Genomic DNA, 58,457 nt, shown 5'->3' with positions numbered 1-58,457 from the left:
CTTAACTAAAGTCAAGCCCGGCTCATGACATTTGGGCCACGTCTGGCCCACGCAACACTTGCCGTAACCCAAGTCAGGCCCGGCTTATGACATTTGGGCCACGTCTGGCCCACACAACAGGCACCAGTGCCGTAAGTGAGCCGTAAGTACCAAAAGTGCCCCAGATTAGGCTCAAACGTGTCTGCTGTCTGGGAACAGTCTGTCGATGGTCGGTGAAGAGGTCTCCCCGAGAGGCCTGGTTAACTCGCTGCCCGGTGACGGCACAGGAAAGCATCAAACCAGCCGGAACTAAGGGGCTGGAAAGAAACAATGACAGCCCAAACACATGAGCTCAGTGAGGTACAAGGGCCAAATTCTGGTCTCTGTTTAGACAAGTCATCCTCCAACAAGACAGAGTCAGCAGGAACTGATGTCAACGCTGGCAATGTGGACAGTCAGTAAATGTGTGTGTGTGTGTGTGTGTGTGTGTGTGTGTGTGTGTGTGTGTGTGTGTGTGTGTGTGTGTGTTTAGTGCTAGTAGTTCTTGGCCACATGGAGTTTGTTCATGAAAACTGCCCCATCTACAGGTTGTTGAAAGTACACAACAAATGGCAAAAGGCCTGAACTTCTTTTCTCTTTTTCTCTTTTTCAGTGTCCCCCCTTTTCCTCCCCGGCTGGATCTGGCCAATTAACCCGCTCTTTCTGAGCCGTCTCGGTCGCTGCTCCATCCCCTCCCTGCCAATCCAGGGGGCGCCCCGACCGACCAAAGGAGGCGCTCGTGCAGTGACCAGGACAAACCCCCACATCCGACTTGCCACCCACAGACACGGCCAGTTGTGTCTGTAGGGACGCCCGACCAAGCCGGAGGCAACACGGGGATTCGACCCGACGATCCCGTGTTGGGAGGCAACGGAATAGACCGCTACGCTACCCGGACGCCCCGACAAAAGGCCGGGACTTGCGTCTCAGTAACCCCGCGTAAAATCTATGTAAAGCATCCCAGAGAAGAGGTTTCTGGAGGACCACGGCTTGCAAAGGCTTGCACGTCCATCTCAGCGGTGTGTCGTGTCTGCTAGGTCATATGCACGACCTGTGCTGAAACCAGACAGCACCCGGGCGTGGGCCACTTCAGGCGATGATGCGGCACTGGTGGCCTTCTTCTGGCCCTGACAAAATGGATGTGAACCAGAAGTGGCCCACATGTATAATAGTAAATATGGCTCAATTATGCCAAATCAAATGTGGGCCTTTTTTGGCAAAGATGCGGTGCTCTGGGCAACGTGTGGTCTGGGTGTGCCCCGGGTGGTAAATGGTGAATGCGGCCCAAATATCACAAAACACATATGGGCCACCTTGGGCAAATACGTGGCACGTGTGGCATCTCTCTAAGCAATGTAAGGTCACGATGAAAGATCAGAAGTAAGCAAACATCAACTATTTACCTGTGGTAAATATGTGGCACATGCGGCATTGCTGTGGCTTGGTTCTGGCCCAGATCTGGCAAACAGGAGCGGGCCGCCCAAGTGCCATCATTCCACGCGGTATGTGGGCCGGGTGAAGGTGTCGGGTGTGGGACGGGTCCGGGCCGCAGCAGCTTTGCTATCTGGGAATGGGAAGGCAGGGAAGGCGATTTGCTTGCTTGACTTTCACTCAAAACCAAACAGTAGCGGCGACAAATCTTCTCACCGGCCTTCAGCACAGTCCAATGTGGCACTTACCTTCAGAAACCACGACACGTCTCCTGTTTGACAATGAGCAACGCAAACCGTGTCTCTTCCTCTATTCAGAATGTTTCAAATGGGAACAAAATCCAGTTTGATTTGGAACAACTTTTGTAATCGATGCGATTCAACCCAACCCAACCCAACCCAACCCAACCCAACCATCTGTAAACATCTGCACCTGTGACGGCAGGAAGTCCTGTAGCCCAGCAGGTCCATTCTTCCAGAGTAAACCGGCACAGATCAGGCAAGGACAACACGTTTTGCAGAAGTGCACAACGAAGTCATTACGTAAGTTGATCGTAAGCAAGGTTTGCTGCTGCTGCTGCTTATTCGTTGGAACGCACAAACACACATGCTCGACTGCAGTGCGAGCTTCCTGTGTTTGAAAAAGAGATCGGCTGTATTGTGGAGTTAGAAAACAATGAGACAGGAGACGTGAGAGTAGACGTAGTCGAGGTAGTTTACTAGCTCCAACCTTGCATGTCATACATTCGACAACGACACTGAACTGTGTACCGGAAGCGGAAGTGCATTATCTCACCCCTCGCCTCTTCCCTTAAAGGTACGCCGTCCTCTTAGGTGAATGTCTCTAGTTATATAGATGTGGGTCACCACAGTATCATGATTTTTGAAGAATTAAACAGCATTTTAATGAAGTCATGGCTTCCAAAAAAGAAAAAAAAACTGGTCCTATCGTTTGAGCACACATGTGGTTTAAGAGGAAAGGGTAGCCCTGTATATTTACTCTGTATGAACGACAATCGAACGATTTATAAAAATCAAAAGTAACGATCATGTATCTGAGCAAAGTAAGCGCGGGTCCGTTTTAGGAAAAAAAGAAAAAGAAAAAAGACCAGATAGCCAATTTTACCCCCCCCCCATGTGACCGGGATTCAGGAATCAGGAACACTTTGTCATTTCACCTCATGTACTTGCACACATGAGGTGAAGCGAAATGCCGGTTCCCCCCAGCCCACAGCCATGCAACATACAGACAGAAACACACCACGAACGACAAGAACACACATATTCAAACTGACACATATATCCAAACTAAAAATAAATCATATCATCATATATATAATATATATATATATATAACTTTGTTAAAAGGAACACTCAACGGTAGGGGAAGTGCTCAACAAAAAGGGGGGGGGGGCATGAATTGACAGCTGATGATTGCTTATGGCATGAAACAGGCTTGTACCCTCTCAAAGAATTTACTTGACTCACTGGATTATTTATACACACACACACACACACACACACACACACACACACACACACACACACACACACACACACACACACACACAATATATCATATATTGTATATGATATACAATATATCATATAGTAGTAGTAGTACTTATCCATGCACGTTACAATATATTGTAGCGAAGTTGCTACCCCATCAGAATTGTGCCAATCGTCCTGGTTTACCCATCAGGCACTGCGTGCAGATTGTCAGTTGTTATCAAATGTTTTGTAAGTTGTTTATGTGGTTTTATGTGTTTATGTGATTACTATTTGTTGTGGTGTAATTGTAGTTGTCATTCTGTTGTGTTGTGTAACCTTGGAACTGAAACCCTGAACAACTTTGAGTAACACTTTAGTATGGGGAACATATTCTAAGTAAAAAAAGCTTAATTACTAGTGAATTAGTAATGATCAAGATGCCACTTTAGTATGGGGAACATAAAAAAACTTAATTACTAGTGAATTAGTAATGATCAAGACGCCACTTTAGTATGGGGAACATATTCTAAGTAACAAAAACTTAATGTACAGTAATGTAACACTATGAACACTTGTAGTTGTGTGTGTTGTTATGTAAGAACAGAGCATATTCATTAAGTGCTAGTAAGGGAGAATAACTCTTCTTGTGGTACTACCACCTTATAAAGGCCATACTAAGCAAAGCATATTGAGATGGTACTACTAATAAGCAATACTTCTGAGGTTATAGAGGGAAAACTCATAGTTAATGGCTTACTGGTTGTACAATAAGGCCATGCAGAATAAGGCAGTAATGAGTACGTAATAATGACCAATTAAGGGCCAATATGTTGCTAATTTCCATGCTAATAAGCACCTAATTAATGGTGACTACGTTCCCCATACCGAAGTGTTACCCAACTGGTTGTTCGAGTAGATGACGCCCATGTATTGCGTCACATTTCTGTAAGTTGTTGTTTCTGTGTGAGTTCAGAAAAGGGGCTGCAGTTACCTTTGTCCTTGCTTCTACGTTCGCCACAGTAGTGTTTAATACACAATGTATATGATATATACACAGTCATATATATATACACACACACACACACACATATATATGTATATATGTATGTATGTATGTATGTATAGTTGAGATATATTTGATATAGATCAGTGATTGTGGAGAGTTTTCTTTAGCTGTGTGCCAGCATTCCTGTAGTCAGGGGGAATGCTGCTGCAGAACCGGCGCGGCGTGAAATCCGATCGTGTCAATACAGTTACGTACGTCAAGTCCACCGTTTAACCTACTTTCTTCTTCTTCTTCTTCTTCGTCATTTCCAGTAATGGAGGAGGTCCCGAGAAGAACGCACGTGTGTGACCTCCGGGAGTTGACGTCCGCCGACATCAAGAAGAAGAAGAAGAAGAGAGGAGAACCAGTTTGGGCTGATTTGTAACCATAGTAAAGCAGCGCGTGTGCGGAGGAGCAGCCCGGACCGGACCGGACCGGACCACACGGCGCGGGGGGATCGGGACCAAGCCGGCTTCTAAACGGACCAAGGCAAGGGCTTTAAGAAATACTTGGACGCTTTTGGACGGGCACGCCGAGCCAGTTGGCCCGACGGTAAAGGGAATCGGTGTTACGTATCAAGTTAAGGCGACAAGACTGTTAGAAAACAATCGCTCGCGGAATTGCCGCCGGAAGGATGCGGGCGTTGTAGGGGGCGCGTCATTGGCGGGGGGGGGGGCTGTTTAGGGGCTCTCGTCAAACTCGTAACGATAAAAATAAAAGAAAAAAGCGTTTTCTCGGCGAGTTTTGTTTGGAGGGGGGGCGGGATTTGGTGCGGGTCTGAGGATAGAGGAAGATTAGATTATAGTGGGCTGTAACGATGTCAGGCGCAGCTTTTTTAAAGCGCTGTCGTCATTCTTTTCCTAGCGCCATACGTCGGTGGTGTACTTCTGAGACCGTCCCCGCGGCTCGGGAGGGTGCGTGGGAAGCCAGAGACCCGAGGGGCCGCCGGCGTCAAATCAGCCAGTGGTACCCAGACGCGGACCGGAAGCGCCGTGAAAGTAATTTTCAAAGTTAATTGTCTTATCAAAAAAAAAAAAAGGTGGACGGATGGGGCTTTTAAGTTCGTTCTTTTTTCTTTTTTTTTTAAGAGAGTAGCCGTCCTCCAGCATATCCGGTACAAATTTGGTCCGTGCGTCTTTTCTCAGATATGAACTTCTTTGCGTAATCGCGGCGCTTTGGCTTACCGGAACCGCCTGTGTGCCAACGTGTAGAACAGAAATGGCTTTACCGCGAAACTCTCCGGCGGAAGTCACCCGTGTCCAGTTCCTGCGTGTCTTGACATGCGTAGTTGGCCAAGGTTACCCATCCCACATCTGACTTGTGTTTACGCAGAAGCCGGTGTTATGTGTAACCCTGTTTGCCCGTAGAAATCTGTCCCCCCTTAGCCAAACAAAAACCTTCGCATGGAAACAGGTTAGCTAGCTATCGGTTGCGATTAGGGTAGGATCAGGCTGCGGTTAGGCCATGTTGTCCTTTTATTAGGGGTCCAAGCAGCGACAGCTACGGAGACCCCTATTGTTTTGTTTTTTGCCCCTAAGGATTTTTATTATTATTGTTGTGTAAACTACTAATAAGACACGTTAGCCCCTAGCTAACGGGTCTGACCCTTTAGCCGAAGGGGTTGGTGACGTCGCCTTGTGGTGCAGTACACCCCGTATCGAATCCCGCACCGGGCAAGAAAGTAACCGGTTATCGTTGTTTCCAGCGGATGATGCCTGTATCTAGTGATGTGATCGTCCAAACTTAACGAAACTTGTCACGCACAATCGCCACAACGTTCTTTGGAAGTACGCCAAATTTTGTGAAATTTCGTCCATAGAGGACGCTACAACCGCCACATGTCCATATCTCCAAAACCGCTCGAGCTAAAAATCTGAAATGTGGCATACTTATACTTGGACCTGTTTGGCTACATTCGCTAAAGTGCCGATTGGCTGGATTACCGGAACGGCCGCCAAACAGCCAATCAAAATTCAGGAGCTAATATTTGCTAGTGTGAATGGCCGACCTTCATGAAACTTGACAGGTTTGTTTGTTGTGGCACATAGAAGCCATGTAGCAAACGTGAAACAGATCGGACACACGGGGCGCTACAATAAGCACATTTACGTTTTGGGTTATATCTCGGGCTCTGTAGGGAATTTTTGAGAAATTCCTTTCTCCTCTGATTCCTTCTGAGCTCCCGAATCTAACACGCCCATTCCCGCCTTCAGAATTGTCAGCTGCAATACTGCTTGGACCCCGTTAATCCCCGTTTGCGGCTATATTTATTGTAAACTGATAATAAGACACGTTAGCCCCTAGCTAACGGGTCTCACCCTTTAGCCGAGCGGTTAGCGATGTCGCCTTGTGGTGCAGGACACTTCGTATCGAATCCCGCACCGGGTAAGAAATTAACCGTTTACATTTATTATTATTTTTTTCTTATTTTGTGTTTTGTGAAATACAAAAGAACGTGTTATAGCTCAGTCTGAGTTGTAGGATTAGCTAATTTGTTATGGCCAGATTTTGTTTATATGATAAAGGTTGAGGTTAGGTTAAAATTAGGGTTAGGCGGTCACCTACTGGGCGTTCCTTTACGAGAATGGCCATAGTGAAATCTGAAGCGACCTGGAGAGTTTGGGGATGTTGCCCGAGAGACTGTTTCTGGCAGGTATCCTCGTTGTTGGAGCTGCAGCTATAGCAACGGGTCATTTGCCAACATATTTGCAGCTGCTGCTGGTTTAATACTGCAACGTGCATGGATAAAGTAGAGGGCTAACGGGTCGGACCCTTTAGTCAAGCTATTGACGATGTCTCCCATGATGCGCGAGCCACGGGTTCGCGCTGCGGCAGTTCCAGTGGTTGCCCCCCCCCCCCCCGAATTCGCTACAATGCTATAAATTCCACTAATTGGTTGCGACATGACTTTACCTGTCGCGATTTATGCCATAAAGTATGCCTGTATACTGTCATGAGTTTCACTATACTGTCTAGTCAGAAAGGCTCGAACTGAGGAAGCCTCTTGGACGGTGTTTCTCAACCCAGTCCTCAAGGAACCCCTATCCTGCAGATTTTCATTGTAGCCCTGCTTGTACTTACTCAACCAGTCATCTCATAGCACTTAATTATACAAGGTGTGCAAACTCAGACATTCATTGCTGATTAGTTGAATAACTACAAACAGGTACCTATTCAGGATTGCAAAGAAAATCTGCAGGATAGGGGTTCCTTGAGGACTGGGTTGAGAAACACTGCTCTTGGATGAGAGGCGAAACGTCTTCACGGATATATACCAAGTCCAGTTGCACTTGATTCAACTCCTTATAGAAACACATCTACACATTTCCAGCTGGGAAATCTGACTTCTACCAAATATTTAGCTCAGGTCAGTGATGCCATAAGGGTTATTAGAATGTTAGGTTAATAACTCATTTTGTCAATGTCATATCAATCCATGGGGTCCAATATCCCTAGTGGCACCCCTGCCAAGAGAGCGGATTCATGTTTTTATCAATGCCTCATGGCAACTATAGGAGCCATTATACCTGTCATCTCAATCTGTGAGACACAAAAATAGCTTTTTGCCTTTAAGAAACAAGGACAGACCCTAATTCTCAGAAAGTCTACAGCAGGGACAAGCAGTGATAGATTAAGCCAAACTTGCTTTTTATAACATCAGTTTTTTTTAAACCTGTGTACCTTCAGTTCTGTATCTCTCTTTTCTCTCCTGCAGATCCTGTCGTCAGTGCCTTGCTCATCTACCTCTGGGGGTTGCTCCCCAGCTGTTAATATGCTGACAAGGGCCACCATTAGCAGTGCGGTTACTGCTCACCGCCTGAGTAAAAATGTCACCTTCTATCTTAATGAGTCGGTGTCTCCTGCTTCCAGAAATCAGACCTCAGGCCTCGCAGACTCGAAACCCCTTTTGTTAATGCTGCCCTGGTTGGGAGCGCGACCCCAAGCCTTGGCCAAATATTGTGAAATCTACGTCCGCGCTGGCTATGATATACTCATGGTGGAAAGTGAGGTAAGATAAGCATAGGACTTTGTCCATGCTTCTAATTTTATATTACTGTTTCTATTGTCCCATCCCCGGTCTCTCCGCATTCCAGTGAACACAGAACACCGAGGTTTCATGAGTGTGCGTGGGTGAAGAATGTGTGCATTCATTAATTGTAAAGCAGTGGCTGTTGCAGCTAGAAAAGCGCTACATAAAATGCAGTCTATTTACTGTTTTGCCATTTTGACCATTGATTCTTGCATGATAACTGGTTATATGGTTTGGGGACAGTGGCACTTGACGAAAAGACAGGAGGTGGAGCTGGAGGTGGCAGAGTTGAAGATGATAAGATTTTCACTGGGAGTAACGAAGAAGGACAGGATTAGGAACGAGTATATTAGAGGGACCACTCAGGTTGGGCACTTTGGAGACAAAGCAGGAGAGGCAAGATTGAGATGGTTTGGACATGTGTGGAGGAGAGATGCTGGGTATACTGGGAGAAGGATGCTGAATATGGAGCTGCCAGGGAAGAGGAGAAGAGGAAGGCCAAAGAGGAGGTTTATGGATGTGGTGAGGGAGGACATGCAGGTGGCTGGTGTGACAGAGGAAGATGCAGAGGACAGGAAGAGATGGAAACGGATGATCCGCTGTGGCGCCCCCTAACAGGAGTAGCCAAAAGTAGTAGTAGTAGTAGTAGTAGTAGATTCTTGCATTATAACATGTTTGCGGCTTGTGCCATGTCCACTTGCTTAGCCACTCATCCATTGCTAACTGGTGACAATCAGGGTTGCCAGATTTTCAGTTCGGCTGAACCGAACAACACACACACATGCATGTTTGTGTATGTTTCATCGCTGTGCTGCGTTTTCTACGCCCATGATTACAGATATTCCATTAATTGAGGACTTCGAAAGACTTACTTCATTTGGCATTTAGACGGTGTTGGTTCAGACCCGTGAAATGTGGTAGGGCAATCACCCAAATAGGAACAGACAGTGCTGTAACCGGCTTTAGAAGCAAAACCAGAACTAAATCCAAGTATTTCCAACAACCGCCACTTTTAGAAAGTAATATTAGATTAGTGATTACAGGGGACACAATGGATGTAATTGTCCACTGTGGCTGCATGGTGATGTACTTGTACCGCCCCGTGACGTAGACTTCCTAAGCCACAACACACAACTGATGCATTATTTGAAAATTTAATGAGCTGGGATGTTACTAAAATTAACCACTGGGTAGGCCTTTCATATTTAATACTAGACTTTAAAAACTAAAAAAAGGGCATAGACTTATTTTAAGGCAGTGATTCCCAAATGGGAGGGGGGGTGGATTAAAAGGGCAGGCAAGGCTAATGTACGTCACTTGGGGTGGACATTATAAATAGTTTGCACTGTTACAGTCCAGCTAATGATGGTAATGCAACGTGACGTTTGTGACGTTTGTGGATGCCGTCCGCCGAAAAACAACACAGAAGAAGAAGAAGGCTAATTAGCAAACAAAAACCATCCAGACCCACGGTGCGCCCGAGGCGAGTTGATTTTGAGAAAATCTGTTGAAAACAATGACTGTTGTTGCACAGTGAAATTTTAGAGCATGTACATGCTGCAGTGTCACTTCTAATGCTTCCAATCTAGAAGTGACTTGTTCCTTATTTAGTTTTGTTTTCTTCTTCCCAGTAAGGTGTCACACACTGGAGTTGCAGCTCTGCATTAATTACAATGATTCAAATAACTTAGCAGGCAAAGGATGTGTCTGAGAGTGTGCATGTGGGTGTATGGAGCGGGGGGGGGGCTTGAAAATATGTTTATCTGCAAAAGTTTGGGAACCACTAATCAAAGAAAGAAGGTTGAAACAACGTTTATTGGGAGAAACGTTTCATTATCATCTAAGTGACCTGTTCAGTCTCAACTGACTGCATCCATCCATCCATCCATTCTCCAAGCTGCTTATCCCAACCAGGGTCGCAGGGATGCTGGATCCTATCCCAGCAGTCACTGGGCGGCAGGTGGGGAGACACCCTGTACAGGCCCACACACACACACACACACACACACACACACACACACCTAGGGACAATTTAGTTCAGCCAATTCACCTGACCTACATGTCTTTGGACTGTGGGAGGAAACCGGGACACCTGCAGGAAACCCACACAGACATGGGGAGAACATGCAAACTCCACACAGAGGACGACCCCCAAGGTTGAACTACCCCGGGGCTCGAACCCAGGACCTTCTTGCTGTGAGGCGATCGTGTTAACCACTGCACCACTGTGCTGACTGCAGGTATCTCACCCTTCTAAACAATACGGGGGCATAACGACCAAAAACATTATGCCCCCGTATTGTTTATAAGGGTGGGATACCTGCAGTCAGGTGAGACTGGAGAGGTCACTTAGATGATGATGAAACGTGTCTGTCAATAAACGTTGTGTCCAGATGAACTGGTTCACCTTTCTTACTGGATTACTGAGCATCAAGACATTTGGGAACCAGGGTTTTAAGGAGAGGTGTGGCAGTTTTTCTTGTTGATATTTGTTTTCGTTGTGCCTTGAAGAGGTTGTGTGTGTGTGTGTGTGTGTGTGTGTGTGTGTGTGTGTGTGGTATATATTTATCAGTGGGGGCAAGGTCTTCTGAGTATTTCCAAGTTGATAGTTAATACAAACCGAGGCTCGCACGTGGTTCTTGGGCCCCACTTTACCGTATTTCCTGGACTACTAGTCGCACCGGAGTATAAGTCGCACTCAACAAAAAAACACGTTGTTGTGAGAAAAACCAAAACACAAGTCGCTTTGGTGTACGTCACGTTTAAATGGTGGTACAGTATTTTCAATTGAGTCGTGAGGTTAAACAGTGCCATCTAGTGGCCTCAGTAGTAATGCAGCGTATTCGTTTGACAAATTACATTATATAAATCGCTTTGGCACGTGGGTTCGTCTCGTATTACGTCACAAATCACGTGACGGCAACACGTCCGCCATGTTGGAGGGCAACGGGATTGCGCTGCGCGATGCCAAACGTGTTCTAAACGGAGTGGACAGAATCGGTTCCCAGGTCTGATTCATACAGAATAGCTACCCTGCCTCGATATCTTCCAATGGTTAATTTCTGCGCAGAGAACGAGAACTTGGAGTGTAAACAGTGGTTGCTGAGGTCTCTCTGTCCTCCGACATGGCGGAGCTGTCGTTGTCAATGAAAAAGGATGGAGGCCAGTTCCCATCGTTGCAGAGGACGGAAATGGGGTAGAGAACGGTCAACTGAGCACGCGCGAAATGCCTCTCCCATGCCTCCACACGCCCTGCGTAAGCATCCTGGCGCTGGGATTCTAGGAAGACCCGCCCCTACTCTGTGTCTGATTAGCTAACTTTAACCCTAACCCTAACCTTAACCAACCAACGGAGGCAACGAGTACTTGCGCATGCTCAGTTGACCGTTCTCTGCATCGACTGGAACTAGCCTCTACCATGAAAAAGTCACGCGATTGAGTATAACCCAAATAGCAGGACAAGCAAGGGGAGTTGAAAAAACAACAGTGACTTATAGTCCAGGAAATACGGTATCTTCTCTGCTAGTGAGCCCTTGATGTTGTGTCAGCAAACAAGCTGATAGTGGTGGAGCATTAACTCTCTCTCTCTGTCTCTCTCTCTCTCTCTGTCTCTCTCTCTCTGTCTGTCTGTCTCTCTGTCTCTCTCTGTCTGTCTCTCTCTCTCTGTCTCTCTGTCTCTCTCTGTCTCTCTCTCTGTCTCTCTCTCTCTGTCTCTCTCTCTATGTCTCTCTCTGTCTCTCTCTCTCTCTCTGTCTGTCTGTCTCTCTCTCTGGTCTAGGTCAAAGACTTCCTGTGGCCACGCTGGGGGCTGGAAAACGGAGCGCAGCTCCTGGAGTTGCTGCACAGCGAGCGCTTTGCGTCACGCCCGCTGCTCGTGCACGCCTTCTCTGTGGGCGGATACACGTTTGCTCAGCTGCTGGTGAACGTGTCCCGGGACGTGCGGAGGTACCAGGGCCTGACTCAGAGGATCAGAGGCCACGTCTATGACAGCTTGGTGGTGGGCTCTCTGGAGAAAATGGCTATAGGTTAGTTTGTTACACCGGTCCCCAACTCTGTGCTGCTGAGAGAGCCGGGTTTTCACACCAACCAAACACTTGTGAAATATTGAACACAATTTGTTCATACACAAAATACAACAGGCACGATCATCCATCCGTCCATCATCCAAACCACTTATCCTGCTCTCAGGGTCGCAGGGATGCTGGAGCCTATCCCAGCAGTCATTGGGCGGCAGGCGGGGAGACACCCTGGACAGGCCGCCAGGCCATCACAGGGCAAGATATATACTAATTAAATTATATTAAATATCGCTGTGAACTAGCAGCTGCCAAGCAAAGAAATGCATTGGAAAATACATGTCACACAGTGGCTTGATCAATCATGTGCTAGCCTGAGAGTGTTTTTTCTAAAACTATGGTACAACTCCCCTCACTGATATTCTCATCAAAAGTGGAAGGATATATTTCAGCACGATCAATTATGTTGAAGTGCAGTGTACGCGTTTGATTGTTTTCCAACGTGTGCATTTAGCGCCTCATTCACTTTGACTTTTCACACATTGAAATACCAACATGGTGATATGGCTTTCCCCAGTTGTGATGGGGGTTTCTTTCTCTTTGAAATCCAGTCCAAACCTTTGAGTGAAATCTATGTACTGCATTTAGCTCCCCCTGATGTTTTAAAGGGGACGCCATTAAATTTAAGACGTGTCGGTATATTTCTTTATGTTTCAGTGCTGCATACTGCATATTGCATATTGTATGTTGCAAAGCCTGTACTGTAGCGGTGGTTAAATTCCTCTGTCCAGTCACACCCTGGGGATGGGTTGGTTGGACGCATCATCAAAGAATGTCCAGACGGGTTAAAATCAGAAGTGAACGAGAAAGTCATTCATCTGAAAGAGTTTATTTGGCGGTTGAAAAATTTGCTGCCTCAACAAGTTGAGAACGATGATGCAACTGATGACTGTGTTTTTGTTTTTTATGTGGAGCGGTTGTTGGTGAGAATGGGACAGCGGGTAGCTGTCGCATGCAAGCAGTTCAGTACAGCTTCCAAGAGGACTTTCAGAGCCATTCATGAATGGATTCAAGTGCCAGCTAGGCAAGCCGTAGGCTGACGGAAGATACCCTCCCCAACTGCAACCGTATTTCTTCTCCCAACACTAAACACTGAGTTTACTGAAGCAGTACACATGTGGAGCAACACAAATGTGTTGTAGGTTGCCTATTACTTGGGATTTAGATGTGAACTGTTAGTGTAGTTATGAGTACAATGAGTAAATATCCTTGCCTGCGACGGCCATCACTTGTCTCGTCCTCTTCCAGCCCCGGACTGTGACTATACAGTTCATCACATGAAGTTTGCTTATGGTGACCGCAGTCTTTTCGAGAAATGCGGCTGTACGTTGAGTTGATTGTTACTTTTATAGCAACAGGGTAGTGAAGTGAAATGGCTACATAGATTTGAGTAAGGCTTGGTTTGAATTTGAAAATGGCCCCGAAACCACGACTCATTCAGTCAGAGACGCGAGTCATGACACCCTCATGCTTTTCCCCCCAATGTGTGTAAAAATTCCAAGTGAAACAATCACATCTGTGTTTTTCTTTTGTTTTTGGCAAACAATCAAATGTGTGCTCTGTTTTTCGGGTTTTGTGGTTGTGTCAACTGCTTGTCAGATGGGCATTAAATCACGTCGATGGTGAAACACCCGGTGAAATCTGTTGGCGCACCATTCGGTTGGAATGAGAATTGCATACATGCGGCACGGTGGTGCAGTGGTTAGAGCGGTCGCCTCACAGCCACAAGATCCTGGGTTCGAGCCCCGGGGTAGTCCAACCTCGGGGGTCGTCCCGGGTCGTCCTCTGTGTGGAGTTTGCATGTTCCCCCCGTGTCTATGTGGGTTTCCTCCGGGGGCTCCGGTTTCCTCCCACAGTCCAAAGACATGTAGGTCAGGTGAATCGGCCGTACTAGATTGTCCCTAGATGTGAATATGTGTGTGTGTGTGTGTGTGTGTGTGGGCCTGGCGGCCTGTCCAGGGTGTCTCCCCACCCGCTGCTCAATGACTGCTGGGGTAGGCTCCAGCATCTCCGTGACCCTGAGAGCAGGATAAGCGGTTTCGATAATGGATGGACGGAGGATTGCATTCACGCTGTTCTCGATGGAGCACATTTAGAGACCACTGTTTTAATGGGTAGCATAATTTCACTCATTCAGTTGAAGTTTTTATTTTGCACCGTGATATTCGACATGTTAACATCCCCCTTTTCTTTTACAGGCCTTGGTAAGACCGTCTTCCCTCGTTTGGAGCGAGTGGTGAAACAAGTTAGCCTGCTCTACTTTTTCATCTTCAAACAGCAAACAGTTGATTACTTTGACACGAGCGTCGACGTGTTCCGGAATAACCCCATCACTGCGCCTGCACTGTTCTTCTTCTGCGAAAACGATCCGATGAGCGACCCACGGGCCATGGAAGAGATTATTGGCTACTGGCAGCAGCGTGGGGTGGCTGTCACGGCAAAGAAGTGGGAGGACTCAACACACGCCGGGCACATGAGAAGGTACCCTCAGGAGTATGTCGACACCTTAGACGCCTTCCTCCGCTCCCTAAGCACAGCCCCTCTCAGATCAAAGATGTGACACGTTAGAGAGAGAGAGAGAGAGCTGAAATACGGAAGGAAGCAAAATAACTGAATTTCGTCCATTTTTTTTCATGTGCAACTAAGAAGTTTGAACAGAATCCGTTCCTCTACTAAATTCATTCCTATTGCACCTTAGTTTGGTGGGAAGGAATGTTCCTTTTATTTATGTTGCTGGTGTCAAGCCAGTAGGCAGAGGTTGCTGCAAAGAAAGTTCATAAATCCCGAGGCATTGTCCTGCTGGGAATAGCAAAGTAAGTGAAAACATCTCACTTCTTGACGGTATAATTACACGGCACCCCTCTCGGGAAACAGATGCTGTTTTCCTGCTCCTCAGAATTGATCCCGGATGTGGAAGTGCTCTTTGTGTTCCTTAAAACAGTTTCTCTCAGCAAACCCGAAGCCCCGGCGCCGATCTTCAACCAAACCTCATGGCCCTGCCCTACGTCGCAGTTCGTGTCCGGCACGCCGTTCTTTTGCTTATCTCATTTCCACTCGACTTGACCTTACCTCATTTCTCTTTTGGCGTCTGAACGGTGGAATGAACTCGACGTCCCGCTCAGGAAATCAGCGACGCCTCTAACCGATGCCGCTTCTGAACTCACCTGCAGAGTTTAGTTCTGTCCGACATAGTTTATCAAGTGAACTGTGGCTTTCCCCCTCTGCCCTCGTTGTCACTTTTCTATTTTCCATGCTAGATATCTGTGCGTTCATACACAAGGTATTTTTGCACTCTGTTAGTTGAAATATATATGTTAACATAGTTAGACTGTAATGTAGTTTGTGACATTGGCACTACCACAGTTTACTACCGCTCAGGGAATCGAGCCCTGGCCTTTCCTGCAGCCAGCCAGGACCCGTCATCATGTCGCATTCAGCAATATGTAGAGAAGTGTTTCTGTTCCAGCATATAACCATTTGCTGAATGTTTTAATAGATACCTGCCGCAGCCCGTCGTTCTCAGATGGAGTACATGGAGGTGTGAACTTGTGTAGATTAACAGAACAGTAGTAGAGTTGTCTTCTGTGTACTTTTTAAGAAATTGGTCACATTTTGGTCGTTATTCAGCAGTTTCCACTAGAAATGGCCCTGGTATAGTTTGTAAGAATTCTTTAGGTCTGTCGGTGGGGTCGCAGTAAACATTTCATGTTAACGTGAGAAAAACAGAGAATGTTCTTAAAGGAATATCGATCAAGTTGAGGGACTATATTATGTGAAATGTCTCGTGGACTGCAACCGGCTATCAGCTGTGGACCTTTCTGTGTGTCCTGTGGAATGAAAGAAGCTATTCATTGCTTGTGACTGAATCGGCCGTACAAAAATTAGCTCAAAAGACTTGACCGCAGGATGTCTATATAGGGACTGTAGGGACTTCACTGGGACTCAGAACGCAGATTTATTCATTGAATGCTGGACATGCACTCTATAAACACATGTGAAAGGTTGGCTAGGAAGACACGGTGCACCATTCCTCGGCCTGACATTCCCATATCTGTCGATTGTGGTAAGAAACATGTCAAGTGATGCATCAGAATCTGTCATTCCTGTTAAGATCAGGCCACGAGGGCGTCCGGGTGGCGTGGCGGTGTATTCCATTGTCTACCAACACGGGGATCGCCGGTTCGAATCCCCGTGTTACCTCCGGCTTGGTCGGGCGTCCCTACAGACAAAATTGGCCGTGTCTGCGGGTGGGAAGCCAGATGTGAGTATGTGTCCTGGTCGCTGCACTAGCACCTCCTCTGGTCTGTCGGGGCGCCTGTTCGGGGGGGGGGGGGCTGCTGGGGGGGAATAGTGTTACGTACCCCTGGTGAAACTCCTCACTGTCAGGTGAAAAGAAGCGGCTGGCGACTCCACAGGCATGTGGTAGTCTGCAGCCCTCCCTGGCTCGGCAGAGGGGCTGGAGCAGGGATGGGTGACTGGGATGTCTCGTGAGTGGGGTAACTGGCGGATACAGTTGGGGGAAACAGGGTGGGGGGGGGGGGGGTCAGGCCACGAATGTATGAAGGATGTTAGAAGTGCTGTGCTATTGTTGTCTGCTTGTGCCTTTGGGATCAGAATATTTTCACCTTGTAAGAAACTTGCTGCGTTAGGATGTGAGTGTTTTTCTCTACGGTATGATGTTCAGTGTGCAAGATTAAGCGGGTTTACTCAGGCTGGATGTTTTTACCTCATAATTGGTTACATGCAGCTAAAACTTTTAGAAAAATCAGTATCCCATAATCCCTCATCTGCTCAGGTGTTTTCCATAACTGTTTTGATACAGCAGAGCTTTCCACAAACATGAGCACTATGCCTGCAGACTTCCGTTTTCACATTTCTGCAGCCCCTCCTCCTTAAAGACCTGTTGTGTACCAACCACCTTACAAGAGTATCCCCATGTTAAATGGACAATCCATAATGGCATGCTCCACCACCACTGTGTGGAGTACTGCACCAACACGAGTGCCTTACTGACAAGAAACATGACATGTCTCGCCATCAGGTCAACATTGTGGGTTTTTTTTTTAAATGAGACAGCTCAAAAGGAAGTGAAAGCAACATGGCAATGCCTGGCTTTGCAAGTAATAAAGTGAGTGACCTTTACCAAGTCTTACCAAAACAACAGCAGAGGTGGGATGGACAGCTGCCATGTGCATCAGTCACCTTTCAGTGACCTCCCATTGATTTCATCATCGTTTTCATAAATATTCTGTCTGACCGTTCGAAGACTGACTTTTGGATGTGCGTTCTTTTGTGCAAATATGCCGAGTGCTCTGATAAACTGGAAGAACTCAACTTCTGCATGAAATGCATGACAAGGCAGCCCCTTGTCATACGTGGTTTTAGATGTGACTTGGCTTAATTTCAGTGATGTGATAGCAGTGTGTAGCAAGTGTCTATATGATGACATATTCTGCATTAACTCTTATGACATTACTTTGAAAATAAAATGTAAGACAAACTGTTCTGTGTATGTCTGCATGCTCAATAATCAGGTAAGAAAATCACAGGAAGTTGAGTCAGTTCATCCGGACACAACGTTTATTGAGAGAAACGTTTCATCATCATCTAAGTGACCTCTTCAGTCTCACCTGACTTCAGGTACCCCCCCCCCCCCATAAACAACACAGTGGCATAACGACCCAAACCAACAACCAGTTTCATATGCAGAATAGATGTGAGCATTAACTAGAGTTACGATGGCCGTGTGTACTGTTCACAGAGGGTTGGGAAATCACAGCATTGTAAGCTGGTGACAGATGTACTCTTACCCCCGTCCCCCCGTCCCCCCCAGTTCGGGGATGTTCGTTTCCTCTTCACATAGATGGCCTCTTTGACTCCCCATTCAAAGCAGCGTTCCTCCCTACCAGGATGTCCTTGAAAGAATGGCCACTGTACTGTCCCAGATAGCATCCGGATGTGGGCCACTTCATGCAATGATGCAGCACTGATGGCCTTCTTCTGGCCCTGATGACATGGATGTCAGCCTGAAGTGGCCCACGTGTACAATAGCAAATATGGGCCACCTTTGGCAAATATGTGGCACATGCGGCATTGCTATGGCTTGGTTCTGGCTAGGGTTGCCAACCGTTCCTTAAAATAAGGAATCATTCCTTTTTATTTATTTATTCAATTCAATTCAATTCAGAACTTTATTGCAGACTCGGGGTCCATAACAGACAAAGACAGACAGGTAAAAGACGAACCCTAGACCATACACAGAGTAAACACAATAAAATAACACAAATGGAACAAGTCAGTGTCTTATAAGGAGGCTGCAGCTCTACCAGGGGTCCCACTGCCGGGATTGGTAGCGTGTGGCACTGAATCTTATATTAGTTAAACTTGACGATTACATTATCAGAGTCACTGAGCCGGCAAATACATTTATACATGAGCTTTCTTAGAAGAGCCTGAAAGATACTGACTCCTGCAGCCACACACATTTCACCTGCGCTACACCATCTAGGGCTTTTTAGTAGTATTCTCATAGCATCACTAGAAGCTACTTGAAGCCTCTGTAAGCTTGCTTTTTTGTAGTGTGACCACAGGTGTGCAGTATAAAGTGGTGTACAATATGTAGTGTGACCACAGGTGTGCAGTATAAAGTGGTGTACAATATGTAGTGTGACCACAGGTGTGCAGTATAAAGGGGTGTACAATATGTAGTTTGACCACAGGTGTGCAGTATATATATATCTATATCTATCTATCTATCTATCTATATGTGTGTATATATATATATATATATATACACTACCGTTCAAAAGTTTGGGATCACCCAAACAATTTTGTGTTTTCCATGAAAAGTCACACTTATTCACCACCATATGTTGTGAAATGAATAGAAAATAGAGTCAAGACATTGACAAGGTGAGAAATAATGATTTGTATTTGAAATAAGATTTTTTTTACATCAAACTTTGCTTTCGTCAAAGAATCCTCCATTTGCAGCAATTACAGCATTGCAGACCTTTGGCATTCTAGCTGTTAATTTGTTGAGGTAATCTGGAGAAATTGCACCCCACGCTTCCAGAAGCAGCTCCCACAAGTTGGATTGGTTGGATGGGCACTTCTTGCGTACCATACAGTCAAGCTGCTCCCACAACAGCTCAATGGGGTTCAGATCTGGTGACTGCGCTGGCCACTCCATTACCGATAGAATACCAGCTGCCTGCTTCTGCTCTAAATAGTTCTTGCACAATTTGGAGGTGTGTTTAGGGTCATTGTCCTGTTGTAGGATGAAATTGGCTCCAATCAAGCGCTGTCCACTGGGTATGGCATGGCGTTGCAAAATGGAGTGATAGCCTTCCTTATTCAGAATCCCTTTTACCCTGTACAAATCTCCCACCTTACCAGCACCAAAGCAACCCCAGACCATCACATTACCTCCACCATGCTTAACAGATGGCGTCAGGCATTCTTCCAGCATCTTTTCATTTGTTCTGCGTCTCACGAACGTTCTTCTTTGTGATCCAAACACCTCAAACTTGGATTCATCCGTCCACAACACTTTTTTCCAGTCTTCCTCTGTCCAATGTCTGTGTTCTTTTGCCCATCTTAATCTTTTTCTTTTATTGGTCAGTCTCAGATATGGCTTTTTCTTTGCCACTCTGCCCTGAAGCCCAGAATCCCGCAGCCGCCTCTTCACTGTAGATGTTGACACTGGTGTTTTGCGGGTACTATTTAATGAAGATGCCAGTTGGGGACCTGTGAGGCGTCTGTTTCTCAAACTAGAGACTCTAATGTACTTATCTTCTTGCTCAGTTGTGCAACGCGGCCTCCCACTTCTTTTTCTACTCTGGTTAGAGCCTGTTTGTGCTGTCCTCTGAAGGGAGTAGTACACACCGGTGTAGGAAATCTTCAATTTCTTAGCAATTTCTCGCATGGAATAGCCTTCATTTCTAAGAACAAGAATAGACTGTCGAGTTTCAGATGAAAGTTCTCTTTTTCTGGCCATTTTGAGCGTTTAATTGACCCCACAAATGTGATGCTCCAGAAACTCAATCCGCTCAAAGGAAGGTCAGTTTTGTAGCTTCTGTAACGAGCTAAACTGTTTTCAGATGTGTGAACATGATTGCACAAGGGTTTTCTAATCATCAATTAGCCTTCTGAGCCAATGAGCAAACACATTGTACCATTAGAACACTGGAGTGATAGTTGCTTGAAATGGGCCTCTATACACCTATGTAGATATTGCACCAAAAACCAGACATTTGCAGCTAGAATAGTCATTTACCACATTAGCAGTGTATAGAGTGTATTTCTTTAAAGTTAAGACTAGTTTAAAGTTATCTTCATTGAACAGTACAGTGCTTTTCCTTCAAAAATATGGACATTTCAATGTGATCCCAAACTTTTGAACGGTAGTGTATGTATGTATGTATATAAATAATATAAATATAAATGAAAAAATAAAAATATATATGTGTGTGTGTATATATATGTATATGTATGTATATAAATAATATAAATATAAATTTAAAAAAAATATATATATATATGTGTGTGTGTGTGTGTGTGTGTGTATTTGTGTTTAGTGTAAGGCACATTATATTTGTTATGCCCGGGCCGCCCCGTCCATCCAACCCCCGTCCCTGTCCCCTGTTCCTTATTTCCATTTCAAGGACTTGGCAACCCTAGCTCTGACCCAGATCTGGCAAACAGGAGCGGACCGCCCAAGTGCCGTCATCCCACGCGGGATGTGGGCCGGATAGAAGTGTCGGTGCCTTCTCCCACCTGGGGTAGATGGGTGTAGACTGCCGGGTCCTGGTCTTCCTCTCGGCCGGCGTGTTTGCCCTCCCCAGTCCAGTCTACAAGTCACGGTGGTCCTCCCCCACATGCAGCAGCGTACCGGGGGACCTGATCCGCGGGGATACCTGCAAGGGGGGAGATACCTGCAAGGGGGGAGATACCTGCAAGGAGGGGGGATACCTGCAAGGGGGGGATACCTGCAAGGGGGGGATATCTGCAAGGGGGGGGTACCTGCAGTCAGCTGAGGCTGAAGGGGTCGCTTCCGTTCGCCTCTCAGTAAACGTTGAGTCCGGACGAGCCGATTCAGCTCTGTGAGACCGTTTTGTGGTTTCAGTTTGAATGAAAGTAACGTGTACTCGGTGCGCCGTGACTCCTGCAAGCATTTGGTGAGTATTAGACCCGATAATATTCCCGTCCAGAAGGTGGCGGTACCGCGCCGAAAACGTCTACCAACCAACCTACCAACCAACACAAAACGGAAGAAGAAGAAGAAGACCGACAACTTCCGTTAGATTTCGAAGATGGCCGCTCCCTCATGTAAACATGCGACGTCGTGTTATTTGGCTAACATGTCCGGTTGAGCAGTTTAAAGGAGTGTTTCCGTATAAGCAGTGACCGCTTTGTTTGTTTCATAGTGGAAAGGCGACATCGTCAACATCTCGGAAGCGAAACACCGATCCGTAGGACGATCCGTGGCGCCTCGTCAGCCCAGCGTTAGCGTCAACACGGCGGCGAAGCGGGGAGCCATGCCGTCGTTGACTTTGTTTGTCAGGTCTTTACCAACGTCAGCCTCAAACGAACGTCTTGAGGATATATTCTCTGAAGTCGGGCCCGTCAAACAGTGCTTCGTCGTCAACGAAAAAGGTGAGACACTTAAAGTGGGTTACACTTTTTGGTAACACTTTAGTATGGGGAACATATTCTAAGTAACAAAAACTTAATTACTAGTGAATTAGTAATGATCAAGATGCCACTTTAGTATGGGGAACATAGTCTAAGTAACAAAAACTTAATTACTAGTGAATTACTAATGATCAAGATGCCACTTTAGTATGGGGAACATAAAAAAACTTAATTACTAGTGAATTAGTAATGATCAAGATGCCGCTTTAGTATGGGGAACATATTCTAAGTAACAAAAACTTAATTACTAGTGAATTAGTAATGATCAAGATGCCACTTTAGTATGGGGAACATATTCTAAGTAACAAAAACTTAATTACTAGTGAATTAGTAATGATCAAGATGCCACTTTAGTATGGGGAACATATTCTAAGTAACAAAAACTTAATTTACAGTAATTTAACACTATGAACACTTGTAGTTTTGTGTGTTGTTATGTAAGAACAGACCATATTCATTAAGTGTTAGTAAGGGAGAATAACTCTTCTTGTGGTACTACCACCTTATAAAGGCCATACTAAGCAAAGCATATTGAGGTGGTACTACTAATAAGCAATACTTCTGAGGTTATAGAGGGAAAACTCATAGTTAATGGCTTACTGGTTGTATAATAGGGCCATGCAGAATAAGGCATTAATGAGTACGTAATGATGACCAATTAAGAGCCAATATGTTGCTAATTTGCATGCTAATAAGCACCTAATTAATGGTGACTATGTTCCCCATACTAAGGTGTTACCCACTTTTTTTTACAGTCGTTTTAACACATTAGAATTATGTCCCTTGATTTTTGTTTTTCTCTGCATATCTACCAGGAACAAAAACATGCCGGGGGTTCGGGTACGTCACCTTCTCTATGGAGGAGGATGCACAGCGAGCACTGAAAGAAATAAAGGAATACGACGGACATCGGATATCTTTATCACTGGCAAAAAGGAAAACAAATGTCAAGAGAAAAACAGGTTTGGATTAATGTATCAGTAAACACATTGGAATCATGATGTGAGGTTAGTTGTCGTCTGGGATTTTGGTTATCTGTCGATCCCTGGTCTTAGAGACTGCTCGACGGTAAAGTGATACAAAACTGAACCTATTTGACTGTTTTAACTGAGTGACATAAACAATAACTCTCGGCTTGGCCATTATATCCACATTACTCATGATCATTTCTGATTTGTTTGTGTGTGTAAATATCTTATGAAAGCATCACTAGTCATCCCCAAAATGCTATCACATTATCGGTATTGAGACATTCAGTCAAAGTCATATTTGATTTTTCAATATTGCCCCGTACTAGTATGAACATATGACCAACAATCACAGAATACCAGCTTACGGGAGAATTAAACTGGTATGTAATAACAATTTAAATCTGTGCTCTGGTTCTGTCTCTTTTCCAGCACCGGATGAGCCAGCGCCAAAGAGTACTGATCAGAAACCCAAAGGAATACGGAAAAATATGATGAAAGCCAGACTTATAATCAGGAATCTTAGTTTTAAGGTATGACCATTTGGTATAAAATGTAATAGTAAAGCATGCATTCGTCATTCCTCTGACTCTTCTCAGTCGCACTCAGTTTACATGGTATAAGGAAGCATCTTTCTTGACCTGTAATGCTTAAAATGTTGTCTTGTGTGGAAGTGCTCTGAGGAGGACTTGAAGCAAACCTTTGCCAGTTTTGGAACCGTCCTTGAAACCAAGATCCCTCTTAAACCCGGTAAAACAAATCACAACAACAATACACATCTGAAATAATAGTTTATTAAAATATAAGATGTAAAAAAAAAACCAACCAAGATTGTTTTTGAGTTATTGTAGCTTAAGATTAGGTTGATTGCTTCTTCCCTCTGTTTATTTGACTTTGTTCATTCTTTGCATAGATGGGAAAATGCGAGGATTTGCATTTGTCATGTTTAAGAATGTGTCTGAGGCAGGGAGAGCCCTCAGTGCTATGAACCTGAAGGAGATCAAAGGTTTGTGAGATGTCTTTGTCTCGAGGACTATTACGCCCCTTTTCCGCTACGTGGTACCGACTCAACTCGACTTGACTTTTTCACTTTCCATTACTGGAAAGTATCGGCATTTTGGTAACTGTTACTACTTTTCTGGTACCACCTTTGTCGAGGTTCCAGAAAAACTGGAGTGGGTACCAAAATCATTGTAGACCAGCTACGCTGAGGGGGTACTGTTATGGTAATGGAAAACGACACTCGTTGAGTTGAGCCGGTATCATGTTGTGGAAAAGGGGCATTAGTGATACACTTTGTTGTTGTTGCTGTTTGTGACCTCACTTTGAAAATAATAACCATTTTTCATCAATTGTGATTCAATGATTGTGATTTCTTGAGTGTTTGAATTGCTACTGTTGTTTTCTTTCACAGGTCGGCCGGTAGCCGTTGACTGGGCTGTTCCCAAGGATAAGTTTGTTGCAACACAACCATCCTCCAGTGAAGGTAATGGCTGTATGGTACAGCGGTAAAAGTAGATGATCACATATGTTAATGTAGGACATGACATGTTAAATGATTTGTAAATCTGGAAGGAGAAGGTGTGTTATGTATCTTCCAGGGTAGCTGACAATTTGTAAATGGATATGTGCAAATATGATATGAACCTTGCACACAACACAGGATCAAATAAAAAGGAAGAGGAAAGTGCAAATCAGTCCCATCCAGAAAGTGTCCCTGAAGAAGAGGAAAGAGAAGAAAAACAAGCAGTGCCTCAAAAAAAGAAGTATGACCCTAAAATCTGTATGCCTCAATTTATTTATCTCCAGATTGCTAAAATGGCTGACAACCATCTTGTTACCAATCCTCTCCATAGGTTCGGGCCTAAAGTTGTGCAAGAGTTGGAAGAGTCCCATTCAGAAGATGAGGACAGTGGCGAAGAACAAGATAGTGAGGAGGAAGATGAAGTAGAGGAGGAAGAGGAGTATGAAGAAGAAGAAGAAGATGATGATGATGATGATGTGTCCCAGGAGGGAGAAGATGACGAGAGTAGCCTTGAGTCAGATGATGAGGATGAGGAGGATGAATCAGGTGTGATTGTGTGTTGTTTGTTTTTCTTTCATAGTTTTGAATGGAATGCACTCACAAGTTTTCTTGCACAAGGGCCATTTCATATTGATGGCTTTACTTATTCTGTCTTTAGGTCACAAGAAAACACCAAGCAGACCACCCTCTTTAGATGTAACAGAGGGCAGAACTATCTTCATCAGGTTGGCAAGTCTCTTCTCACCCTGTTTTTAACTTGTCATTCACCTTACACCGTCCTCCTCCACTCATTTTACTCCTCATATACCCAGCTTCAACTCCTGTTCCCCCAGCACTTGTTTCTCATCCTAATCTCTTTTTCATGTTCGACCTTGCTTAGGAATCTTTCCTTTGACACTGAGGAGGAAGACCTGGAGGAGGTCCTTCTGCGCTATGGAGAGCTTAAATATGTCAAAATTGTTGTCCACCCAGACACAGGGCACTCTAAAGGTCAGGCAGCAGTACTTATGAGAAACACTCTTCTCTCGGTTTTGATTGTCAGCAAGCTGACTAATGATTTTATTTGGTTTGTGTCTTTTTGCCAGGTTGTGCATTTGCCCAATTTAAGAGTAAAGAACCTGCAGAGAAATGCATAGCTGCAGCACAGGATGAAGCAGAGGTAAAATATAGGCTAACATAATTCACACCAGTTTTCATTTTAAGTTAGGAAAGTGAAACTATTCCATTGAACTCCAGTTTAATAGTAAGATGTGTGTTTTGCTCAGCGAGTTAGGGCTGTCACTTCTTCCAAAAATCAAGTTCAAACGAATTTGAAATGACGCGCAATTCATTCAAATTAATTCGAATGCCCCCCGTTCAGTACCATAATACATACGGTCTCATCTAATTTTTTTCCCTCTACACGTGGCTACACAGCCCCCCAACAGGTAAACACTACATAGAACTGTTTAAAAAACAAGTACAATCTGTTTAAAAATTATTAAAATAAATACGGTCTTGTACCTGAGGCAATGCGACACAGCAGTGCAACCTTGTGGGTTTTATTTCATTGCACATAAAAATAAATCATCAACTCAGTGTGTATCCATGATCCTGTAATTAAAACAGTCTAGTTAATTAATTCAGCCCTGCATCACCAACTGCATTATCACTTGAAAAACGTAACCCCATTTTCTATAGTAGCCTCCTTGAAATCTCCTCAGAAAACACGGCTGGGGGGCGTCGGGGTGGTGTGGCGGTCTATTCCGTTGCCTACCAACACAGTGATTGCTGGTTCGAATCCCCGTGTTACCTCCAGCTTGGTTGGGCGTCCCCACAGACATAATTGGCCGTGTCTGCGGGTGGGAAGCCGGATGTGGGTATGTGTCCTGGTCGCTGCACTAGCGCCTCCTCTGGTCGGTTGGGATGCCTGTTCGGGGGGGAGGGGGAACTGGGGGGAATAGCGTGATTCTCCCACACGCTACGTCCCCTTGGCGAAACTCCTCACTGTCAGGTGAAAAGAAGCTGCTGGCGACTCCACATGTATGGGAGGAGGCATGTGGTAGTCTGCAGCCCTCCCCTGATTGGCAGAGGAGGTGGAGCAGTGACCCGGATGGCTTGGAAGAGTGGGGTAATTGGCCAAGTACAATTGGGGAGAGAAAAAAAGGGGGGAAAAATCCAAAAAGAAAGAAAACACGGCTGGCTTGCAACCACATGCACCACAGACACAGTTGGTGTAGCAGGTAAAAAACCCTCCGCCCTGCCTACGGGACGCGCCGCGTCCATGCTCGGTGTATTTGAGGTGTAACAATGAATGACAACAACATTAACGGTAAAACGGACGACACTCGCGACAACATAACATTATCATCTGAGTTTACTGATGGGTCAATATGTCAAGCTGCTAGTGAATTTTTAGAGCGTCCTCTGCTGGGTCCCAGGGCAAACTACTTCAGACAGTCTGTTGTGCATATAAACTGTAAATTTTGAATTAGAACAGGTCATTACAGTTCAAATATTAACTTTCCCCCACATTCGAACGAATTTTTGAATTCCAAATGAAAAAAGAAAGCCCTACAGTGTGCTCATGTTGGTTGTTGTATTGCTGGGTGTGTGACTCAGAGCGGGGGTATCCGGGTGGATGGCAGGAAGCTGTTGATTGTGGCAGCAGTAACCAGGGAGGATGCTGCCAAGCTGAAGACTAAGAAGGTGAAAGTGGAAACGGGCACAAGGAACCTCTACCTGGCCAGGGAAGGATGTGAGTTGACCGAATATGTTGTATTCTCTTAAATCGCGCAACCACCGCTCCTCTACTTTTCTCCCTTTACACCCCCCTCCCCCATAGCTCTCTCCAATGACCATTATCACTCTGCCTCTGATCCTTTGGTACACTAAATCTATATGCCCTCATGATGCTGTCTGTAGTGTTACATTTTTTTTGGGTTGTTGTGTATGTGAAAAGCATTTCTGGATAAGATGTATTAAGACTGATATGGAGTGAAGATGAGGTTCCTGCACTTTGCTAAGCAGTGGTAGAACATAACCATTTTGCCCCCAGTTTTGTTTATCATAGAGGGCTCATAGCAGCCGTAAGACCAGACCAGACAAGACTTTCCAAGTTAATGACAGAACTTGCAGGGTTAAGTTTGGCTTGTGAGGCCAGTATTGGAGTATCCGCGTAGCCTATTCCCTGTAGTGAAATCGCTGATGTTATACAGTGTACGTAGTGAATTGCTGCTCTTCCTCAGCAGACTATCAGTAACAGTACCCCAATGCTTGAGTTGCCTTTGAGTCCTGCTTTTTTTATCTCGCCCTGTTTGTGGCTCCATAATCCTCATGAATCAGTGATCCGTGCTGGAACCAAGGCTGCGGAGGGCGTGCCTGAAGCAGACATGAACAAGAGAGCGAGAGTGAGTTCTTTCTCCCTACCACCTCTTTCCAACTATTCCCACAACTTGTTAGGATCATAGCTTTGCAACTCCTTAAACAACCGCTTTACTTACTTTTGCAATTTCTTTCACTTTTTTCCTTTAGTTTGAAGATGTGAAGAGGGCCAAACTCAAGGGCGTAAATGTGTTTGTGTCAAAGACTCGATTATGCGTCCATAACCTGCCCAAGTCAGTGGACAATAAAAAACTGAAAGCACTTTGCCTTCAAGCTGTAAAAGGAAACAAAGGCGTCCGCATCACTGAGGTAAGACGATACATGACACGCCAGTAGGGTTTTTATTCAAGGCGTCGTGTTTAGTTGGTTCTCCCCTGCTAATGATGGCTCTGTCAGACATGCTTGTTTAAATGTCCTATGAGGAATTTTAGATTTTTGCATTTTGGCAGCCCCTATGTGGACAGAAGTAGTATCAAAACAGCTTCCTTGTTACAAAGATCTGCATTCCCCCTCTGATGGCTCCTTCATTTGTTTTGAAGAGAAGAGTGAGGGATGTGGTGTTTTGGAAAAACAGGCGTTTGCATCATGGTATCCCATCTGTGTGCTAGATTTTGCGAGGGATACCGTCTGGTGGCAGGCATTTGGACTCATACAGCAATATGTAAACTTGCCGCTGGTGGTCTCAGCTGCTCATGCTGGTCATATAGAGGGATGCAAATTAAACTTAAACAAAATTAGTTGGTAAATAATTGATAAATAATCAGATAAAAACGTGTAGCAACTTGAAGTGGCAATAAGCTTTCAAAGACCTCACAAAATGTTATCTTTTGGGGGCGTCCAGGTGGTGTGGTGGTCTATTCTGTTGCCTGCCAACACGGGGAATGCCAGTTCGAATCCCCGTGTTACCTGCAGCTTGGTCGGGCGTCCCTACAGACACAGTTGACCATGTCTGCGGGTGGGAAGCCGGATGTGGGTATGACTCCTGGTCGCTGCACTAGCACCTCCTCTGGTCGGTCGGGGCGCCTCTTCAAAGGGGAGGGGGAACTGGGGGGAATAGTGTGATCCTCCCACATGCTATGTCCCCCCCTGCTCCGCATGTATCGGAGGAAGCACGTGGTAGTCTGCAGCCCTTCCCGGATCAGCAGAGGGGGTGGAGCAGCGACTGGGACGGCTCGGAAGAGTGGGGTAATTGGCCAAGTACAATTTGGGGAAAATAAAATAAAAGAAAAAATCTCCTCTTTTGACCACTAAGAGGTGCTGTTGCCCTCTGTCCATGATAGTTATGACGGTGCAGTGAAAATGCTTTTCCCTTGTTTCTCTTAGTGCAGGGTGATGTACGACAGGAAGCCCGAGAAGGGCAAGTCGGTGGGACAGTCTCTGGGATACGGCTTTGTTCAGTTCCAAGATCACGAGCACGCTCTCGGCACGCTGCGTTACCTCAACAACAACCCCGACATCTTCGGCTCTCACAAGGTGGGTTTGTGCAGAGGAAGGCTTCTGCTCTTGGGTCACACACAGGGTAACTTTGTCAGGGGCACCTGGAAACTTTGCAGTGTCGCTGTCTTCATAGATTTATCTCTGGACCCGCTGGCCTTGTGCAGGGTTTTTCTGGGAATTGACCGTTTTGATATTGATTTGCGTGTCAATTTCTGTGTGAACATTTGTGCGTGGTTTGTATTTGGTCTGGCAACCTGTCTTGTTTAATCAGTTTCCTAATTTCCTTTCTGGGTCATTCCACAGAGACCTATTGTTGAGTTCTCCCTGGAGGACAAAAGGAAACTCAAAATAAAAGAAATCCGGCACCAGAAAAATAAGGTGCGTATTTGTGGCATTTCTGAGTTTTGGAAATGAGCTGCTCCTTGTGAAATGGAAATCTGTCCTGTGTTCTAGGGGTGTTATGATACACCAGTATTGAGGATAACTGAGATATTTAAAATTGAAATATTAATATCATGTTAGTAATGCACATATGATATTGTGTAAACAATCCAGCGCCTCGTAAATCATTTCCGTTGCTTTCCCTTCTCGCTTCGTCTCCCTTCCCCGGGGGGCAGTAACTAGCTCGTGTGTCGATCGCCCAAGTTGTGTTGTAATGATGATAAGAAATAGGTTTCCGGCTGTCAGTCTGTTTTCACTCACCTTCACACACCCACCAGTCCTGCTCTGGTTTACCCGCTTTTGGAAAGACCGGCCCCTTATACCCCATCTCCACTGCATGGTACTGGCTCAACTCCACTCTACTCACCTTACTTTGGGATTTGGTTTTCCACTGCAGATGGAATATGATTTTACACACACAGGGGAAGTGTCCCCTCATGCCGTGCCCCTCACGGCGAAGCCCTGCTGGTCATTTGTGGGCGTGTTGACTAGTTGTTTTTATTTATATTTAAATAAATATACATATATTTATATGTATTTATATTTTATTTATTTATTTAATTTAATTTATCTATTTATAGTGGTGTTTTTATGTCACCTTTTTTTAGTATCGGCTCAGCTCACTTGGAACCTTGACAGAGGTGGTACCAAAAAAAGTACCTGGTACCAGGTACTATCCCTAACTTCTGCCCAATGGAAGACCAAAAAAAGCGAGTGGATCGTCCGTTTCCATCTCTTCCTGTCCTCTGCATCTTCCTCTGTCACACTTGTGACATATGGATGTAGTGATATGTACATATGTACGTACATATGAACATATGGATGTGGTGAGAGAGGACACCCGCATGTCCTCCCTCACCACATCCATAAACCTCCTCTTTGGCCTTCCTCTTCTCCTCTTCCCTGGCAGCTCCATATTCAGCATCCTTCTCCCAGTATACCCAGCATCTCTCCTCCACACATGTCCAAGCCATCTCAATCTTGTCTCTCTTGCTTTGTCTCCAAACCGTCCAACCTGAGCCGTCCCTCTAATATACTCATTCCTAATCCTGTCCTTCTTCATCACTCCCAGTGAAAATCTTGAGTCGAGCCGGTACCATGCAGTGGAAAAGGGGCATTAGGTACTTTTATGGTGAGTTGCAAAAGTCAGTATATCGACTGATGCCGGTGAATAACGAGCAGGGAGGAGTTAGACCTCCACTTCGTCAGCCTACCCAGGCCTTTGCGTCTTGTTAAGTCCGCATTTGTTATATATTTGCATGTGTGTCCCCGTGAAAAGTCATCTCATCTTCTCAAGGAATCTGTCGAGGATCCGACCGCTTAACATCTCCGGAGACTCGACAACAGCTTAATAATCACCACGGTAACCGTGAATCGGTGAAAGCTGGGTGATTAGTTGTGTTTTGTTTTTTTGCCTTTTTTCCTCTTGACTTAAGCTTTGGGGGTTTGTGGATTTTTGTTTGTGAGTTACATGAACTGAACTGCAGTTGAGAATACTTCCTTGTTATGAGTTTTGTTTGTTTGACAACCGGGAAATCCTGAAGTGGAGTATTTTTGTTGCGTGAACTAAACTGATGGTGTTCACAGAAAATTGAATCAGTTCATCAGGACACAAGGTTTATTGAGAGAAACGTCTCATCACTCATCCAAGGGACCTCTTCAGTCTCCACTGACTGCAGGTGTCCCCACCCTTATAAACAATACAGTGACTGCAGGTGTCCCCACCCTTATAAACAATACAGTGACTGCAGGTGTCCCCACCCTTATAAACAATACAGTGACTGCAGGTGTCCCCACCCTTATAAACAATACAGTGACTGCAGGTGTCCCCACCCTTATAAACAATACAGTGACTGCAGGTACCCCACCCTTATAAACAATACAGTGACTGCAGGTACCCCACCCTTATAAACAATACAGTGACTGCAGGTACCCCACCCTTATAAACAATACAGTGACTGCAGGTGTCCCCACCCTTATAAACAATACAGTGACTGCAGGTGTCCCCACCCTTATAAATAATGCAGTGACTGCAGGTGTCCCCACCCTTATAAACAATACAGTGACTGCAGGTACCCCACCCTTATAAACAATACAGTGACTGCAGGTATCCCCACCCTTATAAACAATACAGTGACTGCAGGTGTCCCCACCCTTATAAACAATACAGTGACTGCAGGTACCCCACCCTTATAAACAATACAGTGACTGCAGGTATCCCACCCTTATAAACAATACAGTGACTGCAGGTGTCCCCACCCTTATAAACAATACAGTGACTGCAGGTGTCCCCACCCTTATAAACAATACAGTGACTGCAGGTGTCCCCACCCTTATAAACAATACAGTGACTGCAGGTGTCCCCACCCTTATAAACAATACAGTGACTGCAGGTGTCCCCACCCTTATAAACAATACAGTGACTGCAGGTGTCCCCACCCTTATCAACAATACAGTGACTGCAGGTGTCCCCACCCTTATAAACAATACAGTGACTGCAGGTGTCCCCACCCTTATAAACAATACAGTGACTGCAGGTGTCCCGACCCTTATAAACAATACAGTGACTGCAGGTACCCCACCCTTATAAACAATACAGTGACTGCAGGTGTCCCCACCCTTATAAACAATACAGTGACTGCAGGTGTCCCCACCCTTATAAACAATACAGTGACTGCAGGTACCCCACCCTTATAAACAATACAGTGACTGCAGGTATCCCACCCTTATAAACAATACAGTGACTGCAGGTGTCCCCACCCTTATAAACAATACAGTGACTGCAGGTGTCCCCACCCTTATAAACAATACAGTGACTGCAGGTGTCCCCACCCTTATAAACAATACAGTGACTGCAGGTGTCCCCACCCTTATAAACAATACAGTGACTGCAGGTACCCCACCCTTATAAACAATACAGTGACTGCAGGTACCCCACCCTTATAAACAATACAGTGACTGCAGGTACCCCACCCTTATAAACAATACAGTGACTGCAGGTGTCCCCACCCTTATAAACAATACAGTGACTGCAGGTGTCCCCACCCTTATAAATAATGCAGTGACTGCAGGTGTCCCCACCCTTATAAACAATACAGTGACTGCAGGTACCCCACCCTTATAAACAATACAGTGACTGCAGGTATCCCCACCCTTATAAACAATACAGTGACTGCAGGTGTCCCCACCCTTATAAACAATACAGTGACTGCAGGTACCCCACCCTTATAAACAATACAGTGACTGCAGGTATCCCACCCTTATAAACAATACAGTGACTGCAGGTGTCCCCACCCTTATAAACAATACAGTGACTGCAGGTGTCCCCACCCTTATAAACAATACAGTGACTGCAGGTGTCCCCACCCTTATAAACAATACAGTGACTGCAGGTGTCCCCACCCTTATAAACAATACAGTGACTGCAGGTGTCCCCACCCTTATAAACAATACAGTGACTGCAGGTGTCCCCACCCTTATCAACAATACAGTGACTGCAGGTGTCCCCACCCTTATAAACAATACAGTGACTGCAGGTGTCCCCACCCTTATAAACAATACAGTGACTGCAGGTGTCCCGACCCTTATAAACAATACAGTGACTGCAGGTACCCCACCCTTATAAACAATACAGTGACTGCAGGTGTCCCCACCCTTATAAACAATACAGTGACTGCAGGTGTCCCCACCCTTATAAACAATACAGTGACTGCAGGTGTCCCCACCCTTATAAACAATACAGTGACTGCAGGTGTCCCCACCCTTATAAACAATACAGTGACTGCAGGTGTCCCCACCCTTATAAACAATACAGTGACTGCAGGTGTCCCCACCCTTATAAACAATACAGTGACTGCAGGTGTCCCCACCCTTATAAACAATACAGTGACTGCAGGTGTCCCCACCCTTATCAACAATACAGTGACTGCAGGTGTCCCCACCCTTATAAACAATACAGTGACTGCAGGTGTCCCCACCCTTATAAACAATACAGTGACTGCAGGTGTCCCGACCCTTATAAACAATACAGTGACTGCAGGTACCCCACCCTTATAAACAATACAGTGACTGCAGGTGTCCCCACCCTTATAAACAATACAGTGACTGCAGGTGTCCCCACCCTTATAAACAATACAGTGACTGCAGGTGTCCCCACCCTTATAAACAATACAGTGACTGCAGGTGTCCCCACCCTTATAAACAATACAGTGACTGCAGGTGTCCCCACCCTTATAAACAATACAGTGACTGCAGGTGTCCCCACCCTTATAAACAATACAGTGACTGCAGGTGTCCCCACCCTTATAAACAATACAGTGACTGCAGGTGTCCCCACCCTTATCAACAATACAGTGACTGCAGGTGTCCCCACCCTTATAAACAATACAGTGACTGCAGGTACCCCACCCTTATAAACAATACAGTGGCATAACGACTGAAAACAACAGTCGGTCTCATATGCAAATTGCCGTGACCGTTAACTGGAGTTATAGTGGCCATGTGTACTATTCACAGAGGATCGGGGAATAGTTGAAATCACAGCATTGCAAGATGGTGACAGATGTACTCTTAGCCCCCCCCCCCCCCCCGGTTCAGGGATGGTCGTTCCATCTTCACATAGATGGCCTCTTACTCCCCATTCAAACCAGCGTTCCTCCCTATCAGGGATTTCCTTGAAAGAGTGGCCACTGGCCTGTAGATGGTGTAGACTTTGGAGTCCTGGTCTGACATGTTGGCTGTGCTGTGTTGCATCATCCTCTTGGCCAGCGTCTGTGTAGTTTCCCCAATGTACAAGTCATGGCAATCCCCCTGACACTTAACATTATACACTATATTGCTCTGTTTGTGCCGGGGGACCTGATCCTTGGGGTCGACCAATTTCTGGCACAGCGTGTTATGGGGTTTGAAAGCAAGTGAGATGCGGTGTTTGGATAATACACGTCTCAACTGTTCCGACACTCCCATCACATACGGAATCACCACTGGTTTAGGCTTAGACAGCTGTTGTCCTTCTCCTCTCTTCGACTGGTTGGTGCACTGTTTGGGGTCTTCCTGGCTTTGTCAAATGCCCAGTTAGGATAACCACACTTAACCAGGGCCTGTTTAATGTGGGATTTCTCCCCTTCCCCGGCTGTTGTGTCGGTGGGGACGTTGTCAGCTCAGTGGTGGAGTGTCCTGATGACTCCTAGTTTGTGCTCCAGTGGATGATGAGAGTCAAACCTGAAGTACTGATCAGTATGTGTTGATTTATGTTAAACATCAACAATCAAATGTCCCCCATCACCAACTGCAACTTCACAGTCCAAGAAGGCTAACCTGTCATGTTCCACATCCTCCCTGGTGAACTTGATGTGGTTGTCCACAGAGTTAATGTGGTCGGTGAAACGTGGTATGTCCTGAGATTTAATTTTAACCCAGGTGTCGTCCACAAATCTGAACCAATGGCTAGGTGGTGTCGCTGGATAGGACGTCAGAGCCTCTTTTTGGCCACTACAGGTGATCTGTATGTATCTTAGGTAAACCATCCAGACTAGGTGTATAAACTATGGTACAAAATTCTGTCAACAGCATTGTCCTGTTCTAACAGCTTCAGGCAATCGATCACCTTTTTCTTGTAACCACTGCCTGGATCTCGTTTCAGAGGCTCATAAATATTCATGTAGTCTGCCGTCCTTTGTGCCGTTCACTCGTACTTGCGTACAAGTTTAAGGCAATTCTAACCGAAATGAGTCAAAATGTTTCTATGCATCTGCAGTAATCCAGGTAAGGAAATCACAGAACTGATAGTGGTAACCGGGATATCCCAAAGTGGAACATATTTACTTTATAAACTGAACTGAATTATATGGAACTTTTTTTCCCCCTTTTGCTCTAATATAACCTTTGAAAATAGACTGATGGTGTGTTTGAGTTTATTTCAGTTGGTTTTTTTATTTCCCTGCCTTGCAATTGATTATACATTTGTTTGTGCTGTAAAACAAATAATCAGGGGTCATGTGTATTCTGAATGCATCTATCCTTTGTGGGGTTTGGTATTGACTCAGGCAGGTTTAAGCTTGGTCATGCACAACACTAGCTAGCTACTACCATAATGTGTGGCTATTACTGCCGTGCAAAATCATGTCATGAAAATTGGAAAGAGGAAAAAATTATGTAAGGACATGGTCAGTGGGCATGAAATCACAGTATATCAGAGTGGTTAGTTGTCAGACTGTTAAGACACTAACACTAACTAACTAACACTAGCTAGACACTAACACTAACTAACTAACACTAGCTAGACACTAACACTAACTAACTAACACTAGCTAGACACTAACACTAACTAACTAACACTAGATAGACACTAACACTAGCTAGAGGTTAGACACTAAGGAAGGAGAAAAGAACTTGTACTGATTGGCTAGACAGAGGGACTGAGCTGGGAAGGATGTGCAGCAGGTTAAGGCGATCAAGTATAGAGATGGAATTGCATTGGACAAGTGAGGAGAGTGTGCTGAGAAGGTGGAAGGAGTACTTTGAGGGGCTGATGAAGGAAGAAAATGAAGAGAGAGAGAAGGTTGGATGATGTGGGGATAGTGAATCAGGAAGTGCGGTGGATTAGCAAGGAGGAAGTGAGGGCAGCTATGAAGAGGATGAAGAGTGGAAAGGCAGTTGGTCCTGATGACATACCTGTGGAGGCATGGAGGTGTTTAGGAGAGATGGCAGTGGGGTTTTTAACTAGATTGTTTAACACAATCCTGGAAAGTGAGAGGATGCCTGAGGAGTGGAGAAGAAGCATACTGGTACCGATTTTCAAGAACAAGGGCGACGTGCAGAACTGTAGCAACTACAGAGGTATAAAGTTGATCAGCCACAGCATGAAGATATGGGAAAGAGTAACAGAAGCTAGGTTAAGAGGAGGAGAGGTGATGATCAGCGAGCAGCAGTATGGTTTCATGCCAGGAAAGAGCACCACAGATGTGATGTTTGCTTTGAGAATGTTGATGGAGAAGTATAGAGGAGGCCAGAAGGAGGTACATTGTGTCTTTGTAGATTTAGAGAAAGCATACGACAGGGTGCCGAGAGAGGAGGTGTGGTATTGTATGAGGAAGTCAGGAGTTGCAGAGAAGCATGTAGGAGTGGTGCAGGATATGTATGAGGGAAGTGTGACAGTGGTGAGGTGTGGGGTTGGAATGACAGATGGGTTCAAGGTGGAGGTGGGATTACATCAAGGATCGGCTCTGAGCCCTTTCTTGTTTGCAATGGTGATGGACAGGTTGACGGACAAGATCAGGCAGGACTCTCTGTGGACAATGATGTTTGCGGTTGACATTGTGATCTGTAGTGAGAGTAGGGTGCAGGTGGAGGAGAGCCTGGAGAGGTGGAGGTATGCACTGGAGAGAAGAGGAATGAAAGTCAGTAGGAGCACGACGGAATACCTATGTGTGAATGAGAGGGAGGACAGTGGAATGGTGAGGATGCAAGGAGTAAAGATGATGAAGGCGTATGAGTTTAAATACTTGGGGTCAGCTGTCCAAATAAACGGGGTGTGCAGAAGAGAGGTGAAGAAGAGAGGGCAGGCAGGGTGGAGTGGGTGGAGAAGAGTGTCAGGAGTGATGTGTGACAGAAGGGTACCAGCAAGAGTTAAAGGGAAGGTTTACAAGATGGTAGTGAGACCAGCTATGTTGTATGGTCTGGAGACAGTGGTACTGATGAAAAGACAGGAGGTGGAGCTGGAGGTGGTGGAGGTGAAGATGATAAGATTTTCACTGGGAGTGATGAAGAAGGACAGGATTAGGAAGGAGTATATTAGAGGGACAGCTCAGGTTGGACGCTTTGGAGAAAAAGGAAGAGAGGCAAGACTGAGATGGTTTGGACATGTGTGAAGGAGAGATGCTGGGTATACTGGGAGAAGGATGCTGAATATGGAGCTGCCAGGGAAGAGGAGAAGAGGAAGGCCAAAGAGGAGGTTTATGGATGTGGTGAGGGAGGACATGCAGGTGGCTGGTGTGACAGAGGAAGATGCAGAGGACAGGAAGAGATGGAAACGGATGATCCACTGTGGCGCCCCCTAACGGGAGCAGCTGAAAGTAGTAGTGTAGCGAATTTGGCGATGTCGTCTTTTGGTGCAGTACACCCCCGGATCGAATCCCGCAGCGGGCGGAAATATGCTCGGTTACATTGGTGGCAGCGGTGGGATCCAGAAGCGTGCAGATCCTCATAAGTCTCCTCGGAGCACGGGTTTAACCAAGTGCGAGGGGGCGCTTCCGGGAGAAGGTGACTACTGTAACCTAAAAAAAAGACTCATTGGCTGATCGCCAGGGGGTCGGCCACCATTACTCGAGCAGTTAGCGATGTCGCCTTGTGGTGCAGTACACCCCGCATCAAATCCCACACAGGGCGAGAAAATACCTCCGTTACAGTAGTAGTAGGAGTAGTTGTTGTTGTTGTAGTTGTAGTAGTGGTTGTCAGACTGTGGTCTCACACAAGAACTGCACAGTTATGGTGATAATACCATGATCGTAAATTCTTTTGGCCGCCATAATCGTGTAGGGAAGTTCTCATATCGGGACCTTCCTGCTGTGTGCTTGTTTTTCTAGGAGCGTTTCAGAAGCGTGCCAGGGAAGAAGGGTGGCGCCAAGCCACAGTCGCAGACACCTGGAGATGCCTCTCGCCCGAAGACAGACGCACAGAACACACAGGCGTCTAGAAACGGTCACGGTATGAACATTGTCTTTCTCTGAATTAGTCGGTTTCCTTTAGTTTGTGTAAATGTGAGGGACACGTTAGGCCGTGGCACATACCGTGGCGTGTGCCGGTTGTAAGATCATCTGGTTTTCCTCCCCACTAATTGGTATCTTACCATTAGCAGTAGCGTGTTTATCAAACATGTGTTTCCATTTAAGCAACAATTTTCTTCTCTGGTTGAAGATTACATGAGATCTGAACAGTCATCACAGGGAAACTGTTTTCCTTTGTCTGTCTTCCCGCCGCCGCGTGAATCAGCCCCGGCGCTGAACCGGAAGCAGGGCAGACACTTCTCCGGCTTCCAGACCAACCCCGAGGTGGAACACGTTGAAATGGAAGACGGAAAGAAGCGCAGAGCGGTCCTCCCTTTCCCCTCCCACCGGGGACCCAAGATCAGGTATGGGTCGCGTCATTATTACTTTGCTGAAGCTGCTTTTCACCTCCTGTTGAATCCCACAGTGGGTATGAAATGGCAGACAGGTTGATGCCCCGGCTGTTAAAGATGCAACGCAGAGTTCAGTCGACAACCAGCAATTTAGGGTAGTGCACATGTTCTCAAAAGCCATCACTTTTTTGGGGGGGGGGGGGAATTTCTCCCCCTTTTTTCCCCCAATTGTACTTGGCCAATCACCCCACTCTCCGAGCCGTCCCGGTCGCTGATCCGGGGAGGGCTGCAGACTACCACATGCCTCCTCCCATACATGTGGAGTCACCAGCCGCTTCTTTTCACCTGACAGTGAGGAGTTTCACCAGGGGGACGTAGCGTGTGAGAGGATCACGATATTCCCCCCAGTCCCCCCCCCCCGAACAGGCGCCCCGACCGACCAGAGGAGGCGCTAGTGCAGCGACCAGGACACATACCCACATCCGGCTTCCCACCTGCAGACACGGCCAGTTGAGTCTGTAGGGACGCCCGACCAAGCCGGAGGTAACACGGGGATTCAAACAGGCGATCCTCGTGTCGGTAGGCAGCGGAATAGACCGCCACCCCACCCGGACGCCCAGCAAAAACCGTCACTTTTAAATGGAAGCTAAACCTTTTGTGGAGTCGAACCTCATGAGCCTTCGCGTACATATTAACATGTGTTGTTAAAGTCGTGTTTCCCCGGCAGACAAGTGAACTCGGAGCAGGTTAACAACGTGTCTTTAATGAGTCCGGACAACAACCACAACACTGCTGCCGTGTGACGGTGATTAATAAGGCAGTGCTGCAGTTATGAATTATGCCTTGTATTATGTCTCGGTTACATATATTGTTATAGTCATATGTGTCACTTATTTTGTATTGTATTTTAAGCTTGCGCAGCACTTTGGTTCAGCTGCGGTTGCTTTAAATGTGCTATATAAATAACCTTGACTTGACTTTATCGCATGAATGTGCAGAATGCGGGATAAAGGAAAGAAAAACGCCCCTCCACCCAAGAAGGTCGGGGCTGGCTCCAGCCGGAGAGAGCGAAAGGCACGACAGAACATTGAAAAACCCACAGGGTCCAGGATCCAGGTACTGTAGATTTGATTCATGGACAGTATAAAGCACCGCGGAGAGGAGGGACTCTGCTGGTAAAGTGGACCTCACGTGCATGTGCACAGCCTGGACACTCCGGATGGATGGTGGATGGATGGTGGATGGATGGGTGTGTGGGTGGATGGATTACAGGTGACACCGCTGCATGTGAATTTCAGTGACGATCATTTCTATCACTGAATATAGTTGTCTTGTCAGCAAGGGGACCCTCTTGTTTTCAGGGAAGTGGTTTAATGGGGGCACCTCTTGTCTTTGCTTTCCAGGCTGTTAAACCAACCAGAAGCCACGTCAGGAACAGAGACGACGCACGATTTGATAGCCTGGTGGAGCAGTACAAGAGAAAACTGATGGGAACCAGCAACCAGACTACCAACGTCAAACGGACCAAATGGTTCAACAGTTAGCCGCTGTGTTTGTGTACAGTGAGAGACAGAATATGTGGCCATTAAGAATATGAGCGCTGGAATCAAGCCCCGCTATATTCAACTAAATAAGATTTTTGAAAAAACATTTTTAATGCTCCGTAAACCTTTATTGTAACGTCACTGCCCTGAAGTTCCCTGTGTGACTGTTCATATTTAACTTGCTGTTGCTTTTACCTCCAGAAATTAATAAAAGATTTTTTTTTATCAATCTGTCTAAATGAGTGATGTTTTTTTTTTCTTCTCCCCAATTGTATCCGGCTAAATACCCCACTCTTCCGAGCTGCCCCGGTCTCTGCTCCACCCCCTCTGCTGATCCGGGGAGGGCTGCAGACTACCACATGCCTCCTCCCATACATGTGGAGTCACCAGCCGCTCCTTTTCACCTGACAGTGAGGAGTTTCACCAGGGGGACGTAGCGCGTGGGAGGATCACGCTATTCCCCCCCCCCCCAGAACAGGCGCTCTGACCAACCAGAGGAGGCGGTAGTACGAGAACCAGGACACACACCCACATCCGGCTCCCCACCTGCAGACACAGCCAACCGTGTCTGTAGAGACGCCCGACCAAGCCGGAGGCAACACGGGGATTCGAACCGGCGATCCCCGTGTTGGTAGGCGACAGAATAGAGCGCCACGCGTGATGATTTTTTTCAACGACCCCTGAAGCCAAACTTTGGAATTTGCTGTCAAAACTGACACGGGGTTTTGAAGTGTGTCCTAAAGCGGTGCGGCGTGGGTTCGGTCTGGAACGTTCTCGGAACAGTTTGGAACCGGAGCCGTTAACCGTGAGCCGATGGCTCTGGACAAGTGCCTCCCACACATGTGTTGTGGATTCGGGAGCGCATTGTTGCCCCTTTTTTGAGACAGTCACCCTCATAAATGACACGAGGCCTATTTCTGGTACTCACACCCAACAAACGAGCAGAATCCACTCGGCGTACTTGGAAAAACACTTTAATGCACGTGAACCGGCTAGTTTGCATCGGTTTGAAAAAGGCGCTAGCCTGTAGTATACAAAACTGCAATATAAATAACATGGATTCCAGCGGTTTGGTAACCTGTGACTGCTCTACTCGTGTGTCCCCCTTCTTCCTTCCAGTTGTTAAATGAAAACATCTGCTACTCGGCATTCTTTTCCACCGGGCTTTCAGGAATCTCGTAGATGCCGATCGTGACTTCCCATTTTGGACGAGACAACCGGCCCAACTCTGCTGAGCCAGCTGGATGACTGAGAGAGGACAAGAGCTTCTTTTTTTTTCACACCGTCCTGTTGAATACAGTACTCGAGTTCAAACCCAAGCGCTCTCCCCCCCCCCCCCCCACAGCAGTGTGTGTCAGTAGCAGATTCGCTGGTCTGCAAAGCCTAAATATGTTTGCATGTAAACATTGGTGTTACTAACTGAATATATTTGCTACAGACAAACTTGTATGTAAACATTCTTACAGAATTCATTTCTCTTATAAAACGCCTTCTTTAAATATATATATATATATATATAATATAAATACTCAAGGTCAAAGAATAGATGGCTTTAGAAAACAATGTTCAGTATGTTAAAATGACCAACGCTGCGTCACAGTGCCGACTTCTGTGACTTGACACGTCACAGTTTCAAGTCGCCGACTCGGATTTGCTCAGCAAATCTTTCGACCGCGGCCCGGCACCATCAGCACGTCCCCAGGAGGTCGAGGTTCTTCAGCAGCTGACCGAGGAAGTCCTTCAGCCCCATCAGCGCCTCGATGCTCACCGTGTAAACGTACTGTTTCCGACTCTGCAGCTCCGCCAGCCGCCCCTGCAGCGAGGGCTTGGGCCGCAGGTCTCCGCAGAGCCCCTGCCTCCAGTCGTTCAGGTAGCCCCTCAGGGAGGAGACCTCCAGCTTCAGCTGAGGCAGCCCGTCTAGGTTTTCGGAGAGCAGGCTGTCGTAGCCCTCGAGGACCACCACTATCGAGGAAAGCCCGTCCACGCTGTCCGGGGGCGAGTTGATGGTGGGGCCGGAAGGGAACTGCAGCTACAGAAACAAGAGAAATCATCCAGTCAGAGGACTTAAACCGACCGAGGTGGACCCCTCCGAGGACACATCAAACTCGGCGAACCAATCTCCGCACGCGTCAGACTACTTGTTGCATGTTCAGAAAGGAGTAGGAGGAAGTACGCACTTGTTTTGTCCTACCCCTTCTCACCTCTTAAGTTAATTTGGTGTTTTGTTGTACTACATTAATCCCTCTGGGGAAAGCCCTCTCTGCATTTAAGCCATCCTGGCTGTGTAGCTAGGAGCAGCGGGCAGCCACCGTGCAGCGCCCGGGGACCAGCTCCAGCTCGTCTTGCCGTGGCCTCGGGTCAGGGACACAGACAGGAGTACGAACCCTAACATGCATGTCTTTCTGATGGTGGGGGAAACCGGAGCACCCGGAGAAAACCCGCCACAGACACGGGGAGAACATGCCAACTCCACACAGAGGACGACCTGGGATGACCCCCAAGGTTGGACAACCCCCGGGGTTCGAAGCCAGGACCTTCTTGCTGTGAGGCGACAGCGCTAACCACTGGGCCACCGGGCAGAGGTGAAAAAACCCGGCCCAGAAAGTTAAAACCCCTACCGTGTCTTTACTCCACCCATGTACTAAACCATCAGATTGCACCGGACTAGTTTCCCAAATCAGCTGGTTGATACATGGATGGAGTAAAGACACGGTAAGGGTTTTTGCTTTCTGGACCGGGTTTTTCCACCTCTGCCACTGTGCCGCCTATTCAGCTACTGTACATTTCAAACTCAGTTCCCACTCTTCTGTGTAGGTCACATTCAATGCAAGTTGTGCTGCACAATACAAACTCACCTACTGTGAACAATATGAGAAAAAACACACGAGAGAAAGAAAAACACGCCCTAATGTCGCGTACCAAGTGTATTCCAGTATTACACACTGAATCAGAATCAGAACCGGTACCAGAATCCTTCACTCATCCCCGAGGGGAAATTGGGTTCTATTGCAGACACTCACGCCCCAGTAAGAAAAAACTAGAAACTAACAAAATACAAGATACAAGATAACAAGGAAAATAGAAACAAGATAACAGAAACAAACAGAAATAAAAGATAAAATAAGAAACAGAAATAAGAACAGAATATATCAACAAGCATGGGGCACATAACACCCTGTCTATACTGCACTACCGCAGCACACAACAGTTGAAGCATGTAATATGTATTGCAGTATTATATATGGTAATGTGTATTGCAGTATTATATATGTTAATATGCATTGCAGTATTATATATTATAATGTGTATTGCAGTATTATATATGGTAATATCCATTGCAATATTATATATTATAATATGTATTGCAGTATTATACATGGTAATATGCACTGCAGTATTATATATTGTAATATGCATTGCAGTATTATATATGTTAATATGCATTGCAGTATTATATATGGTAATATGCATTGCAATATTATATATTATAATATGTATTGCAGTATTATATATATGGTAATATGCATTGCAGTATTATATAGTAATGTGTATTGCAGTATTATATATATGGTAATGTGTATTGCAGTATTATATATATATATGGTAATATGCATTGCAGTATTATATATATATGGTAATATGCATTGCAGTATTATATATATGGTAATGTGTATTGCAGTATTATATATATATATGGTAATATGCATTGCAGTATTATATATATGGCAATGTGTATTGCAGTATTATATATATATATGGTAATATGCATTGTAGTATTATACATATGGTAATGTGTATTGCAGTATTATATATATGGTAGTGTGTATTAAAGTATTATATATATATATGGTAATATGCATTGTAGTATTATACATATGGTAATGTGTATTGCAGTATTATATATATATGGTAATATGCATTGCAGTCTTATACATATGGTAATGTGTATTGCAGTATTATATATATATGGTAATATGCATTGCAGTATTATATACATATGGTAATGTGTATTGCAGTATTATATATATACATATGGTAATGTGTATTGCAGTATTATATATATGGTAATGTGTATTGCAGTATTATATATATGGTAATGTGTATTGCAGTATTATATATATATATATAGTAATATGCATTGCAGTATTATATACATATGGTAATGTGTATTGCAGTATTATATATATGTGTATGGTAATGTATATTGCAGTATTATTACCTGAGAGTACATCTCTATCTTCCTCAGCAGCTGCTCAGCGTTGCGCTTGACTTTGGACCTGACAGCCTCCCGCGACAGAGGAGCCGCTCTGCCCACGGCCACGAGCTGCAGGAGGGAGAAGAGGAAGAGGAGGAGGGCCTTCGTCTTGTCCATATTTGGGATGCGGGCGGACAGTCACACCGGTATTCCTGGGAGGAAGAGAGCGGGAATGTGCTCAGAGACGCCGTTACGCAAGCAAATGTTATTTCCCATCTTTCAACGTTTAGGACCCCCCGCCCCCCCCCCCCCCGCGCGCCGCCACGTGGGGCCGCGGGGCCACCCGGGCTCGTGCAGCCGCTGTTTAAACACCTGTCCTCCCCTGCCATTGATCACACGGCCCGTTTGGTTTGGATTGGACGCGTGGGGGGATCCCCAACTATGTAATCGGTACAAAGATCACCGAGTCGGGCCGAGTGGCCACACAGACGTCCGCTGCCCCTCGCACCCCCCTCCCCCCGCCCTCCCCCTGAGGGTCCTGACCAGGCTGAAGGTCCCACTACTGATAAGCACTCTGAGTCACCAACACCAACAAAACCAGCGAGAAAACAAGGACACGCAACACTTGTTACACGCTGCACGGCGGGGGGAGGGGGAGGGGGAGGGAGGGGAGGGGAGGAGGGGGGGGGGTCCCGACTAATGCTGCACACCAGAAATAACTTGAAAACTGCTCATCACTTGCACCTCTTCACTTCTGCTACGGGGGGCGGTTTGAGGAAGGGGTCCGGAGGGAAAGGCATGCCGGCGCAGTGGACAGAGGGGGCGCGGCGGAGGTGCGGAGGGTCCGAGGAAAGAAACGCGGAGGAGCAAGCGGAGGAGCAGAGGCGTCGGGAGGAGGAGGAGGGGACCTTACCTTGGTCGATCTGCAAGTGCAATGCCACTGTCGGGCTCCATCAGGATATCTTATAGTGCGGGGCTGTTGACTCATCTCTTACTCACCTCGCCCCGACCCCCCATCCCTCCCCCCCAACCCGCCACCCCCTCGCTCGCATCTCCCCCATCGGAGTCCGTTGGCACTTAGATGACAGGAAAGAGGCCACATACTTTGCTGACTTTCCCCATCGCATATTTCATTGATGTGGGGGGGGGGGGAGAAGAAAAACACACAAGTCACAGAAATTCTTTGTGTGTGAGATCTGAAAAGTCTCCGCTGCCAGCAGGCGGGCCGAGCCACGCGACCACGTGACTCAAGGTGGAACTGCAACAGTCGCTTCCAATTTGGGTCAATTATGGTCTAGATCTTAACTTAATTAGGCAAGCCGAGTCAGAACATCTCCTTATGTGTAGCCGGCGGGGGGGGGGGGGTTCTGCAGAGCGAGGCCGGGGAGGTACCCCTTCCTACCTCCTTCCCCCGCCCGCGGCCACCATGCCCGTCACAGACGGACGCTGGTCACCTGTGGACTCTACTGGTCTTCTGCGGGCTCTACTGGTCATCTGGGGACTCTACTGGTCTTCTGCGGACTCTACTGGTCTTCTGTGGACTCTGCTGGTCTTCTGTGGACTCTACTGGTCTTCTGTGGACTCTGCTGGTCTTCTGCGGACTCTACTGGTCATCTGGGGACTCTACTGGTCTTCTGTGGACTCTGCTGGTCATCTGTGGAGTCTACTGGTCATCTGTGGACTCTGCTGGTCATCTGTGGACTCTACTGGTCTTCTGTGGACTCTGCTGGTCATCTGTGGACTCTACTGGTCATCTGTGGACTCTACTGGTCATCTGGGGACTCTACTGGTCTTCTGTGGACTCTGCTGGTCATCTGTGGAGTCTACTGGTCATCTGTGGACTCTGCTGGTCATCTGTGGACTCTACTGGTCATCTGGGGACTCTACTGGTCTTCTGTGGACTCTGCTGGTCATCTGTGGAGTCTACTGGTCATCTGGGGACTCTACTGGTCATCTGGGGACTCTACTGGTCATCTGTGGACTCTGCTGGTCATCTGTGGACTCTACTGGTCATCTGGGGACTCTGCTGGTCGTCTGTGGACTCTACTGGTCATCTGTGGTCTCTACTGGTCATCCGTGGACTCTACTGGCCATCCGTGGACGCTACTGGCCATCTGTGGACTCTACTGGCCATCCGTGGACTCTACTGATCATCCGGGGACTCTACTGGCCATCTGGGGACTCTACTGGTCATCTGTGGACTCTACTGGTCATCTGTGGACTCTACTGGTCATCTGGGGACTCTACTGGCCATCTGTGGACTCTACTGGTCATCCGTGGACTCTACTTGTCATCTGTGGACTCTACTGGTCATATGTGGACTCTACTGGTCATCTGGGGACTCTACTGGCCATCTGTGGACTCTACTGGTCATCCGTGGACTCTACTGGCCATCCGGGGACTCTACTGGCCATCTGTGGACTCTACTTGTCATCTGTGGACTCTACTGGTCTTCCGTGGACTCTACTTGTCATCTGTGGACTCTACTGGTCATCTGGGGACTCTACTGGTCATCTGGGGACTCTACTGGTCATCTGGGGACTCTACTGGTCATCTGTGGACTCTACTGGTCATCTGGGGACTCTACTGGTCATCTGTGGACTCTATTGGCCATCCGTGGACTCTATTGGCCATCTGTGGACTCTACTGGTCATCTGTGGACTCTACTGGTCATCTGAGTAGATCTGGAGATTTTACTGATGACGTCTGCAGCTTTACTGGTCAGGCTCGAGCTGCATTGCAGCCGTGTTAGTCAGCCTCTGAGCCGGAGGGGGGGGGGGAGCGGGTAGGCGGGGGGTCTCCTGGTTATCCCCCAAACAAGCCGCTGCGGTCTCCCCGCCCGAGAGTCTGAGACCAGCAAAACCAGTCTTCTCCAAACTCACCTCCACGTGAAGGCGAACTGATTTCCTGTGTTAATTGTTTCTGCTGGCACGTTGCTCTCTCCCCTCGAGCTCGTGCGTTATTGGTTGGTGCTGTTTTATTTTACTCTCTTACAGTGTTGTTTGTTTTTTTGGGGGGTGGGGTGGGGGTGGGGGGGTCACCCTTTTTCTCCCCAGTTGTATCCGGCCAATTAATTACCCCACTCTTCCGAGCCGTCCTGGTCCGGTCTGTGCTCCACCCCCTCTGCCGATCCGGGGCATGTCTCCTCCAATACATGTGGACTCGCCAGCCGCTTCTTTTCACCTGACAGTGAGGACAGGGGGCGTGGTCATGTGGGGGCAGCGGGGGGGGGCGTGCCCCCGCCCCGCCCCCGTGGGTAAAAAAAAAACCGACTGCACAGAAAGTCAAATGGAAGCTGAAATACATGCATTATTATTATTATCATTATTAGCCTATTATTATTATTATTATTATTATTATTATTAAGTGTTGTCCTTTGCCAGTAAAGTTCTGAGCCCAGTGGGCTGTGTTTAAGGGACCCCCCCCCCACTGAGCCGCACGGAACTTTCAGTGTATCAGCAGCTTGGGACACCCCGGAAGCTGGGGTAGCGTAGCAAGGCAGCAGGCGGGCCGGTGGTACCGGGTTCTGGACACGATTCTTGTAACGACGAGGTTGTATAAAGTTGTTTCCAACCTCCCTTTAATGTGCTACAATGTGTCCACGTTGAGCAGAGTTTAGTTGGGCTGCAGTTAGCTTGGCACGCTCGCAAGATAGCTAACCCCCGACTAGCAAGCTAACGGTGACGCTCCAGATGACGTCACGCACGACAGCGCATGCCGTCGCTGCCGTGCACCTGGCCAATGTTATGCGTTAACAGCCGTGCACGAGACATGTAGATGAGATGATTGACGCCGTCCAGACCCTCGTGGCTGTACACCAGCCGCGGCATCGTTAAAAGGGCCGCCATCATCTCCCAAAGCGGCTTTAAAACAGTAGTTTTGACAAGTGCCCCCCTAATTAACTGGCCGGCCCCAGCTGCCCCCCCCGTAAAAAAGTAGTGGCTACGCCCCTGGGGGAGGAGTTTCCCCAGGGGGGCGTGGCGCTTGTGAGGCATGCGCTTGCGTACATGGAATGAAACGAAATGCCGTTTCCCCAGCAGCGCAACACAACGACCAAGAGAACACACACATCCGCACTAACACACATACACACTAACACACACATCCACACACTAACACACACATACACACTAACACACACATCCACACACTAACACACACATACACACTAACACACACATCCACACACTAACACACACATCCGCACTAACACACACATCCACACTAACACACACATCCACACACTAACACACACATCCACACTAACACACACATCCACACTAAACAAAAGACCCCTGCCCGAGGGAACGGACGGGGAAGGATGACTGTCGGACCTACCGGTCTGCACGGGCTAGCAGTTAGCTTAGCCCGCCCCACTTCCGCGTCCTGTCAGACCGCCCTCTGCGTTCCCTGCTCGGGCACAGCTCCAGGCAGGGCCGTGGTCCCCGGGCCCACCGGACGAGGCAGACCAGGTTCTCCCAGCAGATCCAGCACCAGGTTCTCCTGCATGGACGCTACTCACAGTGAGGTTGCTGCAAACGTGAACTCACGCAGCCATCGTCCCAAACCGGAAGCGGAAGCGGTGCGCGCTATTACCCCCACCCCCCCGAACAGGGGCCCCGACCGACCGACCGACCGGAGGAGGCGCTAGTGTAGCGACCAGGACACATACCCACATCCGGCCTCCCACCCGCAGACACGGCCAATGGTGTCTGTAGGGACGCCCGACCAAGCCGGAGGTAACACGGGGATTCGAACCGGCGATCCTCGTCTTGCTAGGCAACGGAACAGGCCGCTACACTCCCCACACGCCCCACTTACAGTGATTTTTGTGTTATTTTTAGCTGTTTTATTCACAGTGAAGTACTTTGTAACCCTGTATTATTATTATTATTATTATTATTTTATTACTGCAACTTGATTGATTGATTGGTTGATTATTATTATTATCATTATTATTATTATTATCATCATTATTATTATTATTATTGTTGCTGTTATCTTGCCGCAAGCCTTGCAGGTCACCGCTGCTCCTCCACTGCCAAAAGACCTCTGGTTAACCAAGCGGTACTTGCAACCGGGGAACGCTTCCACTTTGATTGAGCTGATAGACTGCCAGACCGATAGCCTGCCAGACTCCTGCCAGACTCCTGCCAGACTCCTGCCATACCCCCTGGACTTGTCTGTTAAACATTAAGTCGAACCTGTTACCGCCGCACTAATGTCCTGAAGGCTGGATTACTGCCACTCATTATAGCGGGGCGTTGGCCCGGCCCGTGTCTCTGCAGAGCCGGTGAGGAGTCGGTGCCCAGGCCCGTGTCTCTGCAGAGACCCGGTGAGGAGTCGGTCCCCGGCCCGTCTCTGCAGAACCGGTGAGGAGTTGGTGCCCAGGCTGCAGCTGCTGCAGGCTCTGCTGAGACACGGGCCGGGGACCGACTCCTCACCGGCTCTGCAGAGACACGGTCTGGGCACCGACTCCTCACCGGCTCTGCAGAGACGGGCCGGGGACCGACTCCTCACCGGGTCTCTGCAGAGACACGGTCTGGGCACCGACTCCTCACCGGCTCTGCAGAGACACGGCCTGGGCACCGACTCCTCACCGGCTCTGCGGAAAGACTCGGCGTTGCACCTGCAACCCTGTCAAATACAGGCCGGGATTCACGGGTCTTTTGTTTGTTTCTAAACGTCTCGTACCGGCTGGCACCTCAGTACACTTCAGATCCTCTCTGCCCCGACTCCAACCCCAGACCCCCAGTCCCCCAGATCTGCAGACCCCCAGACCCCCAGTCCCCCAGATCTGCAGACCCCCAGACCCCCAGATCCCCAGACCTCCAGATCCGCAGAGGAATCACTTCCAGCTGTCCCACGAGCACAACTCACCACGTGCATGTGTGCAGTGGCCTTGGGTTGTTTATATTCTAACATATTACTATTTATTCTTTATTACTGATCTGATGTCAGCTTTTATTCTGTTTCCGGTTTATATTCATGGCCTTGCGTCTTACAACACTGCTGTTATTCCGGCCTGTTTCCTGCCTGCTGAGTCCTTACTCCGGATTCTATTCACCACTGCTGGGTCTTTAGTCCGGATTCTGTTCACCACTGCTGGGTCTTTAGTCCGGATTCTATTCACCACTGCTGGGTCTTTACTCCGGATTCTGTTCACCACTGCTGGGTCTTTAGTCCGGATTCTATTCACCACTGCTGTGTCTTTACTCTGGATTCTATTCACCACTGCTGGGTCTTTAGTCCGGATTCTGTTCACCACTGCTGGGTCTTTACTCCGGATTCTATTCACCACTGCTGGGTCTTTCATGCTACTTGTGCAGCACGTTGGTCAGCTTCGGTTGTTCTAAACGAGCCACATGAATGAAGTCGATTTGATTTGATTTGATTTATAAAACATGTTCTGTTTTATTTTACGTCTTCGTGCTTTTTGCTTTATCATTTACAGTTGAATTCATCTAGACAGCGTTGCGGTTTATGTATTTTTGTTGAATGTATATCTTCATAATCCTCTCCCCAGTCTTCCCTGAACGTCCCTCCCGCACGTGTGGCCGGCGAGACTCTCACGTGCAGCGTGCTCCACGCTGCTGGTGGGTTTCCTTTATGTGTCCCCTGGGGGAACCTCAGGTTCTGCAGATTAGCCCATATCACAGTAGCTGTGATGTGCGGTGCCAGGAGCAGCGGGCTGCCGCCTTCATGCTGCGCCCTGGGAACAACCCCAGCTCCTCTTCCCCATGCCTTGCTCAGGGGCACAGACAGGAGTATTAACCCCAACATGCATGTTTCTTTTGATGGCGGGGGAAACCGGAGCGCCCGGAGAAACCCCCCTCCCCCCCTGCAGACAACATGAAAACTCCACGCAGAGGACGACCCGGGACGACCCCCAAAGGTTGGACAACCCCCAGGTTCGAACCCAGGACCTTCTTGCTGTGAGACGACAGCGCTGACCACTGCGCCACCGTGCCGCCCAGTCCGATCCTCTGTATACGACCTTCCCTCATTTTCCTTTAGGATCCGGATCTGCTTGCAAGTCCTCGGATCCGCAGTCTTACGGTGTGTGTTCTGCCTGCCTGCCTGCCTGCCCGGTGAAGACTGCAGCCCCGGAAGCGTCCTCCTCCGGAAGCGTCCTCCTCCGGAAGCGTCCTCCTCCGGAAGCGTCCTCCTCCGGAAGCGTCCTCTTCCGGAAGCGTCCTCCGCCGGAAGCGTCCTCCTCCGGAAGCGTCCTCCTCCTCCGGAAGCGTCCTCCTCCGGAAGCGTCCTCTTCCGGAAGCGTCCTCTCTTCCGGTCTTCCGGAAGCGTCCTCCTCCGGAAGCGTCCTCCTCCTCCGGAAGCGTCCTCCCCCGGAAGCGTCCTCCTCCGGAAGCGTCCTCTTCCGGTCTTCCGGAAGCCTCCTCTTCCGGAAGCGTCCGGAAGCGTCCTTCTCCGGAAGCGTCCTCCTCCGGAAGCGTCCTCCTCTTCCTCTGGCAGGCTTTATCAGCACTGCTGCACCACTCGTCAAATCCTGCAGCTTAATACCTACGGTGGAAAAGCACACGTCTTAATCAGAGCAGCAAGTGTCTGAGGTGCGGTTGTGTTGCGCTGGTGCAGAACCTCCCAAAGCCACCTCACCCCCCTCCTGACCAACCAGACCACCAACCAGACCACCAACCAGACCACCGCGCGCAGCAGCCACGCGACGCCCGGCGTTCACCTGAGGAGAGAGAAAGAAAGCCACTTTACTCCGTCACTCTATTCTTTAACCCGTCCTACTGCACAGGAGCAGTGGGCAGCTGCAGCGCCCCGGGGACCGGCTCCACTTCCTCTTCCCGTTGCCTTGCTCAGGGGCGCAGGCAGGACACGCGCGTGAAACAGAGGTAAGAATTACATGTGATAAACTTGTTGACGTTCGGCAAAACAGATTGGGTCATTATATAGAGTTTCTCTTGTACTCCCCACATTCAAACCTGGCACCTTTCACGTAGCGCCTCCTAGTGGTGACGGTGGCGGTGACGTGCGTTACGTAGTAACGTCTCGACGGAGACACCCGGATAGCAAAGGCTCTTTGGCCCAAATGTGGCCCACATCCGCAGTTGTCTTACGGCCCACGTTTGGCCTTGAATGCCGGCGTTGACTCGGGGGGGGGGGGGGTGCGGCCGCCTCAACTCGGCCGCAGGTCCACCAACTTTGGTCCACATCTGACCCACATCTTGGCCGTGGCTGGCCCACACAACACTTGCCGTAACCCAAGTCAGGTCCGGCTTATGACATCTGGGCCACCACATCCTGCCCACACAACACTTGCAGGTGCTGTAACTGAGCCGTAAGTACCAATTAGGCCCAGATGTGTGTGCTATCTGGGCAGAGCCGGTATGCTGTTCTATAGAGCTCACTCCAAATATGGCCAAAAAAGTGTTATACAATTACTAAAAGTGCACTCCAGTTACGGCAATCGATATGTTTTTCCATGCTACACACTTTTTTTTTTTTTTTAGCGTTTCTTTTCTTAACCTTCACGATAAACGACACGTTCGCTCAAGCTAATGAGGCGTGTGATGCTGGCCGTTGTTCTCCGCTGCCTACCATTTGGCTACACGTCTCTATGAATAGGGCTGGAGTTGAGCTGACACTACACAACCACAACATCTGTTTGTGCGTTTTGTTTTTTTTTGCCAGGATTGAGTTGGGCCAAAAATGAATGGGCCTGCAGTAGCGGCCCCGAATCCAGAGGGCTGGTGTGGTTTCTACACGGCATAGCCGGACCTGGGGGGGGGGGGGTTACACCCATGTCTATTTGATGGTGGAGGAACGCCGGGAGGAAAGCCGTGCAGACACGGGGGAGAACATGCAAACTCCACGCAGGACGGGCCTGGGACGGCCTGCGGTTCGAACCCAGGACCGTCAAAGTGGCTTCATTGTCCCTTATAGGGACATTAGTTTGCAGCCAGAGCAATAAAACTCTCACACAAAAGCAAAGCATACAAACCCCGAGGCCCCCTGTGGCGGCCTGTCCGGGGTGTCTCCCCGCCTGCCGCCCAACGACTGCTGGCACAGGCTGCAGCATCCCCGCCACCCTGAGAGCAGGATAAGCGGTTCGGATGATGGATGGGTGGACAAACAGCAAGGCAGAATTGACAGCAGGACACATTGTGGGTCAGGAGAACCAAAGGAGTTGAGATACACAGAGCAAGGAAGCAAGCGGTCTGCAGAGTCTGCAGACCCCAGATGAACACTGGCCGCCATTTAACAGCTGCACGGCAGTGGGGACAACGGCAGCCTTGTGTCTCTTAGTCCTAATACAGGCCGTCCTCAACCTGAGGGTAACTCTGGCCGAAGCGGGCGACCTGGGCGCTCCAGAAGGGAAGTAGCCTTTCTGAACACCCTCCTGCTCTAAAGGTCAGCAAGCTGGGCTTGACCTCTCCCTGAAATCTCACCAGCCCGCCTGACGAGTCTATCGAGCCTTTTTTGATTGGCCGGAGTCCAATGAGCAAAGCGTGTAACGGTACAGCACATCAAAAGCGTTTCAGTGAAACCTCCACAAGAGAGGTCCTCACCTGGGAGGAGACGGGGGATGTCCACACTTTCCTCATTTCCTTCTTGCTGTGAGGCCACGGCGCTAGCCGCCGGGCCGCCGCGGGTCACCAGGCTGAACAGCCTCCTCACCGCCTCATTTCCTCTGACTCGGTTCTCTCATATCGTGAGTAAGCACTCCTCTCTGAAGCGTATTGGGACATCTTCGAATCTTTGTTCTTGCGACAGACGGAAACGGGTGGTGCACGTCTCCTGGCGCAGGGGGCGAGGGCCTCTGTGTGTAGGCAGACAGGAAATGAGAAAACCCTCAGAGGTTGGCCTCTTCTCAGGTTCTGACAGGTTCTGACAGGATAAACTCTGCTTTACTGTGACTTAGCCTCACACACACACACACACTCACACACACACACACACAAACACTCACACACACACACACACACACACACACACACACACACACACACACACACACACACACACACACACACACACACACGGCAACAGAGATGGGTTATTCAGTAACAGAGACCTCGACCCGTCCATACAGCTGTTTCTACCTGTCAATACAGCTGTTTCTACCTATCCATACAGCTGTTTCTACCCGTCCATACAGCTGTTTCTACCTATCCATACAGCTGTTTAACCTGTCAATACAGCTGTTTCTACCTGTCCATACAGCTGTTTCTACCCGTCCATACAGCTGTTTCTACCTGTCAATACAGCTGTTTCTACCCGTCCATACAGCTGTTTCTACCTGTCAATACAGCTGTTTCTACCTGTCCATACAGCTGTTTCTACCCGTCCATACAGCTGTTTCTACCTGTCCATACGGCTGTTTCTACCTGTCCATACGGCTGTTTCTACCTGTCAATACAGCTGTTTCTACCTATCCATACAGCTGTTTCTACCTGTCCATACGGCTGTTTCTACCCGTCCATACAGCTGTTTCTACCTATCCATACAGCTGTTTCTACCTGTCAATACAGCTGTTTCTACCCGTCCATACAGCTGTTTCTACCTGTCAATACAGCTGTTTCTACCTGTCAATACAGCTGTTTCTACCCGTCCATACAGCTGTTTCTACCTGTCAATACAGCTGTTTCTACCTGTCAATACAGCTGTTTCTACCTATCCATACAGCTGTTTCTACCCGTCCATACAGCTGTTTCTACCTATCCATACAGCTGTTTCTACCTGTCCATACAGTTGTTTTAACCTGTCAATACAGCTGTTTCTACCTGTCAATACAGCTGTTTCTACCTGTCAATACAGCTGTTTCTACCTATCCATACAGCTGTTTTTACCCGTCCATACAGCTGTTTCTACCTATCCATACAGCTGTTTCTACCTGTCAATCCAGCTGTTTCAACCTGTCAATCCAGCTGTTTCAACCCGTCCATACAGCTGTTTCTACCCGTCCATACAACTTTCTACCTGTCCATACAGCTGTTTCTACCTGTCAATACAGCTGTTTCTACCTGTCATACAGCTGTTTCTACCTGTCCATACAGCTGTTTCTACCTGTCCATGCAGCTGTTTCTACCTGTCCATGCAGCTGTTTCTACCTGTCCATACAGCTGTTTCTACCTGTCCATGCAGCTGTTTCTACCTGTCCATGCAGCTGTTTCTACCTGTCGATCCAGCTGTTTCTACCTGTCGATCCAGCTGTTTCTACCCGTCCATACAGCTGTTTCTACCCGTCCATGCAGCTGTTTCTACCTATCCATACAGCTGTTTCTACCTGTCAATACAGCTGTTTCTACCTGTCGATCCAGCTGTTTTTACCTGTCAATACAGCTGTTTCTAACTGTCCATGCAGTTGTTTCTACCTGTCGATCCAGCTGTTTCTACCTGTCAATACAGCTGTTTCTACCTGTCCATACAGCTGTTTCTACCTGTATTGACGGGTTCAGGTTCAAAAAAGAGGGAAGTGGTGGTGGTCGGGGGGGGGGCATTAATACCCAGATCAGTTACCGTAAAGACAACTTTAAGATTGTAGTTATTTCTAGATATCAATTCCGAGAAGTAAGCTTATCTCGCGTCCTTAACTGCTTTCTGGTAAATTAACGTGTGGTTTTTATGGGTGTTATGTGCTATTCTGGACTTGCTGACCTTCCGTTGCCATTCTGACTCTCTACAGAGTCTTCAGAGGGCACGGGTGCGACCGTTCAGCCGGAGCAGCTTATTTGATTTTCGTTTCCTAGTTTTAAACGGTGCAATTTGGTCAAGGATGGATAGGCACTGATCATGAATGAATTTAACAGGGCATCTGGATGGGGGTGGGGGGGGGTATAGGGGAATTAAACAATGATGAATTAAAAGCATGACAGGATTTCCCTGCAGAGCCAGCGTTGAGAGTGCGAGAGAGCGTGATTTAGGATAGCGACTAGGAACAGCGAGCTGAAGTGGAGCTTTGAAAAACGACGGCCTTCTGGTCAGATACAGGCATGTCCACCGGACTAAGACCCTCGAGAGAGAGACCGGATGAGAGTGCAGGGTCCAAGCTGTGGCCTTTGGGAACGTGTGGCCGCTTTAACAGATCGAATGAGAGTAAAAGAGTCTATAAGAAAACGTGAGGTGAGGGAATGGGAAGAATAACGCACGTGAATATTAAAATCACCAAGAATAAGCATCCTGTCATACTTAGTAGGCATGGCAACGGATAGAAGCTCAGGAAACTTAGACATAAGACTAACTGAATTGGAGAGCCTGTACATTAAGATGCAGAGTAAAGGGGGAGAGCCGGTGATTAGGAGGCTTAAACCCTCAAAGGAGATACAGTTACAAAAAGGTACAGGATGGCACTCAATACCCCACCTATAAAAGCAGCTAGGCCACCTCCTCTCCCAGAGGGCCGGGGAATATGACAATATGCTGAATCAGGGGGCCTAGCCTCGGTCACTGGAGCAGGGTCCCTGGGGACAGCCACGTCTCAGTAATCATAAAGAAGTCCAGATTATTAGAAACAGTAAAATCCATCCATCCATCCAAGCTGCTTATTCTACTCAGGGTGGCGGGATGCTGGAGCCCATCCCAGCAGTCAACGGGCAGCAGGCGGGGAGACACCCTGGACAGGCCGCCAGGCCACCACAGGGCCCACACATTCACATGATCTACATGTCTTTGGACTGTGGGAGGAAACCGGGCACCGAAGGAGGAAACCCACGCAGACACGGGGAGAACATGCAAACTCCACGCAGAGCGCGACCCGGGACGACCCCCAAGGTTGGACTACCCCGGGGTTTGAACCCAGGACCTTCTTGCTGTGAGGCGACCGCGCTGACCACCGCGCCGCCCAACAATACAATCATTCATGATAAAGGACTTACCGCTCGACCATGCAGACCGGTGGGTCCGACGTTCATTCTGGCTGGCGTTCGTGTGGGCTGGGGGACACAACTTTTCGTTTCATTTCATGTACGCGAGTGCATGAAGGGAAATGAGAAATAAAGTGTTCCTGATTCCTGATTATCATCAAGAGATCTCACATTCAAGAGGCCAGAATTGTTTGGTGTCAAAGCAGAGTGAAAAGCAATGGGAGTACAGCAAATAGGACGTAAATTGCAGATATTTGCTCCAGATATTAGGTTGTTATTGTCTCTATTATTAGATATGTCATGTGGATGAGAGGCCCGGTGCCCGGTAATAGTCTGTATGGGGAAAACTCCCGGTGAGAGGGTTGTCAGATGAGGCCAGTGGGGAGAGCTAGTGGGCGGAACAGTACTGTGGGGTGTCACCATAGGTGGAAATGGAGGCTCCGGGAGTGAAGTGTGTGACGTAAACAGTCAGTCACACGGAGAGGTCTGTACGGCGTGCTGCAAGTTGACCGCTAGCATTCGACTACCCAGCCTTTTGGGGTGGACTCTGTCAGTTCTGAAGACAGAGAAACAATCCCAAAACAGATTAAACTGTCAATAAAACCTATATTGTAAGTTCTGCAGGCGGAGCTGAGCCAAGTGTGAAGGCTGAGGATTCTGCTGACACACCCTGCTCAACAGGCCTGTGTTAGGGAAGGACCAGGAATAAAAACAGACTTTCCACAAGTACTTAAAAAGCTAAAAAGGTCATTAAAATCCGTTTTGGTTAATTCAGACTGTTGACAAGCTGCATCCTAAAAGTAAATCTTAGGTATTGGCATCCTGTAGGCAGAAACAGGGTACTGAGGCACCAATTGTGTTGGGATGAAACAATCTGAGATCAGAAAGAAAAACAGCCAGGACTTATGACCTCACCAGGTGAGTTGGCATCGGTTAATTTTATCTGGTCCTTTGCCTGTGAGGGGTAGTGATGAGATTCATAGTAGGCTAGCTTCACTGAATCACTGGTTCTGTAAAGAGCAGACCTCCACCCTACTATGCAAGGTGCTGCTATTCTATCCAGGAATATAGATGGATGCCAGAGGCCCTGGCTCCTTTCACTGTATTGCTGGCTCTGTCGATAGCTTCACTATTGACCTAAATGCAACTCTTTCTAATCTTCTCGAGTCAAGTGGCACCTCTGGATCACTGATGAGACACATGCTCTTAAACTGGCCTGTAGGAAACTTGAGTGGAAATGGCGTAAATCC

At 47.5% G+C, this 58,457-nt stretch overlaps 3 protein-coding genes across 3 annotated transcripts; 2 read left to right on the top strand and 1 right to left on the bottom strand.

The window, feature by feature from the left end:
* The first annotated feature begins 4,388 nt into the window (after positions 1-4,388).
* si:dkey-5i3.5 (uncharacterized protein LOC565091 homolog) lies at positions 4,389-15,026 on the top strand. The gene is made up of 4 exons (XM_056282532.1): positions 4,389-4,476; positions 7,703-7,996; positions 11,796-12,042; positions 14,292-15,026. Exons 2-4 carry the CDS (start codon positions 7,760-7,762, stop codon positions 14,651-14,653), a joined length of 846 nt encoding a protein of 281 aa, XP_056138507.1. The 5' UTR covers positions 4,389-4,476; positions 7,703-7,759; the 3' UTR covers positions 14,654-15,026.
* A 6,375-nt stretch (positions 15,027-21,401) lies between these two features.
* rbm28 (RNA binding motif protein 28) lies at positions 21,402-40,428 on the top strand. Its single transcript, XM_056281763.1, has 20 exons — positions 21,402-21,750; positions 22,605-22,751; positions 23,190-23,290; positions 23,432-23,507; positions 23,671-23,763; positions 24,172-24,243; positions 24,421-24,523; positions 24,614-24,828; positions 24,941-25,007; positions 25,163-25,272; positions 25,368-25,441; positions 26,884-27,019; positions 27,607-27,671; positions 27,796-27,954; positions 28,969-29,118; positions 29,386-29,460; positions 38,106-38,226; positions 38,512-38,650; positions 39,637-39,754; positions 40,042-40,428. The coding sequence occupies exons 1-20, from the start codon at positions 21,633-21,635 to the stop codon at positions 40,180-40,182; spliced, it is 2,280 nt and encodes a 759-aa protein (XP_056137738.1). The 5' UTR covers positions 21,402-21,632; the 3' UTR covers positions 40,183-40,428.
* Positions 40,429-41,147: 719 nt separating this feature from the next.
* LOC130114323 (leptin-like) lies at positions 41,148-45,301 on the bottom strand. Its single transcript, XM_056282174.1, has 3 exons — positions 45,291-45,301; positions 44,402-44,589; positions 41,148-42,211 (listed from the first exon to the last, which is right to left on the bottom strand). The coding sequence occupies exons 2-3, from the start codon at positions 44,552-44,554 to the stop codon at positions 41,870-41,872; spliced, it is 495 nt and encodes a 164-aa protein (XP_056138149.1). The 5' UTR covers positions 44,555-44,589; positions 45,291-45,301; the 3' UTR covers positions 41,148-41,869.
* Positions 45,302-58,457: the final 13,156 nt, after the last annotated feature.

This window comes from Lampris incognitus, chromosome 6 (genome assembly GCF_029633865.1).
Source record: "Lampris incognitus isolate fLamInc1 chromosome 6, fLamInc1.hap2, whole genome shotgun sequence".
Classification (NCBI taxonomy): domain Eukaryota; kingdom Metazoa; phylum Chordata; class Actinopteri; order Lampriformes; family Lampridae; genus Lampris; species Lampris incognitus.
The sequence above is the reverse complement of the archived record's forward strand: the minus strand, read 5'-3'. Positions and strand labels throughout refer to the sequence as shown.

Excerpts from the sequence above, each read along its gene's own strand:
- si:dkey-5i3.5 (XM_056282532.1), top strand. The coding sequence starts at position 7,760 with ATGCTGACAAGGGCCACCATTAGCAGTGCGGTTACTGCTCACCGCCTG. Across the intron at positions 7,997-11,795 it reads TACTCATGGTGGAAAGTGAG|GTCAAAGACTTCCTGTGGCC; the intron begins GTAAGATAAGCA and ends TCTCTGGTCTAG. Across the intron at positions 12,043-14,291 it reads TCTGGAGAAAATGGCTATAG|GCCTTGGTAAGACCGTCTTC; the intron begins GTTAGTTTGTTA and ends TTTCTTTTACAG.
- rbm28 (XM_056281763.1), top strand. The coding sequence starts at position 21,633 with ATGCCGTCGTTGACTTTGTTTGTCAGGTCTTTACCAACGTCAGCCTCA. Across the intron at positions 24,524-24,613 it reads GCAGTGCCTCAAAAAAAGAA|GTTCGGGCCTAAAGTTGTGC; the intron begins GTATGACCCTAA and ends TCCTCTCCATAG. Across the intron at positions 29,119-29,385 it reads ACATCTTCGGCTCTCACAAG|AGACCTATTGTTGAGTTCTC; the intron begins GTGGGTTTGTGC and ends GTCATTCCACAG.
- LOC130114323 (XM_056282174.1), bottom strand. The coding sequence starts at position 44,554 with ATGGACAAGACGAAGGCCCTCCTCCTCTTCCTCTTCTCCCTCCTGCAG. Across the intron at positions 42,212-44,401 it reads AGATAGAGATGTACTCTCAG|CTGCAGTTCCCTTCCGGCCC; the intron begins GTAATAATACTG and ends TTGTTTCTGTAG.